The 71,610-nt window shown below is 39.3% G+C and overlaps 5 protein-coding genes across 5 annotated transcripts; 3 read left to right on the top strand and 2 right to left on the bottom strand.

Annotated features, from left to right (window-relative positions):
* Window positions 1–28,571: 28,571 nt before the first annotated feature.
* LOC122649181 (protein IQ-DOMAIN 22-like) lies at window positions 28,572–32,731 on the top strand. Its single transcript, XM_043842555.1, has 4 exons — window positions 28,572–29,107; window positions 30,423–30,623; window positions 31,577–31,654; window positions 31,841–32,731. The coding sequence occupies exons 1-4, from the start codon at window positions 28,640–28,642 to the stop codon at window positions 32,648–32,650; spliced, it is 1,557 nt and encodes a 518-aa protein (XP_043698490.1). The 5' UTR covers window positions 28,572–28,639; the 3' UTR covers window positions 32,651–32,731.
* Window positions 32,732–39,322: 6,591 nt separating this feature from the next.
* Window positions 39,323–48,870, top strand: LOC122648951 (probable pectin methyltransferase QUA3). The gene is made up of 7 exons (XM_043842279.1): window positions 39,323–39,833; window positions 41,574–41,777; window positions 41,879–42,089; window positions 42,182–42,443; window positions 44,805–45,179; window positions 45,517–45,612; window positions 48,591–48,870. Exons 1-7 carry the CDS (start codon window positions 39,411–39,413, stop codon window positions 48,817–48,819), a joined length of 1,800 nt encoding a protein of 599 aa, XP_043698214.1. The 5' UTR covers window positions 39,323–39,410; the 3' UTR covers window positions 48,820–48,870.
* Window positions 48,871–50,926: 2,056 nt separating this feature from the next.
* On the bottom strand, window positions 50,927–56,260 carry LOC122648983 (RHOMBOID-like protein 2). Its single transcript, XM_043842315.1, has 5 exons — window positions 55,885–56,260; window positions 52,841–53,004; window positions 52,247–52,410; window positions 51,335–51,585; window positions 50,927–51,150 (listed from the first exon to the last, which is right to left on the bottom strand). The coding sequence occupies exons 1-5, from the start codon at window positions 56,187–56,189 to the stop codon at window positions 51,036–51,038; spliced, it is 999 nt and encodes a 332-aa protein (XP_043698250.1). The 5' UTR covers window positions 56,190–56,260; the 3' UTR covers window positions 50,927–51,035.
* Window positions 56,261–62,842: 6,582 nt separating this feature from the next.
* LOC122655114 (pentatricopeptide repeat-containing protein At3g29230-like) lies at window positions 62,843–64,378 on the top strand. Its single transcript, XM_043849352.1, has one exon. The coding sequence runs from the start codon at window positions 62,843–62,845 to the stop codon at window positions 64,376–64,378; it is 1,536 nt and encodes a 511-aa protein (XP_043705287.1).
* Window positions 64,379–64,756: 378 nt separating this feature from the next.
* LOC122641863 (60S ribosomal protein L24) lies at window positions 64,757–67,453 on the bottom strand. The gene is made up of 5 exons (XM_043835185.1): window positions 67,315–67,453; window positions 66,111–66,186; window positions 65,825–65,926; window positions 65,531–65,679; window positions 64,757–65,077 (listed from the first exon to the last, which is right to left on the bottom strand). The coding sequence occupies exons 1-5, from the start codon at window positions 67,323–67,325 to the stop codon at window positions 64,921–64,923; spliced, it is 495 nt and encodes a 164-aa protein (XP_043691120.1). The 5' UTR covers window positions 67,326–67,453; the 3' UTR covers window positions 64,757–64,920.
* Window positions 67,454–71,610: the final 4,157 nt, after the last annotated feature.

Genomic DNA, 71,610 nt, shown 5'->3' with positions numbered 1-71,610 from the left:
GTGAGATGTGGACTTGCAACTAGGAACCATTAATTGAAGTTTAGGTAAGGATGGGTGACTAAGTCGTAGATGCCATTGCATGGGAGATGGTATGGTAGTAGATGTAGCAGCAGGGGAAGGTCCGGTGCCATCTAGGTAATATAGTCCATCGTGCGCAAGCCCTCCACCAATCTTCTAACTTGTCTGAAGGTCTTGAAAAACACAATAGGAAGGATAAAAGGTTAGAGAGCAGTTAAGGGATTTAGTAAGTTTACTAACAGAAACGAGATTTAAGGGTAATTTAGGGACATGAAGAACATGAGAGAAAGTCATGGATGATGTTGGAGAACTAGTAATATGACCATGTGAGATAACCTAGAGGGGGGTGAATAGGTTATCATTAGTGAAAAATGAGTCTTTTTGCAATTCTTTTGATTTAGGACAAAATAAATAAAATAAAGTGCTCAAGATACAAAGACACAAGATTTATAGTGGTTCGGCTAACCCAGCCTACATCCACTTGTCTCAACCTTGAGAGAATTTTACTAGTATCTTTCTTTCAATACAATAGGTGGGAAGAACACCCGTACAATCTTTTTCTCAGGATAAGATGATCCTTAATCTTTTTACCAGGATAAGAGAATCCTAATTTTTTTATCAGGATAAGAGAATCTTAATCTTTTTAGGATAAGAGAATCCCTTACATACCTAAGTAGTCTAGGCTAATGTATGATTACCTTGCTCATCTAGAGTTACCTAACTCAAGAGCAAGAAACCAAATTTAAATACAATAAAAGAAAATGTAAAGATTACCTAGGCAAGGAGTGTGACATGTATTCCTTACAAGTGATGAATGATATGCAATGATGCTCAATACTTTGACCTTCTTCTAAGATGAAGACTTTAATGAAATTCTTTAAGAGATGAAGTCACTCTTGAATAATCACCAAATGAGCTTTCTTGACTTCACAATATAGAGAACTTGAAATGGCTCTTCTTCACATAAGAGATGCTTCTTTTTGGTCTATGCTAATGTCTATCAAGTGAGGACATCTTCTCTATTTATAGAGTTCATTTAGAGTTTTAAAAACATATGCAAAATGTGCTCTAACAGATCTATATCTGTCCATCCGGTCGACCTGACGGATGATCCGATCGACCGGATAATATAGCCGTTGGAAGAATATAGCCGTTAGAGAGCCATTGGAGAGCAACAATGCAATCCAGTCGATGTCTGGTTGATCGGATGATCGTTCACTGTGATCCGGTCGACCGTACCAAACAACTGGTACGTACCAGTTGAGCTGCTGCCAGCATCCGGACGAAATGGTCTGAGATCCGCTCGATTAGATCATGGCCCAGTCAGCCTGTTTAGCTTGATTTCGTTAGTATTGACCAAGGTTCTAAAACTCGGGTTTCGATTAGGTTTCGATCAGCCAGAAAACGAGTTCGTCTTGGTTTCGACCATATCTCAGTCGAAACTTGGGACTTTCTCCAGGCTAACTCAAACCTTGGTTTCGAGGCCTAAAAGTTATTTTTTTGCCCTAATTCTTGTTGTGTTGCCTATTTTTGAATTTTAAACTCAATCCATGCATTAGTTTCACATAGACAACACTAAAAATATTACTTGTGGTTTTGATCCAAGTTCGATATTGTATATTGTTCTTGGACCTGGTATCAAATAAGGTTTGACTGGAACATAACTCCTTCAATATAAATAAGATTTCAACAATCTTGGATTTGTTAGAAAGCTTTGTTTTGATAGCTTTCCAATAAGTCTAACATTGCTTAAATCTGATTTATATTGAAGGAGTTATGTACTGGTCAAACTTAATTTGATGTGCGTGAATACTGTCAAAATCGCTTAATGAAAATATTTTTTTGGACATCAAAACAAATGAATATTTTACCGCACTTTTGGTTTTTAGCTATGTTTTACCATATTAAAATTTATGAAATTTTTAGATTTGAGAAGAACCCCAGCATTAGAAAATTAAAAATTGCACCTATCGTAAAAAATCCAGTTTTTGTTCTTGAACTGGAGGGTTGACTTTTTTTCATTTTGGAATTTGATTTTTTAACTATTTTTATTAGATTCAAATAGGGGGTATTTGCTTATTTATGAATAATATCTTAAGTAAATGAAATACAAAAACATTTACTTAAATGATATTAGACAGAACTAAGTTTCTGTCCTGGTTTCTGGCATAAATACCTGTCTGTCCTAGTTTCGAGCTAAGTTTCCCCTAATTTCGATGGGCATATGTGTCGAAACCACCGAAATATGGTCCAAATTGGTGGAAACCCGGTCGAATCCAGGGATTTTATAAATTCCCCCTTCAACTGGTCTTGGAAACTTGGGAAAACCTGGGAAACCGAGTTAACTCGGTGGTTTCGACATGTTTCGATCGAGTTTTTGTTCTATGGTATTGACTGAGGGGTTTCGCTCCAACCTTTTTCCAACCAATTCTAAGGTCAAGGGTTTCTATAACAACCTCCCAAAGTCTCTACATGATGCAATTACAATTTTATATGAGTATGCAATTACATATATGCAAGTGTGTATCTATGAATGTGCACACGAACATCTTCTTGAAGGTCTTCAACCAATCTTTTCTTCAAGAGCTTCTTTGCTTGAGTATCTATGTCTTCAAGGTCTTGTTCCTTCCAAGCTTTGTCTTGAACTTCTATGTTCTTTGCTTTGTGCTTCATGTTCTTCAAGTCTTGGTCTTCATCTTCTTTATTCTATCATCTATCCTGTTGAAATATCTTCTAATACACAGTGGCTTGTACCAATGTGTTTGTTATCATCAAAACAATCATGGAGGGAGGGAAGTATTTTCCCAACAGACCAGTTATCTTAGTAGAGGATCTACCAACAAGAATAACATTGGAAGAGTTTTGAACAAAATTGATGGAAGAAAATAAACTTGACTTACCAGTCATGTGGCATAAAGCACCTGAATCAATAAGCCATTAAGTAGAAGAAGGGAAAAATGCAGCATTACCTTTATAGGCTAGAGTGGCGGTAGAGGAAGAGGCAGATGTAGCTTCAAGTTGTTGGAGGCATTTGACCAGCTGGTTGTAATCATTACGAGGCACAGAAGATGAAGTTGTTGAACTCTGGTTCATGTCACTGGTAAGTTTCTCAGTAGTAACAGTGTCAGTGGTTGCAGCATTGACTAGTTACTTTGCCTAATCAGGTTTTCCATGCTTGGCCCAACAAGTGTCAACGGTGTGATTAGGTTTGCCATAATAAGTGCACTGGAGGGGAGACTTGTCAACATATTGAGGACATATACCTCGTCCACTAGATCCATGACCACAACCTCTAAATTGGCCACGTCCCCGTCCCCGTCCCTGTCCCTGTCCCCGATTAGCAATAAAGGCTGAGTTGTCTTTTGGAGTATTGTCAGGTTTGGACAGATCAGCAGACGGTTAATACAGGAGAATACTTCATTGAGAGGAGGAACTATCTCTCCTGTAAGCAGCTGACTTTTCATAGACTGATAGTTTGATGGTCAGGATGTAGCCTAGCTAAAAATTTTGCGACATGAAACTCAGCTCTTTGTTGTTTTAACTGATCAAGATTAGTAGTTAAAGGTTGGTGTATTTGCAATTCTTCAACCATGCCCTTATAACTTGCAAAATACTCATTCAAGGTTTTATCTCCTTGTTGGAAAGTAAAGAGTTTCTCATTAATATCATACATATGAGAGATATTCCTTTCTTGAGAGAAGCTTTCACGTAAGTCATTTCAAACATCCTTAGCAAGTTTGTGAAACATCACATTGGAGGCAATAGCAGATTCAACACTGTTTCATAACCATATCTTGATAATAGAATTTTCACGCATCCACTCATCATGAGCTGTGTGGTAGGATCCTTAGGATCACGATCAGGAGGATCATTTGTAATGTATTTCAGTTTGCCCTTGGCATGTATGTAAGCTTGTACTGCCTGGGCCCATAATAAATAGTTTGAAACTTCGGAGAGTTTGATAGTAGTTATCTGTACTTGGACATTGTCCATAGGTGGTTTGGGATCAGCCATCAAACCAGATTAGATTAATAATACCGGCAGTGTAGATCGGCTCTTAAAAAGAACCTGATTAGGGTTGAATAACCCACAACCAGCAGCAGTAGGAGCAGGAATTAGGTTCTGATAACCTAAAACAGCAGCAATGAAGAAACCAATGCAAAAACACTCTCGGCAGAAGCAGAAATTAGGGTTTAATGACCCAAATATGCAGAAGTAGTATTCTCGGCAGAGATAAAACTAGGGTTTATGAACCCAAATATGCAGAACCAGTAGGAATGGATATTAAATCCAACTCAAATCAACAGAATTAGAGTGCCGAGTGGAGTTTTGAATAATAGCAACTGAATCTGATAACTCACCTAGAGGCTGGAGATTGGATTGATCAGAGAAAAGAGAAAACCCTGCGAAGTTGCTGTAGAGTAGAAACCTTATATTTCCTCAAATAAACTTCAATCTTCAGAAAACATCTATGGAATGGGTAGAGATCTTCAAGAAGGATTTTTAGAATTTGTCTTCAAGACATTATCGCAGGGTGAGAAGAGTCTTCTCCAATCGATCGGAACTTTAGATATAATAAAACCCTAGTTTTCAATTGAAAACTTCATCTAGGGTTAAACTAATGTCGTCCTAGATTGGTAGAAGACCAACTAGGAGCCAATAAACCAGGATCTACTATGAACAAGCAGTCCAATTGGGGTAAAATATGAAATTAGGTCAAAATTAGGGTTAGGTTAGGGTTTGAAGGGTTGGTTATGCTAGGCAGGTGTAGAGGAGTCTAACAATGAAGGTTACGTTAAGTTTTGATGGAGGAATGTGTGCTGGAATGAATTGACAGCAAGTTAGGTTTAGGGTTTTGAAAGGTGGAGGATGATGGAATCTAGGGTTTATAATAACAGGAAATTAGGTGGTTGAATGGGCTTAATATTTAGGTTGAGTGTGGGTAGGATGGAGGGGAATATATGCTGAAAGTTACAGCTAAATCACATGGTTAAATCTGGAGTTATGATGGTTTCCTAGTAGGGATTCGGGAGAGGGGTAAAAGTATAATAAACAATCGGCTGGGTGAATGGTAATGAAATTTGGATGGAGTCTCTCTTAGGGTTTGAGGAAGATTCGATCAAAATTTTAGCAGGTTCTAACGGTTAGATTTGGCTGGGCAGAATTCTTGTGAAAATCACTTTGCATGTGACCTTCTAGAAGGGAAGAAGAATAGTTGCAGATTTTCAGTTCTAGACTTATTGATGACGAACAGATTGGATCAGATTTAGGGTGCTGTTGTAGACTTGAACAGTGCTTGATGATGTAGAATCACTCTTGAAATCAGAACTTGAATGTAGAACTTGAACGTAACAGCAATGGAGAAAAGAAATAACAAATTCGAACCACCCGGGCTTCACACCACAAGGTGTCCATTGGATCAAACACCGATTCCTTCAAACGATCCACCCGGGCTTCACACCGCAAGGTGTCGATTGGGTCAAACACCAATTCCACAAGCCTTTATCAAACACATGACAAAAGTCTTCAGTGGAGAAGAAGAGCAGCAAAAAGCTTTTCATTAATCAAAGTTCGTGTTCAATGTTTGCCCCCCTTACAACTTTATATAAAAGACTCATAAATGGGCTCTTACACTAAAAAGCAAAGGCCTAACCCAATCCTTAACCTATTAGGTAACTTAAATTGACTAGGAAACTAAAATAGACTCAAAATAGAGTCCTAATCTAGCCCAACGAAACAATTAAAAGAAAACTACTAAAATCACTTAAATTGAACCACTGGTTCAAACAAGTTTTGGACCGGTTCAATTTAAACATTAAAAACATGAATTTAAGTGGCCTAGTTACCCATATTTTAGGCCCATAAAAATGGCCTATTACATAGAAAACCCATGGGATCAAGGCCCAACATGTATATAACCCAACTCTAGACTTATTCCTAATAAAAGATGCCCAGTTTGGCGATAAATCTGTATCATAAACTGTATTAATATGCAGCATAGGGTGTTGCACTCCTTTAAGAGGAACTGGGTGTAGGAGCTCTCAAACCAGAATCGAAGAAGAACAACTAGTTTAAAAGTTGTGCTCTGATACCATGTAACAAGATTAGCTGCTAGAGAACCAGAACCGATAGGTGGGAGAGAAAAAGATGAGAGGAGGAATGTAATAGGGAAAAGAGGAGAACTGTTGAATGTGACAGTCTCCCTCACAATGCTTGTATTTATAACCTGAAATAACAATAGAAAGGTGGAAGTCCGAGACCTACAACTTTAAGTCCTGCAGACCAACGCCTTCCTTCGAGACATTGTTAGGCAAGGAGGCCCTATCAGGTTCCCTACACTACCCCTTACAGCACATCCACAACAAGCGCCATCTACAGCCCGAGGTCCACAAGCACCTTTAGCCCGAACGACGTCTTCAACTCGGAGGTCGGAAAGCCGAGCGGGGTCATCTCAACCATCTCACCTTGGAATGATGGCCCACACTTACCAGACGAATGTATACCGCACGTGCTCTCCGGCAGGTGGAGCACCGCGTGGAAAGTCGGAGCCGGCCTGGGGAACGTGGCAGAGACCCTGCACAACTCAGTCCGCTCAATGACCAAAAGAAGACTCGTGGGCAAAGCTACGGACCCAGTCAAAAGATCACGGTATCCAGCAAGCTGATGAACCAAGATCTAGAAAGAAGGATACGCGACTTTGGCGCACGGCTCGGAAGCCTTAATAGGTCCACGTTACTGCCGGTGCAGTCCCTCTCGGGCCCAGCAAAGAAAGCGGAAGAGCACCGATCGAATCCCGAAGTTAACCAGCCAATGTGGGCCGGCATTCTCAGAGTCTTTGGAGGGCCCGACCAGGAGTTAATCCGGAAGGCAAAAACCCACGCTCGGTTTGTCGGCGTAGCAGAAGTGCTGAACAATAGAGTAAAGCCAAACCCAACCATCATATTCATAAACGAGGATCTGGGGGGTTTGAGCTTTCCCCACGACGATGTTGTGGTCATACAGGCAATAATCGCCAAGCGAACGGTTCACCGAGTACTCGAAGAAAAAAAGCTCCAACATGAAGGTATGTCCCTATATGGTTTTTCAGGTTTGCTGCTAACATCAAAGGATCAATCGAGAGGTACCCAAAGACTTAACCACCATGGTTAATTTCATGGTGGTCAAAGTTAATGCGGTCTTCAACACCATCTTAGGGTGACCTAACCTAAACCTGATGGAGGCAGTAGTATCCATGAAACACCTCAAAATGAACTTCCCAACACCGCACAACATCGGAGAATGCCGATTGAAACAGAAGAAATCAAGAGAATGCTATGCAACATTCATGAAGCAGACACGAGGGAACTGCCGGGGCATGGCCCTTACCATGGAGATCAGCGACAACAGAGACGAAGCGAAAGAGCAGCGGAGAAACTGGTCGAAGATCTTGTGAAGATCATAGTGAGCGATTCAGATCCTACTCGGACGACTGAAATTGGAGCCTTGCTGGGAGAGAAGCAAAGGGCGGATATGACGGCATTTCTACGAAACAACATTGGCATATTCGCCTGGTCAGCATCCGACATGCCAGGTATAGCTCGTCACATAGCTGAACACGCATTACGTGTTAACCCATGTAGGAAGCCCGTGCAGTAGTAGAGATGAATTTTACGCTAGACCGCCAAGCGACCATCAAGGAAGTAGTAGAAAAGTTGAACCGCTCGGGGTTCATCAGAAGAGAGCAAATCCCTACGTGGTTGGCAATTGTTGTAATGGTCCCAAAGACTAGCGGAAAATGGTGGATGTGCGTGGATTACACAAATCTTAACAAGGCTTGTCCAAAAGACGAGTACCTTCTCCCGAGGATTGACCTCTTGATCGACGCAACAACCGGCCACGAAATGCTGAGTTTCATGGACGCCTACTCTGGCTATAACCAAATCATGATGAAGGAGGGCGATGAAATTCACACATCATTCAGAACAAACCAGGAAAACTACTGCTACAAAGTTATGCCCTTCGAACTCAAGAACGTGGGAGCAACCTACCAGAGGATGGTCAACCAAATGTTCCAGGGCTTGATCGGCCGTAACATGAGGAGGAACTAGATGAAATTGAACCCCACCAAGTGTGCCTTCGGCGTCACATCTGGCAAGTTCTTGGGGTTTATGGTGTCCAAAAGAGGGATCGAAGCTAATCAATCCAAGATCCAAGCCATCAACGACATAATGACGCCTCGGACGGTTAGGGAAGTTCTGAGGCTAAATAGGAGAATAGCGGTACTGAACCGGTTCATGTCCCGAGCAGGGGACAAATGTTTGCCCTTCTTCAAAACTTTGATTAACTTAAGAAATTCGAAGGAGTTCGCCTAGACGGAAGAATGCCAGCAGGCATTCAAAGAGCTAAAAAAGATGTCTGAGAGTCCACTTCTAGTGCGCCCGAAACCCAAGGATGAACTGCAACTATACCTAGCGACATCCCCAGTAGCAGTCAGCGCAATTCTCCTGAGAGAACATGAGAAACAATCGAAGCCCATATACTATGTGAGCCATGTCTTGCTTAACGTAGAGAACCGCTATCCCAGAATAGAAAAGTTGGCCTTCGCCCTGGTTATAGCAGCAAGGAAACTCAGACCCTATTTCCAAACACATGTGGTCCAGGTCCTAACTGATCGGTCTCTCAAGAAGATGCTTCACCAACCCAACGTTTCTGGGCGGCTCGTGGCCTGAGCGGTGGAGTTGAGTGAGTACCACATAGACTTTGTACCCCAAGCAGCGATCAAGGGACAGGCCGTGGCAGATTTTGTAGTAGAGTGCACACATCCAGAAGGAGAGAGACGATCAAGGGACAGATGTAGCATCTCTTCTTTTCTTCTCATTTTTCCTTTCTGTTTTCTGCAATTTTTGGTTGTCCAAACTAGAGGTTTGCGATTCAAAGAACCGGGGTGTTTTCATCCCTTCTTTTTGTTGGTTTGTTGGTTGTGGTTTTGAGGATTGCTATTATGGATTAAATCTACTGTTACATATTAATGTAGCAGATTTTGGAAGGCTATTTTTGGTGATGTCTTGAAGGATTTAATGGCGGCATTGGAATGCTATTTACTTTTAGTTTTTTTGTGAAGTTTGATTGTATGATGCTTGTTGGTTCTGCAGTTCTGTGTGCAGTGCTGCTTGCGACAGGGTATTAGTTTGCTTTTGTGGTAGATTTGCTTGCTGTTTTTTGAAGTTTAGGGTACTGTTGTGATCATTGTGTGGTGATTCGATTGGTGAGTCTTGTTTTCTTGAATCAAGTTGAGTAGTAGCAAGTTGCCTATTAGTTGTTTGATTAAATACCTGTGAATTTTCACCACCAAAAAAAAAATAAAAAAACCTTTGATTTTTTTTTTTTGGAGTTTTTGGTGGATATTTTAAGAAGGGGAACTATGGGTGATGAAAATAAGAATATGGTTATAGAAGTTGTTTCCTTGTTTTCCAATCAAATCACGGAGAAGAAACTGGAAGGGGTCACAATTTTTCAACAATGGAGGAAAATTGTACACCTTGTGTTGACAGGTCGTGATCAACAGGCACATCTGACAGGAAACAAACCTGCTGATGATTCAACTAGGGAGACTATTGATGTTCGAATTCTTGGCCAGATGTTGAATTCGATGGAGAACCACATAGTTGATTTGGTTACTCACATCGACACTGTGAAGGAACTTTGGGAGTATCTAGGAGTCTTATACTCTGGTCAGAATAACTTGTCTCGAATTTATGAGCTCTCTCAAGACTTCTATCGGACAGAGAGGAAGGGGAGATCTATTACACATTACTTTGCTGATTGTAAGATAATGTATGAGGAGTTGAATTCTCTCCTTCCTATCTCCTCTGATGTGAAACAGATGCAGACCCCAAAGGGAACAATTGGCAGTTATGGGGTTTTTGGGAGGGCTTGAACAAGAATATGATTCGGTTAGATAACAAATTCTTTGGGGTGAGACTATTGCGTCCCTCACTTATACTTTTTCCTCGGGGGCTTAGGGTATCTCGAGATAGCTCTCATGATGTTGCCCCTGTTGTTGAGAGTTTAGCCCTGGTCTCACCAACAAGGGCTGGTAGTATTGGTCGTGAAGAAGGTGGAAGTCGTGGAGGAGGCCGTGGCCGTAGAGGTGGTCGTGGCCTAGGAAGGGTTCAAAACCAGCAAGTTTTTGGCCAATCTGGTACTACATCTGATGGTAACGTATGGGCCTGTCATTATTGTGGTTAGCCTGGACATATTCAGAGATTTTGTTGGAAGTTCCATGGGAAACCAGCCCAGCAGCAGCAGCAGTTTGCTAACTTAGTTACTATTATGGAATCAGTCCCTCCGTCTCAACCATCTGAGGGTAAGGTAGTTGTCATGTCAGATGAGGAGTTTGCCCGGTACAATCAGTTCCAGATATCACAACCCACTTCTTCCACTGCTACTCTGGTTTAGATAGGTAATGCCACTGCGTGTCTCTCAGCTACATCTCGTCCCTGGATTATTGATTCAGGGGCATCTGATCACATGTTTGGCGTGTCAGGTATCTTTTCTTCTTTGTCTCCTTCGTCTTCCAGTGTTACTTTAGCCGATGGATCTTTAGCCATGGTTAAAGGCACTGGTACTGTTGTTCCAAGTTTGTCTTTATCCTTGCTTTCTGTTCTTTACCTTCCCAATTTTCCGTTTTATCTTATGACTGTTAGCAAATTGACGAACGCTTTAAATTGTTCCGTGACATTTTACCCTGAATCTTATGTCTTTCAGGATCTTGCTACGAAGAGGACAATTGGTAGAGGACGGGAGACAAGGGGTTGTACTTACTCTAAGGTTCCGGTTCAGTTGGTTCTGGTTTGGTTGCTTGCTCCGGTACTGCTTCCCATCATCAGATTCATTGTCGGCTTGGTCATCCCTTGTTGGAGAGTCTTAAAAGATTAGATCCTCGTTTTGTTTCTATCTCTAGTCTTGAATGTGAATCGTGTCAGTTTGGGAAACTTCACTGTGTGATTATCCCCCTAGAGTCTGTAAGCGCTTAGCTTTGCCTTTTTCTTTAGTTCATTTTGATGTATGGGGTCCGTGTCCTGTTACTTCCAACTTGGGATTCAAATATTTTGTTACTTTTGTTGATGACCATTCAAGGGTCACTTGGTTATATTGAATGAAAAATCGTTTTGAGTTGTTTTGTCTCTGAAATTCGCACTCAATTTGGTGTGTGAAAGTTTTGCGTATCGACAATACTAAAGAATATTTTTCTGCACCCTTTTCTGCATTTATGGTTCAACATGGTATGATTCATCAATCTTTTTGTTCTGCCACACCTCAACAAAATGGTGTGACTGAAGGAAAAATCGCCATTTGTTAAAAGTTACCTGTTCTATGTTATTTGAGATGCAAGTTCCCAAAACCTTTTGGGCTGATGCTGTTATGACTGCCAATTATCTTATCAATCGTATGCCGTCCTCCATCTTAAAAGGGGGGATTCCTCATTCCTTGCTATTTCCTACAGAGCCATTGTTTTCGTTGCCGCCTCGTATTTTTGGGTGTATATGTTTTATTCGTGGCCATCGGCCAAGATTATCCAAGCTAGATCCAAAAGCCATAAAATGTATTTTTCTTTGTTATTCTCGTACCCAGAGAGGATATCGCTGCTATTCTCTTGCTTTGCGTAAGTATTTTGTTACGGCTGATGTGTCATTTTTTTAATCCACCCCTTATCATGTTGAACCAGTTAATGCTTTTGAGTTGGATGATGGTTTTCCTATCTATATTGTTCAGTCTTCTTTACCTTAGGGTTCTGCTCTAATTGCTCTTGTTCCTTATCCTCCTGTTATCCGTGTTTATAGTCGATACCCAAAGGTAGCTGCTGCCCCCCTGTGTTCACGGACACAACCATGACTCCTCCAACTACAGATCCTGATGATAGTTCTTCTCCAACTGTACCCTTGTTTTCTGATCTTGATATTCCCATTGCTCAACGAAATGGTACTCGTAGCTTTACCCAACATTCTATTTCTAACTTTGTTTCTTATTCTAGGTTGTCTTCCCCATATCATTCCTTTTTATCTACTGTTGAGTCTCATCCTCTTCCCAAGTCTGTGGCGGAGGCATTATATAGTCCTGGCCGGAGGACAACTATGGAGGAAGAATTTTCGGCTTTAGATGTGAATCAGACTTGGGAACTAGTTCCACGGCCATAGGATAAGACGACTATTGGTTGTAGATGGGTGTATGTAGTGAAGGTTAATCCTAATGGTTCTCTTGCTCGTTTGAATGGTACGTTGCAAGAAGAGGTGTATATGGGCAACTTCCCGGGTTTGTTGCTTAAGGGGAGTCTGATATGGCTTGTCGTTTAAGAAAGTCTTTGTATGGGCTGAAACAGTCCCTTCGTGCATGGTTTGGTCGTTTTATTGAGGTGGTCCTTGAGTTTGGTCTATCTAGGTGTGGTGGTGACCACTCCTATAGACACTCAAGTGCAGGGAGGATTTTTCTTATTGTATATGTTGATGACATTAGTATCATTGGTGATGATTCAGCATGTATTGTGGATTTGAAGTCTTATCTTCAACAGAAGTTCCACTCTAAGGATTTGGGGAAGTTGAAGTATTTTTTGGGAATTGAAGTAGCTCAGTCTCAAAAGGGAGTGTTTCTGTCACAAAGGAAGTATGTTCTAGATTTGCTGACTGAGACAGGCATGCTTGGGTCCAAGCCTATTGACTCTCCTATGGATCACAATGTAAAGCTGACCGTTGAAGAGGGAGATGTTCTTGATGATCCTGAGAGGTATAGAAGGCTGGTGGGTAAGCTGAATTACTTAACGGTTACCTGACCAGATATTGCTTTTCCTGTTAGTGTGGTGAGCCAATTTCTCTCATCTCCTCGGACTCCTCATTGGGATGTTGTTATCCGGGAGTTACAATATCTCAAAAGGCTCCGGGTAGAGGAATAGTGTATCGTGATCATGGCCATTACCGAGTTGAGAGTTTTTTCAGATGCTGATTGGGCAGGATCTCCAGTTGATAGGATGTCAACTACAGGATACTATACTTTTGTTGGAGGAAATATTGTTTCTTGGAAAGGCAAGAAACAAAGTGTTGTGGCTCGTTCAAGTGTTGAATCAGAATATAGAGCGATGGCTCATGTGACTTGTGAGCTGATGTGTGTTCAACAGTTGTTATCTGAGTTGGATTTTAAAATCTCAGTTCCCATGCAACTGTGGTGTGATAACCATGGTACTAAATCTCGTTTCGTTTCGGTGTTTCGGTCTGACCGAAATTTCGTCAAAATCTCGGTCGAAATATGGTATTTTTCTGTGGGTGTAAAATGCCAAAAATGTCCGAGATTTCTGAAATTTTCGAAACGAGATGACCGAAATTACCGAGATTTTCGAAATTTCCGAAACGAGATGACCGAAATTTCATCGAAATTTCTGAAATTTCTGAAATATTGCATTTTTTCATTTCGGACTTGTGTTTCGTTTCGGACAGGTCGAGATACTTGAAATATTCGATATCTCGACCGAAATTTCGCGAGTTTTAGTACTATGGTGATAACAAGGCAGCCGTTCATATTGCTTCAAATCCTGTGTTTCATGAGAGGACGAAGCATATTAAGATTCTGTCATTTTGATCGTGAGAAGATGCAAAGTGGTCTAATTCTTTCAACTCATGTTAGAACCGGAGAGCAGTTAGTAGATGTGTTTACAAAGCCTCTGGGTAGTGGGCGTATTGATTATATTTGTAACAAGCTAGGCATGATTGATATATATGCTCTAGCTTGAGGGGGAGTGTTAGAAGTATCGAGTGGGTCCCCATTAGTGTGTCTCGGGATTCAAAAAGCACCTAGTGCTAATCCCAAGAGCCCCTATGGATCACGATGAGTATTTTATTTTTTGGTTCTTTCCTTATTTGCCTCTATCCCTAGTATATACTTTATATCTCATTCATTATAGTGGATATTGAAGATTGCGGCTGCTATTCCATTCTCTTCTTCTTCTTCTCTTCTCTTCTCTTCTCTTCCTTACCTTCATGGTTATCATTGAGGAAGTGTATCGTTGCACTCCTGAGCAAAATCCAATTGAGCAGAGAGTTCCTGCAATTTGTGATCGGCATCATTCAGGGCAGAGTCTTACTACCTTCGATCATACTTCGGTTCAGCAACAATGACCTTCAACTTTTCAATACAGGCTATCAATGACCTATTAGCTTCACGAGCTCAATTTAGTTCATTCACAAGGAAAGCATTGGTGAGCTCATTATTCTCGGTAATAAGCTGGAACGCCTCAAAGTCACCCTCCCGCTCATCCCTCTTCTTCATCAGCTCAGCACTTCAGAAGCCCGAAGTTTAGCACGACACTCCGCAAGTTGAGTTTCCAAAGATGCCACCAGGGCTGACGCCGTGGTAGAGGCAACTGCGGAAGGAGCCTACATTAAGTGAATCAAGTTAGAGGGAGACGCAAAGGGAAGAGAAAAGAAAAAAGTTCCACTTCAATAAACCAATGAAGTACATTCCGTGAGCAATTCAAAAAGAACTCTCCATACGGGACTCTCCGCCTCCTCTAGATAGGAGGGCGCCATCGACAGGTCACATCAGTACCTCTACTTCATCTCCACAGCCCAAAGGGATCAAACCTATAAATGGGAAGGTAACACCCCATAGAAGGGGGTCGAACTCTTGAAACTCTCATTGTTTCATCTGTTTGCTAGAGAAACCTAACTTAGGTATCAGAGAGTCCCTCGTCGGCGCACCGCTGGCCCTCATCTCCTTTGTCTGTTTGCTATTCTGTGCAGGTCCCCGCTTGCGGACGACTCGGTGGTGGTTTCTTGACGCAACAGTTGTTGGGTTTCTCCCCCTCCCAATGCTTTCGACCTAGACATTGATGGCGGGTCTTTGGCAACACTGGGCCGGCAGGAAAATGATGGTCTAGTAACCAAGATGGAATATTTTACTATCACTGCAGAGCTGGAGGTGGCAATGATAGTTCAGAGACTTCTGTGTGGATACTATTCTTGACACCTGATGGCGGTTGGCCCTACTCATAAATGGCTAAATTGCGTATGGCATGCATCTCATTTAAAAATTATGTTTGACTAATATGGGTGGGAATTAGGATGTAAATGGATAACAAATCGAATCGAATCGCATCCGTGTCCGTTAGGGGCATCCGTATTCGTTAGAGATATCCGGAAATAATCCGAATCTCGATTAAAATCCGTCGAAAAAATCAGAATACTTAATAATAAAAATTAAATAAATAATGATTTTGACGGTTTTAAGATTCAATAGGTTCTAGAATATGATGAAAAGAGAATCATGATCTAAGAGATATGGATTGAGAGTTGTATCCACTAGGGGAGAAGGTCGGTTACACAAGGCGATGTAACGGATGGTAAAAATCAATCCGATCCGCATCCGAATTCGGTCAGGAATATCCGACTCGATCACATCCGATCCGATCCGATCCGAATCCGATCCGTTACATCCCTAGTGGGAATGTTGTCTTTTGGTGGATGTGTAAGCCAACACAGGAAAACTGTATGGTGTTCTGGAGAGTAACCATGATTGTAATCTCTTCTTGAGGAGTCACCGTTGTTCTTTTTGTTCTTGCTTTACTTTATGGTTGTGCAGCTTTCCTCTTTCACCTCTTTAAAATCTGTTATTCGTTGGAAAAAGAAAAAGAAAAAAGCCTGAAAGTATGCTGGCCTTCAGAGAATATCAAAATCTTTAACTATTTATTGAAGTATAAAGGACTTTGAAATCTCCAGGAATATAATTGGTTGCAATCCGGGCTGGCTTCAATTTTTTTTTATCAATTCTGCTTGATAGGTTATTCTGGTCCCGTTAGTTTGCTGCTGATGTATTGTCTTGTTGCTTTCAAGTGGTAGATTAGTCAAAAATTCTCTCTTTAATCAAGTTTTTTTTATCCAAGTGCATATTAATTGTTTTATTATTTCATTCTGAATATCTGAAGTCTTGACTTTACAATTTGATGATTTAAAGGTTGTTCATTTCTGATCTATGGTTAAACCAGAGAAGGATGGTTTTTGTCTGCTGCTGTAAGTATCAGTGAATATTTCTTTTGCTTCAACTGTTACTTTAACTGTTAGAGAACTTGTTGCAGTATAAAATTTTCTCTCATTCATTCCTTTTTCTCCCTGTGAAATTGCTAGGTCAAAAGCTTGACACATGATGCTATAGTTAAAAAAGTTGCAGACAAATTTGGTATGGATGATCCATCCAAAATAGGTCTTAGGCGACGTGGTTGTTTATGTAAAACACAATATTCCAGACCATTTTGGCTGAAGGAGGCGGTGCATTTATCAAACATGCTTTTCTGCGACCATCAGGTTGGTCATCTACCTGGAACTTGATTCTTTTTTGGGTATTAATGTCCTTCCATTTTGGTAACCTTTGAATGACTCAATTCTCAATTGGAATTATTTTTCCAAACTTCAAGTACCTTGTTTTAAGAAGAATTGGACATCACTTTGGAAGAATTGGAAGCTTCGCTACGTCGGGTAATGGATATCAGGGTCTGTTCCAATGGAGGATGGAATAAATAATTATTTAGGCTCGGGATCCGATTGCATTTTCAATTTCTCAATATGCCCATGTAGATAAATTACTTCAACTTTCTAAAAGGAAAGATGTTTTATACTTTTATGTTCGGGCGGCTAAAGGAGTAATCATGGCTAGTTTATGGGATTTGCGATGAGCATTACGGTTAATTTGTCCAATAGGAGGTAGTTAATGCTCTCTCTCTCAATAGCTCCGACCACCACTGTCCATCCATGGTCAGTAAACCAAAAAAAACTTTTGCCATGGAAAATCTGAATGGTAGAATACGATTTTATTTAAATGGATCAGGCCCGATTCCAATCAAGTCTGATTCTCAATAATTGAGTAGTATTCCAACGAGTCTCACCAAGTTCGTAGATTCCAAGATGATTCCGAGCCTATTGGAATCATCAGAACCAATGGTAACGGATCCTGTTTCCAATTCTGAATTTTAAAACCTTGAAGAAGAAATTTATGATAGTTTATGGGGATAATTCTTTGGTTTGTCAAGGCATGGGCTCTACTAATATGTATTACAAAATACAAACATGATATTAAAGCTATGCTTGTTTTGGAAGAGACTGTAAAATACCCACCCTACCTGGAGGTCTCAGGATGAGCTCATCTTCACCATTCTTCAAATAGGTTAGAATAGGAATCTATTGATTAAAATAGGGAAAATTTCTTGGATCCACTAAATAAGAATGGAAAACGGAAATTACAAGATAAGTAGATTTTAAATTTATTTTACATCCATTATTTTCTATTTTGAAAAGATTTACTTAATCTATATAATTTGTGAAAAGTATGTATGCCACATAAGAAGAAAATAAAAGCAAAATTCAAAAATTTCCTCAACATCATTTAATGCATGTAAATATCTTTTTTTAAATAATTAATTTTGTTTCTATTGTCTCTTGTTCCACGGTTGAGGTTGGGTGATGGATAAATCGCTTGATCAATGTGACTTCCTCCGATCTTCTTCGCAGCAGCGGGGAGGATGTTAGGACCTTTGATAATTTATTTCAGCGATTTTTGTGTCCAATGAAAATTCATAGATTATGGATCGTGTTATTTTGATTCAACTGTCATCGTTTCAACCTTTTTGGTAGAGGGTTCGGAATTTTTTTGTCACTTGCTCTGTGAAAGAAGTTCAAACTTGCAGACTATTGCAGAAGAGGAGAAACCTTGTCTCTAGTCGCTTCTACCACCACCAAGGGTTTGAAAACATCTAGTAATTTTGAATGCGATGTTTTGTGGATTTACTTACTCTATTCTATTTTATGCTTCTTGTTGATGCAGTCTGAGATTTGTAACTATAAGATTTTATGCTTCTAGTTGATGCAGTCTGAGATTCGCAACTATAAGATGAAAGGCAAATCACATTAGAATTCACCTTTCCTCATTTCTGGATGGGTTGATTTTGCTATCAAAGAGAAAATTGCACGTTAAGAGGAAGAGGAATGAGGATTTGAAAAGGAGAGAGCAGCCAGTAGCTATAAATCCTAAACCCTAAAACGTAGCTAGGTGGGGAAAATAACGAACTCACAAGCAAGGAACCTTTTTGTTTTTTCAGCCGTTAATTTCTTAAGCATTCTGAATTGAATCCACTTCGTTTTATGTGCAGAAAATTAATCCCAAGGTATCGTCATTTATTTCTTGAAATTGCTCTCTGAAGCCCAAGCCCCATTGATTCTTCATGACTGGAATACGTTGAAAATGATGGACCAATTCGAGAAACAGTTAGTGAACATGGAGGTTTAGGCGGAGTTTCAGGGAGAGTTTCATGGCTGAAAACACTTCTTTGTCGACTGCTGAAGGGGACGTCAACAGCTTGATGCAACAGGTCGATGATTACGAGTTGGAGGTCTCTGTTGGGCTTTCTCAGGCGAAGGAGCAGGTCGATGAGTTTGGGAACATTGTTTCTTCAGAATGACAGAGGACGAGGAAAAAGTAGGTTCCACATATTTATTGGAATAGAAAATAAAAATTTGATAACCGATTAAAATTGATAAGAATATGTGGGTCCCATTGGAAGTTTGAATAGAGGTGAATTTGTGCTATTTTGGGAAGTTCAATTTTTTTTAATTTTTTTTACCGCATGAGCAATTGGAGATTTAGCAAATCATTTCAAAATTGTAACTAGTGAATGTAAAACAAATTTTAAACATACTTAACTTATAATTAATATTCTTATCTTGTGGATCTGGGCAACTTCCTCCAAAAAAAAAAACGTGTTTATCTGGTGCAAACGAGGTTGAGCCTGATAGGATAATGTGGTTAGCAGAGGTGTGGGGTCCATCAGACGTGGACCTGAAGCAAATAGTTTTGTGATCGAAAAGATTTTTATTATCCAAAAGAGAACCACGTTTTCACTGTGAAATTAATGAAAGGGCCAATGGGATTACATGCATGGAGGGTAGGATGATAATTTAACAAAAAGAAAGTATTGGGGATCGGAAAAAAAAAATGTGTCAGTGTATTTAACAATATAAGAAGTGTTTGTAGATCTAGGCAATTTTTCCTTTCTTAAAATAATATAATTAACATTGAATCCTTTTACAGACTAACACCAAGTAGTAAAAGTCAAAGTTACATAAGAAAAAAGATCGCAAGGGAAAGCTAAAAATCGGTTAGATTTATCACAATCCTACACTTAACTTCCTAGAATCATTTTATATGGCACATAAAAGACTCGAGAGTCCCAAAACTCCACTAGCATCGACATTCTAAGGTTCAAATAGAAGCAGCATAGACTGTAACAAGGTGTTCGAGCATATGATAACACGAGAAGGAATGTCTTGGGGGTATTTTCAACAGTCATAGTGGTGGGTCTGGCTGAATTCGAAGTAGATTTCCAAGTGATCAATATCCTTGCTACTTTCAACATGATCCTTGGGCACCCATGGTTGCACAAGGCAGGGGCAATATCCTCTTCCCTTCATCAAAAGATTAAGTTTTTGCACCAAGGGAAGATGGTCATTGTCATAGCTGACCCAGAACTCTTCAACACAATAGCATTTATTAAAACTGGAGAAAGCAGTAGTGGTGTCATGAAGATTCCAGAGATCCACCTAGGTGGGTTTGAATTGAGTAATGTCAGTGCAATATTTGGGCCATTTCCACCCGAGGAGAAATTTGATTTTGTTGAGTTCAAGATAGACAATCCATCCATAAGTCGCATGCTTGTTCAAATGGGTTACTTTCCAGGTGCAGGCTTAGGAAAATATCAACAAGGGGATGCATCGGTTTTAGTTCTGACCTCCAATATGCAACACTTTGGCCTAGGTTATGAGCCAACATAGGAGGATCTGTGGACAATAGCGGAGAAGGAATTGAAATACCGAAGATCTTTTGAGAGGTATGAAAAGCATAAATACAATGAGTGGGGGAAAAGGCCAAGACTACATCTTGGATCCAGAGATATGTTTGGAAATCTCGGCAACGCCGAGATAGTGAAGAAACTTGAGATGATGACCAGGCAAATTCAAGGAGAGAAATGGGTTGGCACAATAAATACCAATCAAATGAGGGAGTTTGCTTCAGTCCAAGGACACCAAGAGAAAGGGGAATCTGAGATCATTGAGATGGCACCTTATTTCAAGACCTTGAATGGCTATTTCCTCAAAGAAGGACACGACTTTCCTTTTTTCGGATTTCCTGAACCATGGGTTGATGTGAGATCAGGGCGAAGGCTTCCGGGTTTTGAAATCTTCTTTGATTGTGATGTTGACTGGTTTGAGTTGGAATACAGTTCCATTGCACAGTATGGGCAGGCCAAACAGGAACAGACAGAAGAGCATGTGGATATCAGCGGACTTTTTGATGAAGATGTCATGATGATGAATGGAGATGAAGGATTTGGTGTCCCTACCCCTCATTTGTTAATCCATCAAGTTGTGGGAGGCATACCTAACTGGAACTGTCTTGGCGATTTCATCGATCCTATGGAGTTGAACTTCGAAACATCGATTACCCGGCTGGGCCTGAGTTTGTTAAGTTTGTTAAGTTCCCTTTTGTTTCTCTCCCTGTTGGAGATGTTTCTTTTCATGTTGAGTCGGTCCCAGTTGGGGCTAAGTCTGATGTAGTTGCTCCTTTTATCAATGAAATGATTGCTGCTGAGTATATTGATTCTTCCTCTTCCTCTTCCCCCTCTTCTTCTGATGATGAGCGGTGAAGACCCTGTTGGAAAGAGATGCGGAATAACCTTCCCACTTATGTGAATCAAAGAAACAAACAACCGAAAAATGGAAACCAAACAAGCAACCACAAACCAAATACAACACAAGATTTAACGTGGAAAACCCTTCTACGTGAAGGGAAAAAACCACGAGGCAACTCCGAGAATAATCCACTAAATCAAATAAAAGATTACAATGATTCACCTCTCAAGTTTATGCCCAAACTTGAGATCCATCACAATATTGAAAAAAGAAATAACAAGCACTTGGAGAGATTACAAGGTTACCTCATATTTTAAAGAAAATGCTACCAAATCACCTCTAAAAGCCACCAATAATTTCTCCCAGAGCTTGGAGACCCCAACCGAACAAGCAGGCTGCAACATCGGTTACCCGACTGAACAAGAGCATGAGATGTAGTAAAAATGGCCTCAAGAATGACCCAAAAGTGAGAGCAAAACCTCCACCAAAATTCAGCAATTCCTCTTCTCCAAGTGCTCCAAGAACAAAGCTTCTTCTCTTCTTCTTTTTCTCAACAAAAGTGAAAAACAACTTTTTCTCTCCTTAGAAAAAGTCCACTAATTCTCTCTCTTCCTTTTTCTTGAAAAGAAAGAAGCCCATTAAGAATTAGAAAGTGGATGCCAACTCATTTGGCCCTTTTTAACTTCTCATGGGTTTTGACCCAACTTGGTCCAAGCACCCAAAAGCTCCACATGGGGTTGGACCAATATAGCCCAACACCCAACAAACTCCCCCTCCAGTCCCAGGAGGAGTCCCCCATACTGCAGGCTCACATGGAATCCATGTCTGCCAAATTCCTGCATAGTTCATGCTTCTCCTTTGGCACTGTCTTGATCATCATATCTTATGGATTCCTATCAATATGAATTTTATTGATCTTCATCAAATCACTTTCAAGGACATCTCTAATCCAATGATACCCGACCTCAATGTGCTTGGACCTAGAGCGGAATGTAACATTCTTGCTCAAATCAATGGCACTTTGACTGTCACACCTAACAACATACTCACTTTGTTTCAAACCCAACTTCATAAGAAAATGCTTTAATCATAGCATCTCCTTACAAGTTTCTGTGGCAGCAATGTATTCTGCCTCTGTAGTTGATAAAGCAACACAATTTTGCAATTTTGATTGCCAAGAGATGGCTCCCCATGCAAAAAGTAAACAAATAACCCGAAGTAGACTTTCTTCTGTCAATATCTCCTGTCATATCTGAATCTGTATAGCCCTCTGCCATGGATGATGAATTTTCAAAGCATAAACAAACTTTAGATATGCCTCTTAGATACCTTAGAATCCATTTTACAGCTTCCCAATGTTGCTTACCTGGATTTGCTAAGTACCTACTAACAACACCACATGTGCTATGCTGGGCCTTGTACATACCATAGCATACATCAAACTTCCTACAGCTGAAGCGTAGGGGATCTTCTCCATTTACTTCTTTTCTTCATTGCTAATTGGAGACAACTTAGCATTCAACTTGAAATGGCTAGCTAATGGTGTACTCACAGGCTTTGCATTCTTCATGTTGAATCTTCCAAGTACTTTCTCAATGTATTTTTCTTGAGATAGCCATAATTTTTTGTTCTTCCTATCACGCTTGATTTTCATGCCTAAAATCTGTTTTGCAGCCCCCAGGTCCTTCATGTCAAAGACCTTGTTTAATTCTTTCTTCAACTTATTAATCAAGTTAGCATCTTGACCAACAATAAGCATATCATCAACATACAATAAGAGAATAATAAAGGAAGAATTTGAATATTTTCTGAGGTAAACACAATGGTCAGCAGTAGTTCTAATAAAACCACTACTCATCATAAATGAGTCAAATTTAATGTACCATTGTCGCGGTGCTTGCTTCAATCCAAATAAGCTCTTCTTCAACCTGCACATCATGTGCTCCTTGCCCTTTATAAGGAAACCTTCCGGCTGCTCCATGTAAATTTTTTCCTTTAAATCTCCATGCAAGAAAGCAGTTTTCACATCCAACTACTCAATCTTCAAATCTTGACAAGCAGGTAGACTAAAGATAGTACAAATAGAAGTCATCTTTACCACGGGAGAAAAAATTTCATCAAAATCAATATCCTTTTTCTGTCCGAATCCTTTGACAACTAGCCTTACCTTGTACCTCATTTTTTTTTGTCATCTTCATTTTTCAGCTTGAAACCCCACTTGTTCTTCAAAGCCTTCACCCCTTTGGTAGTTCAACCAATTCATAGGTCTTGTTCTTATACAAAGAATCAAGCTCTTCTTGCATAGCTTTCTTCCATTCAACCTTTTGTTGATAAACCATGGCTTCTTCAAAATTTTCTAATTCACCACTTTCAGTTACTGTCACATACTCTGATGATGGATATTTTGTTGAAGCTTTCCTTTCTCTTTGTGACCTTCTTGGCATATGTGGTTCTTCTTGAGGTAACTGCTCCCCCTGCTCAATATCATCATGTGCATCATCATTTTCATACACATCATCAACTGTTTGTGGAGCCTTATCACCTTCAACTTGATTTTCTTCAATTTGACCTTGCTGTCCATCATCATCATAAATAGGTAAAGGGAGTTGTTCTTCTGGCAATTCATCTACAACCCTCCTTATTACTTCCTCCTTATCTAGAACATTCAGAAGAGGCATCATGTTCTTAACATCAGTAAGCTACTTGACACCATATTGACATCTGTAGGCCAGAGGCATCATGTTATCAACATCAGTAGGTTTGGAACAAGGGCATAATGTTCAATATCAGCAGGTCATTTGCATCATGTTATCAACATCAGCAGGCCAGGCCAGGAATGGAATGTTGATCTACCATTTTCTTTTCTTTGTTATTTTTATTAATTTTATTATCTTTAAATCAATATCATTTTCTTTCTTTCTTCCTCTTCTTCTTCCATTGCAACTTTCACATTGTTAAATGTCCTTGGATTACCAAGGCAAAATTGGTAGAATCCATCTTCGCCTAGAACAAGATCTTCATTATTTTCCTCAATCTGTAACGGTCTTGAGACCGGAAGGAATTTTGAGGGAAACACCTTGCACAGTCCCTCTTCAAAACACAATACCACTTCTTCTTCTTCTTCTTCTTCTCTCTCTCTCTCTCCTATTATCTACATTCAATTCAAACTCATCATAACTGTAGGCCATATATTAAACTTCATGAGGCCTCAGGTTACCAGCAACTTCTAAGAATCCTTAGAGCACTTTATAACATTGCAAGAGTCCGATCGAAGCATTCTTCTTCTTCCTTTAATCTTGTTGTAATCTCATATATATGTTGTAAAGACCCAACTCCTCTTGAATTCCTTGAGATATGAAATTCTGGTTTGCTAATTTGGATACTCTAGAGCTTGTAGCAATCCAACTATATATAGTCCAACTTCCTGTAGCTCTCTTTTAGATTAACGCATCAACGTTGGGGATATGCTTCTTCTTCTTCTTCAACTCAAAAAAGAAAATTGAGATATCTGTTTTCATCCATTAACTTCTTAAAATGGCAAATTAACACTTTTGAGAGCACTGTACAACCTTTTCACCCCCCCTGACTGCAAATCTTTCCATGCCCATGTCCCCAAATCCTAACCTTCGGCCCTGGCTCCACCTTCCTTGTATCTATTTCTAATCTAATCTATTTGTCAAAACTCAAAACGTATTTGTAACTTTCTCCTCTTTTTTCTATTTCTCTTACACAGAGCTGCATGTGATAAATTTAGTTCTATTTCACTTTCGTAATTCATTTTTAACAGGGAATGAAGGGAAGACAGAAGAATCTACCACGCTGGTTGCAATTAGATTAGAGATGTGAATCGTGCCCAGAGAATAAAACCCAATCACCATTCTCCATTGTCATGTGATTTCTGAAGATATCAATTTTTGGAACTTTTCGAGGACCACCCAGTACAGAAGTTCCGAAAAATTGATCTCTTCAGACTGCAATTTCACATAGCTTCTTCCTTTTGTTTCAAGCAAAATAATTTATAATAAAAAATGGATCGAATTTCCCATTCAGCGAGGGGTTGGAGAGGGCAGGGAACGGGTGTCGAATGGGTATTTTGGAACAAACAAAAACTCAAGGAGGAGTTTGTGAACCCTATGTTGGTGGGTGATCCTTGTCCTAAATGGGTAGAGGAAAACTTTATCCTAAAAATTATTATTCACCATTTGATAGGATCCGGATCCTCTCCAATGAGGGGATCGCCCAATGAGCGGCATCCAACGGCTGGGGTGCTGCACACACATCCTGACACGTGCCAAGTTAGCATGTACAGTGCATCGGGATGTATGTGTGGGGATCCGGCTCCTTTCCATTGAGTGGAGAACCCAATGAGATATCTGACGTTGGGCTGTGCTGCACACATCTCAACACGTGCCCAGCCTTTGGGATGTGTGCAGCACAGCCCAATTGTCAGATGCCTCATTGGGCTCTCCACTCATGCGAGAGGAGCCCAATCCGTATGTGTGGCAGCCTAGCCATTGGATGCCTCATTGGGCACTCATTGGGGGGCTCGACTCCTCTCCTTGGAGGGCATCACCCAATGAGGCATCCAACAATTGGGCTGTGCCGCACACATCCCGGTGGCAACGGGATGCTCATTGGATAGGATCCAAATCCCCCATTTGATATGTTTTTGGTTGTACTTTACCAACAAAACAAATGGATTAAAATCCTCTGCAGTGCAGCCCTTATAACTCGACATGTGGAAGAAGCTTCAACCAACGGTGCGAACTCGATGCAAGGCAGTTTTTTTTTTTTTTTTTTTTTTTTCTTTTCTTTCTTCTCAAACTCGGCACCGTTGGATGTCACATCTTCCAAGTGTCAAGCTCTCAGGCTTGCACTACAGTGCACCGCCAGATTAGGGCACTGCAAAGGATTTTTTTTTCCCCAATCAAACAAATGTAAAAATAATTTAGTGAGAAAAAAATCCAGTCATATGATTGGGTGGAATCTTTTATGGATGTCAAATGTATCAAAGATCTCGGTGTGGGTGTGGCAGATCTACTGGGACTCAATCTATGCAGCTCAGCTTTACCTTAGTTATTTTGTGATCTGATTGAGTCATCTACTTTTGAAAACTGTAAGTTATTTTCTATTATTCTATTCTCTTTCCCTTAAACCTAATTTGTAGCTTCACCAACATGAAACGATATAATTTCTCCCACATAAAAAGATGCGGAAAATAAGATCTTGATGTAAATAGTAAACACACCAGAGCAATCATCTGTTCATAAGCAAACAAAAGGCAACCATAAAGGTGAAATGCTAAACACCATATATAAAAGTGATCATATAACCAATGACAAGAATTATTATCCAAAATCCTTGATCTTTTTATGGAATGTAACGCCCCTTCACAAGTCACAAGTCAGACTTAATATATCAATACATGAAGTAGAATAAATAGAAAGGAAAAAAAACTGTGTCCGGGAATCTCTCTCCTCCCCATGTGTAAAGACAGTTCTGTCATCTTGTTTTAACTTGGAGAGAGATAGACACATGGGAGTGCTGGCATAGGCCATACTCCCGGACAGAAAACTGCTTCCCTTAATAGGTACAAGAGTGAAACTGAATGTGAATTGGCACTACAAACCATATGTAATCTGGATAACAAAAACCGAATAAAAATTAGATTAAATGCAAAACAATTCTAATTTTGGCAGATTTTTTAAATGGTGTGGTTTGTATTTCACCTTGTCAAAATGTAAATCAAATCGACATTAGACTGAATAATCGAAACTGAACCGATTGACACCCTTTCCTCCCTCCCTCCGAAGTACAAAATCCAAACTCTTCTACTTGATGTAGTTAAAACTCAATAACAAGTGGTTAACTTATAGCATGCACTAACCATCCGATAGTCGAAGTTGCCACATCATCTTACCACATGGTAAACTTAGGTAGTGGACTAATTCAAATGTCTCTTTGAGACTTTTAAAGGCTTAGTCATAACCAAGGTTATAGGTATCGGTGTTTGTATCAGTCTTGGCCATACGAATTGAGTTGTATCGTGCCGATATCAAATGTAATTTTGAAAAAGACCATTTTTTGGTGGATACAACTTATTAGTAATAATATTGTATTAATATTAATTTTCTGTGATACTACATATAGGTAAGGGTGTCAAAATCAATCCGAAACCATTTACCAATACTGAACCGAGTCATTTACATCGATACCATGAAACCGTTTAATAAATGGTTCAATTTTTATTTCAAACTTGATGTTTTTTAGTTAAACGGTTTAAATCGAACCGAACCATTTAAAGTGATGATAAACCATTTAGACCGACTAATATATAAGCAGTGAGTTAAAATCATTCATAGTTAGATAAGAAAAAAACAAACCCCACCATAAAATTAAGAGGCATCAAATCTTTTGAATAAAAAAATTAAAATATATAAACAACTATAACCTTATAAGTATTAAAAGAAAACATATAACAATTAACAATCTACCCAAAAAAAAAAATTAACAATAACCAATTCAATTTTTTTTGGGAGAAAAAAACCAATTCAATTCAATGTAAGTTTACATCTATTTTAATAAAAATTAAATAAAAAAGAAACCATTTGAATAAAATTTTTAAAACTCAAATAAAATCATTTAAAACTAAAAGTATTTAATCAAATTGTTGAAAACCATTTGATTTAAATAGTTTTGGTTTTAAATGGCTTTGAATTGTTGAAAACCAGGGGTAAGGCTGCGTACATTATGACCCTCTTCTAACCCTTCATCAAAAGCCTCATGCACTGAATACACCTTCTTCTTTTTGTGATTGAAAACCATTTACTAAACGGTTTGATTGCGATTTTACATAAAAAAATCTTATAGCGAACCAAACTGTATACAAAAACCAAACCATTTAATACCCTTACATATATATAGGGATGCAAATGAATAGTCGAAATCCGTTTTCATATCTGTGTTCGTATCTATTTAGCACTATCCGAATCCGTCCGAAAGCTAAACGGATACGGATACGGATAGGCTATAGCTATCTGAAAAGCTATATTTATATGTAAACGGATAAAATATCCAACCCGTATCCGTGTTCGTGTCCGTATCCGTTTAGCACTATCCAAATCCGTTAGAAAACTAATCAGATGCAGAAGCGGATATAGCACTATCCGAGCCGAATCCGATCCATTTGCATCCCTACATATATATACGCCACATATTTTACCAACTTGAGTATCTACGCACCCTTAAACTAAACCAAGTGGATGACATTCCCCTTATCAAATCTTATTTTCTTGTAATGCGAGCCGTTTTGACACGTGGCCCTAGAAGCAAATTTAGTTTTTTTTTTTTAAACTATATACAACAAGGGACCACAAATTTATGAACGAGGAGGATAATATCACAATGGGAGGGAAATTTCAATATTATTAAGGTCATATCTGTCATTTTAAATAGGGTCATAAAAGGAAAATGCTGAAACCAATAGGGACAATAAAGTAATTACAAATGAGAACATCAAAACATCTCTCTACCTGCCTTCTTAAGCCCACATCGGGACGCATGAATGCATCATTTGGTCGTGTACTACTGCTCTGTGTCTCTCGTCTCTCCTTCCCTCTCTCGTCTCATTCCCGCAATTTTTTTTAATTTAATAATAAATAAAAAAATTAATGGCAGATGGATTTATTACTATTTAAAATTGTCCTTTTTCAGCTACTGCAACTCTCTCAACTTCTCTTTATTTTCCGTATTTGTGCATTAATGGAGTTTTAAAATCGCATTCCTCTCTCTCTCTCTGGGCATTTCATCTCTATCAGTCCCACAGCTTACTCACTCCTCTCCCTTTCTCGGTCGCTGTAATGGTTCCGTTAATGCGAATTCGAAACCGTTTTTCAAAACCGTTAGTGGTTTTCCAATTCTAAGAAATGGGGAAAACAGGTAGGTGGTTGAAGGGGTTCTTGAGCGGGAAGAAGGAAGCATCACCATCGCCATCACCATCACCATCGACAGATGCGAAGCCTGTGAAGGAGAAGAAGAAGAAGAAGAAGTGGAGCTTCGTCAGATCTTTCAAGGACAGGACTACGACGACTCCGTTTTCTCATGCGCAGGTGAATGGGGATGATATTGATAGGAGGGGTTCGTACAGAGATGAATCGTCGTCGTATCCATGTTCCTACAACGCAGGATCAGTTGAGGAGCAGAACAAGCATGCGATTGCTGTTGCTGCGGCCACCGCTGCTGTGGCGGAGGCTGCGGTTGCGGCGGCTCAAGCGGCTGCCGCGGTGGTCAGGTTGACCAGCAATAGTGGCCGCTGCGCCTCAACGAACGGGAATATCGGGAAACGTGAAGAATGGGCCGCTGTTAAGATACAATCTGCGTTCCGAGGCTATTTGGTTAGTCATGAGTACTCTCTTCTTCCTCTACTTTATCTCTGCAAGAGATGTCGTTTTTGTGTTTCTAATTTGGTTTCTGGAATACCGACTTTCCATTTTTATAATATTTGGAAAAACAAAAGGGTGGTCTGCTTTCTATGTTTCCGAAAAAAAGAGTTACTTGGCCAAAAAAAAAAAAAAAGGATCTGGAAGAAGAATTAAAATAGGATCCATGGAGTCTTCTGGGTTTGTTCTTTCGCAGCAGGATCTGGTGATGATGGTGAAGTTGAGTTTTCCGAAATCCATAGCCATTCATCTTTTCTTTCTTTTTTGGGAAGTAATAATAACCCACCCTCTATCTGCTTGAATGGGGTTTCTACTTTCTCGTGACCCCAATTTTTTAGAGTCTTAAAATTTTCTTTATTTCATATTTTAGCTTTTATTATTCCGCGTGAGTTTGGTAATTGTGTTATTTAATAGTGGCGATGATAACGTTTCACAAAAGGTTACAGGGGACATAAGAGTTTGGGCGATACTCTCAGAGTATGGTAATCCTTTCCTATTTGGCTGTTTCGTAAGTTTAACTAAATAAAGCGGTTTCAGTGGGATATCGGATAAGTAGTTCGCTGATCAGAGCATAGCAAAATTCATATCCATCTGCCGGAACCTGAAAAATCTGAAACGGCATTTATTTGATCCATACGGAAGCCCTAGAAATCTGATCAGAAATCAAATCCTTTGGGGAGGGGAAGATATGGGGTTTCTTAGTACTAACTGGGCCCTTGTAATGAATGCAAAAGGCCCAGATGGATTCCCCGACCATGCCTCTGGAATCGAGTTATCTCTTGTCTTGCCCGTGTTGTACTTCCTAGTTGACCCGGTCCACCAGGTAAGGAAGTTGGTGCACATCACCATTGCTGCTTCTGTTTTAGCTTCATCTTTTCTTGTCTGAGACTGAGAGGCTGAGAACAGTGAGTGACTTGTCATTTTCTTTCTAAAATATCAGGCTTGCTCTGAATGTTATGTTAGCGAGCGGGAATGATTTCCCTTCAAGCGCGCCTTCACTCTTTTGAAAATTTTCATTCATGTTTGTTAGGTGACTTGATGTAACTGTACCATAAAGTCGTAGACTGCAAGGCTTCTTTTTAAAGTTACATGTATTTTGGTACCACAGATAGGTGTGATGATTCTGTGTTTTGGTTCCCCACCCCAACCCCCCCCCCCCCCCCCGCCCTTTTTTTTTCTTTAATTGGTTTCTCTATGACTTTGAATTTTGGTTGACTGAAAAAAAAAAAGAAGAAGAAATTGATTTGAATTTCGGGGTCTTGTTTGAAAGGCAAGGAGAGCTTTGAGGGCACTGAAGGGTTTGGTTAGACTTCAAGCATTGGTGAGGGGCCACATTGTGAGAAAAGGGTTGGTGGAGAATCTGCGGTGTTTACAGGCATTGGTGAGAGCTCAGGCGAGAGCTCGGGTAGGTCGCATCCATATTTCAGAATCCCAGTATCCTTACAGCAAGCTTCTGTCATCACATAATCATGTAAGACTAAGTTGGACGTCTTTTAGTGATTCCTTATTGCTATCTTTCATTAATTTGATAATTCTGATTCTTTTGGGGCACAATAACTGTCTTAATGGTCAACCATCTTCTATCTATAGCATTTGTAAATGGGATTATGTCGGATCCATAAAATATTTGGAGGAAAAAACCTAAAACATTCAATCCATAGATAAATAATCCTCGGCATGAATGTAAGTTGGAGTGGATTAAGACAATCATGTTCAAGTGATTAACATTTACGCACAATTTTATAGTTTATAAAGCAAAAATGATTCAATGATGCAATCACTGCTTTTCGGAAGACTTTACAAGCTTTCTGTTTGTGCTATTTATCTTAGAAAATTTTGGCACTATTAAATGGTTTGGCTGAGATTTGGTTCCCTGATCCTGCCCCACATTAATTTAGTTCAGAATTATCCTGCCTCAGACCTTGGAAACCAGGTGGGTTCCGTATTTAGGATTCTTTTATTTATGTCCTGTTTGTTTTGTTGTAAAATTTTCCCTGAAAAATGATACTTTACATGAATTATATTTCAATTCCATTTTTCAGAGAAAAACTTTCCTTTTCTGCATTCTTGCATTAGGCTCCATTCGTTTGTGTGGAAAAAGGCAGAAAAAGAAAATTTTCTTGGAAAATAGGATTTTCCACTGTTTGTTTGAACGTAATATGGAATAAGGCATTAAAAATAAGAAACATTTCATGTAAAGTATAATTTGCACGGAAAATTTTTAATGAAACAAATAAGGCTTGGAAAAAATGAACTTGGGTTGCATCAGCTCAGTGTTAGTTGATCCAAGTTTGGAATGGAAATTTGCTTAATCCTAAAGCCTATAAATATCAAGTGGGTCAGGCTGTTGGAATGGGAATTGCCACCACTAATTTTATATAGTTCTCTCTGGGCAAAAATTTCCCTTATCTCATTTTCTTGCAGGGCCCGGCAACCCCTGAGAAACATGAACACTCAATTCGTGCTAGCAGTGCCAGAAATGATCGGTCCTCATCCCTTAAGGTAAGTACTTGTGTAAAGTACCACCCCCCAACCCAAAAAAAAAATTATAAAATTTGAAACTTAAATGTGGAAACTCTAATCCTACACTGTGTTGAAATCTCAACCAAATTATATCCATTCCATTATGATAACAAAATGCTTATATGCTTAGCACATCCCTCACATCACACAACCATCTATGAGCAGAGAAACAGTTCAAGGTCAAATATCAGGGATGGCACTAATGTGGACAGGATGCAGTGTGCTAAGAATCGTTTTGACCATTGGATGGATGAATGCTTAAGGGACCGTTTTCGGGAAACTTCAGTCAAAACCATGCCTACCGATGATGAGAAAAGTGACAAAATCCTGGAAATTGATACTGGGAAGCCCTACTTGAACTCAAAACGAAAGAACAATGTATGTCATTCTTCCAAGTATGCTACTACTTCAGATCAGAACAGTAATGGCTTTTCTACATTGGCCTCCCCTTCAAGGGACTCAACAACTGCTCAATTGTCTGCTCGAAGCTCATCTTCTGGTGAAGTCCAGTCATTGAGCCCTCTTAAATTCAATCATGAGGTAGATGATGCAGCATTTTGCACAGCCAATAACAGCCCACAGTATTTCTCTGCAGCATTGAGGCCTGGTAGTGCCAAGGGAGGGACCTTCACCCCAACAAAGAGTGAATGCTCACGAAGCTACTTGAGTGGGTACTCGGACTCCCGAAGCTTCTTCAGTGGGTACTCTGACTACCCAAATTACATGGCCAACACGGAATCATCAAGGGCCAAGGTTAGGTCTCAGAGTGCTCCAAAACAGAGACCTGAGTTTGACAAATCTGTTAATGGGTTCGGGGATACAAGATCAAGTGCTCAAAAGGCATCACCACTCCATGCAAACTTCAAGAGCAAAGCGTACCCAGGTTCAGGCCGGTTGGATAGACTAGGAATGCCAATTTATAGTGATTCAGTCTCAGTCAGCTTCGGTGGGTTGTACACCCGCAACAGATATTAGAACTGTATTATTTATGTGTGCATGAATATTTTGTGCTTGATGTCTAGTTTCATCCTCTTGTAGCCTTTTCTTCTTCTTCTTCAGAAGATGGAAACTCTTTTAGTACATTTTGCTTTTATATAAATATTCATACGTAGAGGGTTTTAAGTGTTGTGTTTTTATTAAAGTTGTATAATATGGAAATACTAAAGACAAGGATTTGAATGGAATAGGTTGCCTTCTATTGATATGGAAGTGTCCATATATACAAGAGATACAAAATTCAAATACCCAACATAGTCCTAGAATCAAGCTATACAATGAATATACAATCATCAATATATCGGAGTCATAATACCCCTGAATGGTGGTGGCCGAGCCACAAGTGCAGGCAGGCAAAGTGCGATATGAGGAGAGTTCATCGCACAAGCCCTTCAACTTGGTGTAGTATGCCGAAATCGATTCAAGACGTTATTGTAAGGTTGCAATAGAACGACGGATTTCGAATATCCGTGGTGCATTTTTCTGTGAAAAGCGAGTGTGTAAGTCAAGCCAGGCATCTCTGGCAGAGTCGATCCAAAGGATGCTGTGAGCTATGGTGGGTATAATGGAATGGACAATCCAAGAACGCACCATGCTATTGCAGCGTATCCAATGGGGTAGATCGGTTGAAGTGGAATCTGGTTTGAGCAAAGATCCGTCGATGAACTGCAACTTGTTCTTTGCTTCAAGAGCCATTAACATGGCGCGATGCCAGGTCGGAAAGTTGTCCCCATTGAGAAGGGGGGTAACAAGAGGTGTGCTTGGCTGGTCGGATGGATGGAGAAAGTATGGAGAGTGAAGGAGAATGGCCGGTTGGAGGGAAGGAGCAGCTTCGGTTTGGGCATATTCGTTAGCCATGGTTGGAGGAAAATGAAGATTGAAAGTGGATATTGGAAATGAAGTTTTGGACATTGGGAGAGAGCAATACGTGGAGATTGAAAAAGGAGATTGAAAATGGAAATTTGAAAAAGGAAATTGAAAATTGAAAATGGGGAATAGGAAGATTGTGGTTAGGCTGATACCATATTAAAGTTGTATAATATGGAAATACTAAATACAAGGATTTGAATGGAATAGGTTGCCTTCTATTGATATGGAGGTGTCCATTTATACAAGAGATACAAAATTCAAATACCCAACATAGTCTTAGGATCAAGCTATACAATGAATATACAATCAACATGATTCCTAAGATCAAATTATTCTCAACTATCCTAGGCCTAGAATCAAGCTATACAATGAATATACAATCAATCATCCTAGTCAGCAGATTATGAAGACTCATACGGTAATAGTTTTAATACTGTGTTATTGTACAAAATTTACAAATAGAAATTTATTCTCAAGTCCTTATAGAATTGCTAAAGCTAAATCCTACCCTTTGAAGTCTCTCTCTCTCTCTCTCTCTCTCATATATTGGATTGCCACATCTAGGCTTCGTTTCTAATGCATTCCAGGTCGATAGCATATTCTTAAATGTCAAAAAGGTTGTTTGGAATGCATTCTCATTCTCAAATCCTGGAATGCATTTTCATTCTCATTCCCATTGTGCATTTGCATTCGGTAACCGAGAACAAGGATCTATTCTGATGATACTCTTGAGCATTTTCTAGGAGCTGAACAATAATAATCAAAGGAGAAGAAGTCCTCTAAAATATCCAATACGCTCTAAGCTTTCTCTCTCTCTCTCTCAACGCATCCCTGGTGCACCTTCTGAACCTTTCAGGATGCCTTTGCTGATGCATCATCTTGAATCCACAAGTGATCTTCATCCCCAACTTCACTTCCATATAAGTGGAAGTATCGGTTCTGGAAAGCATTGGTTCACTTGGGCTCTTGAAACGATTTTTTGCATAATCTGAACATAATTCACCCTCGATATCAGAACCAATCCACTACCCTCGCTCAAAACCATAGTAAGTTCGCATATTAATTGCCCTATCCGACCTTATAATTCAATAACCCGACTTATTGTACGCGACTCTTAAGAACAGTCGTATTAATTGTCGTATTAAGTGCCGTATTAATACATAATTATGTATTTTAATTTGATTTAACAAAATAAAAAAAATAAAACCTAAAACCTAAAAACCCAAAAACCAGTGAGAAAACCCCCAACACCCAAAGACTCTCGTTCTATTGCACCAAAAAAAAAAGAAGACTCGTTCTAAACTTCTAACAAACCATCTAATCTCAAGCACTCTGGTTCTAATTCATATTCATCAATTCCAGGTATCTTTAATCTCTCTCTCTCTCTCTCTCTCTCTCTCTCTCTCTCTGTTTTTCTGTTGTTAAGATTTATATAGATCTGCAATTCTTCACAAACTAGTTATTATTTGTGTTAATCGTTTTCGAATCACGGTGCAGAGTAATTCCTCTTTCTTTTTTTGTCCTTTTGCTTCATTGCTTGTGATCTTATTAGTCTGGAATTTGCACAGACCCCATTTGTCGTCAACCGCTTTCGTTGCTCAACTTTCTCCCATTTGTCTTCAACCGCTTTCGCTGCTCAACTTTCTCAGCGAGTTCTTTGTGTTTTGCACGTAGTTGTTCTAAATAAATCCCTGAGTTCTCTCTGTATATTTGTGAACAGTTACAAATAGCCAGAGTCCATAAAAATGTGAGTTTATTTTTTAACTTATATTGTGATAAAGCAATGTCTTGATATGTAATGGTCCATATGGGGATATGATCAAAGTCATGGTGGCCTTCCATGGTCTCCACAAATTAAATCTGTAGTCCTTTGGATCTCAAGAAAAGGATTTTATAGTTAGGGATTAGGGAGCAATGATATCAAAGCTTGTAAGAAAAATAATCCCTCGATCCTCCTAAATCTATATCTAAATTGGTATGTTTCTGTATTTTATTAGGGTAATAAAATTCTATGTTAATGTTTTCTTATTTTATTGATTATAAATGATTGGGTGATGCAATTGTTTTAAAGTTTTGATGGTTAGTTGAGTGTTATTCTTAATGAATAGGTATCAATAGAATGAATTATCATAGTTTTTAAGGAAACTTTTGAGAAATTTTTTTTTTAATTTGGATACCCATATTTTTGCTCGCGTACTATTTCAAAGCAACCGTTAAAACACATATTAAACACGTATCGTATCATTACCGTACATATTTTATTATGCCAAATTTTTGAAAACGAACTAATACCATGTGGGCCTATTAGTTGTCGTACGTATCTATTCCCATATTATTATTGTACCCGAACTTACTAACTATGGTTATGACCACCCAAAAATCTGAAAACTAATTGTCTGGCGCAGAGACTTGCCATTTATTCTACATAATAAAAATGTTTGGCACTTGTTTGGATTTGGTGATTAGATTTATTTCTTTTATCTTTGTGTGTGTTGCTCTCTTTTCAAATCAGGGAGGTGTCATATGTTTGTAACTTACAAACAGAATCAGAATTTGTAATCGGACTTTAATTGTCTTTAAACATAATATTTACTTGGATTTAAGGATATACAAAGTAATTTCACACTTCTATATAAACTTTTTCCTTCCTTGATTCAGCACTCCGCAGTCATGGCAGTGATTCTCTCTCTGTGATTGTTTTTCTGGTATCTACTCTTTCTTCTCTTCCTTCAACTTTTGGCTAAATGATGTTATTTCTCCGACCGCATAGTAATCGTTCTCTCCGTTTACGGCAGTTCGTCAAAGGTGAAAGATGGGATAATGGTTCTTCATCCCAATATTATTGGAGATACGATGTCTTATATTCCATCGCTTGATTTATGAGTTGATACCCAAGAACCATTAAGAAGTCGAAGACAACTGTATAAAGATAGATCTTAAACAAAGAAATATCAATAGGGTTGGAAGTAGAAAAGATGCTTTGTAAATGATTGGACAACACCGAAACAATTTCAGTGGGATTGAAAATCCAAGAACCATATTAGTATCCCTTTTTCTTTTTTTTTTGGGTAGAAACCATTAGTATCCTTAATGCTTAAAATAAGAATACTTTAGAAATTTAGTTCAATTTAATGTTGTTTTCTAGGAAAAAATAATAAAAATAAATTTGAAAATTTATTCCATCTTAAATCTTAAAGTTATATTGTTTGATCGGATTTCTTATTTGGAATCCTTGGAGCCAATAATACCCCATGTATTTTCTAATCACAAGGCAATGAAACTTGGTTGGGGGAGATGGATTTGGGTTATGTCACATGAGGGTAAAAGGGTCAAAGCAAATTATTGAAGGGTAATACGGCCATTTTGAATGTTTAACTACAACTAACGTTTATCATTTAACTTAACGGAAAGGGTTTATTTGTAAGTTCCACAATAATTCAGGTGGATGCACGTAAAAAGTTAAATTAGAGGGAGTGTTTTGTTATTATTTGAAAGTAAAGGAAGGGTGCATGTAATTTGCTCTAAAAAAGTTGAAAAGCTCAATATGTGATCCAAGCAAAATCTTGAGCTGCAGGAAAGTAAAGGAGGGCCCAATCCCTGTTCTTCCCATTTGCTCTATCTCTAATTAGGCCGCTGCTATCAAACTTACAGAAACAGAACACAGACACAACAGAAAATGGAAACTTTGAAATCTGCACCAATCTTAACATTGTGGATTCTATCTTGACTTTGATGATCAATAGGAATCAAATTGGCATTCGTTGGATCATCATTGATGACATGAACCTGTGAGACACAAGCGACTATCCGCCAAACCAATGCAACGAAAAGGAAAGAGAACAACAACTAAATGTATCGAAATTGATTGAGCTTAGAAATTTATATATCATCGGAGAACCATTATTGGAAGTGATCCGCCGGTGGTAACGAAGATGAAAACTGTGAGTCGGTACTTTGGCGAAGCATTTAAGCAGAGAGAGAGAGGAAGGAGGAGGTCAAAGAGAATCTGGTGTTTCTATCATTTCTCTATGTTATATGAGCACACAATAGACCAGAACGAGATGAGAAAGATAAACTAAATTTTGAGAAGGCTGTAGCAATTATTGGGATGACAGGTAGCAGGGGAGGACAGAGAAGAGTGGGTGAGGCGGGGCAGTGGGGAATCGGATGGAGGGGAGAGGGATTTTAACACAGGGGGTAGAGCGGGGGAGGGCAGAGAAGCAAGTGATGGGGCTGGGGTTGATGAGTGCACGATGGTATGGAGGGGAGAGAGTGCAGGAGAGGGAGGGGGGACTAGGGGAGTTGCAAGGCAAGGTGAGAGGATTGCAGGCGAGGGATGATGCGGCTTTAGGGGGGATTATTATTTGAACATAGAGCAAGTTTGGCCCTGACGCCCTGAGCTCGAACAGGGCCTGGGTTGAGATATCTTGGCCCGGGTCAAGATTGAAAATTTTTGGCCCTGAGCCAAGGCCAAGCCAGGTCAAGATTGAGGCCTCGAGCTGAGCCTGGCCCAACCTAACACTGTCTTCTTTTTCATGTTCTTTCTTCTTATTTTTTCTTTTCCTCCTTCTTCCCAGCCTGGCCAGCTCATGCATCTCGGTTCCCTCCCATGGTCAGGGACTCAGGGCCAATCAAGGTCAGCCCAGCCCGACCCTGAACAATAGGTCAGGGTTAGATTTTTATAGCCCTTTGTCAGGGCTAGGCCGGGATTGGACTCAGCTAAGGAGACTCAGGGTTGGGTTAGGGTTTTAAAAGGCCCAACCCAACTCGACCTTGTTGCAACCCTATTTGAACAAGTCTTTTTTATTATGTACTGTACATCCTCTAATATGGTCATATGGGTCTTTTATTATTTTCTCTCTCTTCCCTTGACCTTGCGAGTCCATATGGATGATACCATTTCCCATGCCACCAGTGGTACGGTGTACGAGGTTCTCCCACACTAGAGGTTGGGGAACGGGAAACCCTCTCCCAAAGAAATATATGTAATTAAGAAAGAGAATCTATTCTTAGAAATTTATCTATTAACATAACCAAATCTATTTCAATTTCTTGATTAAAAATCTATTTATTGACTATCTCATGAAATCAAAGTGATACATTTTTGAATAATTAAGAAAGGATATAAACTCTAGCTGCTATGGGCCGAGCCCTACTGAACTTGGGTTTAAGCTTACCTAGTCCGAGCCCAACCCAAGAATTACTACACTGAGGAACGTCTGCTGCTCGCATCATTGTCTGTGATGACAATGGACGGCGAAGTCTCCGGCAATTTTAGGCGGTAAGGATCTTCAGTTGCAAGACGCAGACAGGCCTTGGGGCTTGGAATCGAATTTAGCCCTCACCTTGATGGCATTGCACGCATTGGCATTTTGCAGGTCGATGAGAGACATGTTACGAGATCTACGATTACTTGCTAGATTTTGAGCAATCCATTTAAAAAGTTAGAAGAAAATCCAGTGTCACACAATCACAGATTCAGATTGATACAACAAAACTAGATGAGCTTGATTGATCTCGGTGAAACTGAACCGGCTCTAACCTTGGCACTACTTCTCTCACTGGTAGTCTCTCTCCCCGTCTTCTCTACCAGTTTTTCTTTCGCGCAGCAACTGAGGAAGAGAAACCTGATTTCTTCTGTAAAATAAGCTTAGAGCAGTACCCAGTATCAACCAAACCAGTGGGTGAGTCAGTGCAGAACCGTAGAGTGAGAAGCGATAACCCTCACCCTCCTCCTCTCAATCTCTCTCTCTCTCTCTCTCTGTCTAGTTCGTACATTTTCCTTATATGGTTCAGAGTCGCTGTGAAGTGCAAGAATTCATTTATTCTTCAACCTCAATGTGTATCTGATCCGATCTGATCTCCAACTATGAGACTCCTTAATCTCCCTTCTTCGAAACGAAATGCTCGGCAGTGGAGGCTTCGCGATCTGGTCTACGCTGCTTTCTTCGGTGCGGTGTTTGTCTTCTTCGTCTACTCATTTGCCCCACTTGGTAACACCCTTGCTGCTTCAGGACGACAGGCGCTCGTGCTCGCTACCGGTGATCCCGTTCAGAGACTGAAGCTAGTGGCCTTGGTAGAGGCTGGGCAGCAGCAGACCATCGAGACCTGCACTGCTGAGGCGGTTGATCACATGCCCTGTGAGGATCCCAGGAGGAACAGTCAACTCAGCCGAGAGATGAATTTCTACAGAGAGCGTCAGTGTCCCTTGCCCGAAGAGACTCCGCTCTGTTTGATTCCTCCGCCCTCCGGCTACCGGATCCCTGTCCAGTGGCCCGAGAGCTTGCACAAGGTATTTATTTATATCTCATGTATATTCCTAATGATTGAGATTTTGATTACCTATTTTACATTTTTAGCTAAAATTTGATTGCACTCCACCAGCCACCAGGTGATATATTCCACCATTCTGAAACTGTGCACATATGACCTCTAACTTGAATGGTTCATACCTGGAATAAGGCAGCAACTGTGCTAATGCTTCTGGACTCTTCAGATTTTATTTTTTTTTTTTTTTTGGGGGGGGGGGGGGGGAAGGAGGTGGCGTATGGATTGGCCGTTGTCAATATTTGTAACCAACTTCTATACCATTTGACAGGGGAAAGGAGTTCTCTGTGAGTCTCCTTTCAAACAGAAGTGGTGCTAAGACACTAAGATGAATAGTTTGAAGCTTAAAGTGTCAACCCCTTCATACTTTGTTACTCTGGATCTTAAGGAATAAATTAACTTAGACAGTAGTGCAGACTGCAGATCAAAATACTTTCAATGTTAACTGCAAGATCTCGTATCAGTGATTCCTTTGGTGATATCTGTTCGAAGAGGGGTGGTAGAGCTCTCTAGAGCTTTATTTGAGCCCAAATCATGATGAAACTAGATGCTGCATTGGCCTACTCTTTGAAGGTTTCATTTTGGCAGCAAGAAGGAAAGGGAGGACCTGTAGTTTGTGATATATATTTGATGTGTCGTAAGTGATCCCCCAAAAGAAGGTTGAAACCCTTCAGGGGATTTGGGAATGAAGTTTTGAACTTTCCAGTTCACTTTTAGTGATAAAGTTCTGGATTTTGCTTGACGTTAGGTAAAGTCCAATGCAATACTTTTGTAGGTTGGGGTCTAGTTCTGGAAATTTTGCATGCCAGGAGAGGAAAAAGGTGGATCTTTTATAGTTTGTTTCACTGTTATTGGGGAACTGGTGGTTAAAGCTTCATTTGAAGATTTACTTACTAGAAGCATCAGAAAGCTGATCAGGATCATCATCAAGAGCATCAGAAAACTGATTAGGATCATCATCAAGAGTTGTTAGATAAGTTATTTATGTTGGAGAGCATCTATGAATTTAAATATTTCAAAATTATTCACATATTAATCAGTTGTAGAATGAAATAAATCCATGTACCGAACAGATATTAAGGCAACATAATCCCCTGTAGCAGCCTTTAGTGCGTGAAAAACAAGTTTTAGCATCCTTTGCATGTGTTGACTAATCGAAGTCATACAGGCCCCACTTGGTCGGACAATTCACCCGTTGCAAGTCTTCCTGACAGACCAAACCCCGAGCTACGTACTTCTTCACAACCACATACATGTGCACACTAACATATGGATCAGTTTATCAACCTGGATTATTGAGAATGGAATCTAATTTTTGCATTGAATTCGAATGATTGGTAATACCACTAGACTATAAGTCAACCTCTACCCTTGCATTAAGAAGAAAATCTATATTTTACCGAGGCTGGATTAGTAATTACTTACCATAAGGCTAGCATATGGTTTTCATCGGTGGGTTTAACTGGAAGAACTTGGTAGATTACCTGCTTTCTTGTTTCATTCATCCCCTAGCTAGTGAATATTTTCCCTTTTATCTTTAGGCAATGAGAAGATGAAGTATCTGTATATTTTCTGCACTTATTAGATGGTTATCTTCCTCCCTTCCTCCCACGGTAATAGAAGATGTCAATACTTGATGTTGATCTATTGAGGTTATCTACATTCTTCGGTTCTTGGTGCTTAAACACTGTCCTTTGATATGCAGATATGGCACAGCAACATGCCTCACAATAAAATTGCGGACAGGAAGGGTCACCAGGGCTGGATGAAAAAAGAAGGTCCATACTTTGTCTTCCCAGGGGGTGGCACTATGTTTCCTGATGGGGCCGTACAATACATTGAGAAACTGGGGCACCACATTCCTATAAGTGGAGGAGTTTTGAGGACAGCCCTAGATATGGGATGTGGGGTAGTAGTTGTTTACTTGTCTGAGTTCTAATTTTTATTCGAATTTGTATTTAGAAGCACCACATATTTAGAAAGAAAATACATGACTTGGTTTTCATGTAGGTTGCAAGCTTTGGGGGTTACCTTCTTGAGGAAGATATTTTAACCCTCTCATTTGCTCCAAGAGATTCACATAAAGCACAGATACAATTTGCTCTAGAAAGGGGACTCCCGGCATTTGTTCTAATGCTTGGTACTCGTAGATTGCCTTTTCCTGCGCATTCCTTTGATTTGATGCACTGCTCTCGTTGTTTGATCCCATTTACTGCCTATAGTAAGTTCTTTACTCCTTCCTATGCCTATATTGTTTTCTTCTGATTTTCTTTTGGTATTTTCTTTCAGTAAAAGGAGATTTTTGATTTGCAGATGGAACATATTTTGTTGAAGTGGATCGGCTGCTTCGACCAGGAGGATATTTTGTTGTCTCTGGGCCTCCTGTACAATGGCCTAAACAAGATAAAGAATGGGCGGATCTGCAGGCCCTAGCTAGATCCTTGTGTTATGAGCTGATTGTTGTGGACGGGAATACTGTTATCTGGAAAAAGCCTTCAACCGATTCATGTGTTCCGATACAAAACGAGTTTGGGCTTGAATTTTGCAATGACTCAGATGTCCCAAGCTATGCATGGTAAGCTTCGCAAAATTCCCTTTCTAGTTTTTCAGTTCAGACTAATCCTTAGTTACAGAAGCCTTCTACTTGAGATACAACAATTCCATTTCAGAATTTTGTCTTGTTCCCACTCCCATACATGTTTACTCAATCCCAGTCCATGTAACAAAAGACTAAATTTAGTGTTAAGGGGAGATTACACTAAATTTCTCTGTATTTAAATTTGGTACTGTCCATTGCTTCTAATAGGACCCTAAGTCACTCAAAGGTAGAGATTAGGATTCCAACTAGAAGCCCGAATCGCAGGGCTATGTTGAACCAGAATTAATAGGTTTTCTATATCTCGCAGCAGGTCAACCTAATAAGAACAGAACTCAGGTCGAGTGTCCTAGTTAAGGTGGTGAACAAACTCTCAAAACATGGTCAAGATCCAACGGATAGATTTGGAGTTAAGGCAGTAAGGTACTGATATGAAAATTTAAAGTTTCCAAGAAACAAATTTAAAAAGCAGTTAAAATTAGCAATAGATCTCAGAAAGCAGAAACTAAATAAAGACACTTCCCAAGAATAGAAACTGTTGCTGGATTTAAAACCATGCTGATCAGAAATAGAAACAACAGAAGTTAGTAACAGAAACAACAACCAGAATAGCGGCTGTTGAAGGATGGATTAATACTTAATAATCCCAGAAACAGCACACGCAGAGCACTGCAGAATCAGTAGATGATATCAAGAAGAAGATCTCAGTACCTGTGAACAGCCAGAATCAATTGACAGGTCTGAAACAGGAAACTCAGTTCAGATCTGCAAAAAAAAAAAAAAAAAAAAAACTTTCAATGGAAATTCACCCAACAGATTTGTGACTAAATAAACAAGCAGATTGAGAAAAGGAACTGATCTTACCAACCGTAGGATATAGAAATCAGGAAGCTAATCTTTGTTGATTTAGTAGAAGAAAAGAAGATAGAAGGATATGTTAGGTCTCTCACCTAACTCTGGAGAACGAATCCCACCAACTCCAGCCTTGGCATCCCACCAAAGTTTCCCTACTGCATCCCATTGTAGAGCAGTTTTAAATCCCACAAAACCATGCTTTCTCTCACAGAACTCACAAGCTCAAGGTTAAATTATTTCTCAAATCAATGGTAATGGGTATGGTCCCCGACTCTTTATTTATAACTTCATGGAAAAAAGCAAAATTGAAAACCCCTATAGATGGTAGGGAGAATCCTTACAACTTAAATCTCTTCAAAATATAAGCTATTCTAGAACATCAGAAAATAAAACATAACTACTTAATCCTGTTAGAACTTAAATTCCTAATATTTGGGTTTATAGAATTGGCCCATTACAATAGATAACTAAAAAATGTAAAGCCCATGGCCCATACAACTCATTGGGCACTCAAATTAAGCCTATTAATACATTCTTGGTCCAGTTTGATGACCCGGTTTGCTGCTGGCCTTCTTGTTCTTTTGAACTACATCAGCTTCCTTCCCCCTCCCAAAAAAGAATAAATAACTAAAAGAAAAAAGGGAGAGCAAGAGCAAGAGAGTAATTAGGTTTTGTTCTTAAATTAACCCAAATAGAGAATGCACTCTCTCATAACCTGCCAAAGATGTATGATTTAGAGGAAAATATCATATATGAACTTGATCTCTTTCTGATTGGAATTTATAGAAAACTTGCATGATCATTGAAACGTTTACAAAAGGATCAAACGAACGAATCCAATCATGGATGTTTCCAATTCAATTCACCATCGTTCCAGGGTGCCCCTGGAATTTGAATTGTGTTAGTTTAATATTATTCTTAGTCTGGAAACAGCCTCTCTGCGAAAGCAGGGGTAAGGCTGTGTACATTATGACCTTCCCCAGACCCCGCACTGGCGGGAGCCTCGTGCACTGGGTACATCCTCTAAGATTATTCTTAGTCCACAGGGTTCACTTGAATCAAAAAAATTTATTTTTTTTTTTTTTTTTTTTTTTTTGGGGGGGGTGGGGACTACAAGCAGAATGTACTACTGACACTCATAGAACTATTACACAGAAAGGTTTCTCATTTTTAGATCAACTTTAAATGGCTTAAGGAAAAAGTATTGAGAGAATGCAAATTTTCTTATTTTGAATCTCACAATGACGCCAGTGCAACTTAAAACAACAGTCAAGATTGCTCAGAGTTCTAGTACACGTCATAGGGAACACTAGCTCAATCAATTTGAACTAAACTCATCTACTGTTTCTTGGGTGGGTTGGACTTCAAAATGGAATAGCTGCTATGATTGCAATAGGAGGGGCTGCTCTGAGTTTACAGCTTTTGACTATTCGGGCAATGGCTCAATCTAGGTGGAAATGTGTCTTAACTCTAGTGGTTTTGCAGGTACTTCAAATTGAAGAATTGTATAAGTAAGATGGCCTCCCTCAAGGGCGAACATGCTGTTGGGACCATTCCTACTTGGCCAGATAGGCTAACTAAGCCTCCTTCAAGGGCTATAATAAGGGAAAATGGGAATGAAATGTTTGAGGTTGATACACGACGTTGGGCTAGAAGGGTTGCATACTACAAGAAATCGCTTAACTTGAAGCTTGGGAGCCCAGCTGTGCGCAACATCATGGACATGAATGCCTTTTTTGGAGGTTTTGCAGCCGCATTATTGTCTGATCCAGTATGGGTGATGAACGTTGTTCCTCCTCGCAAGTCATCAACATTGGGTGTGATTTATGATAGAGGACTAATTGGAGTCTACCATGATTGGTATGTTCCTGTTTGAAAATCCCTATTTCATAGTCTGAAGTATTCTAGTTTGTCAAGCAGGCTGCAGTTACTGCATCATTATATCAAGAACTCAAGAAAGTTGCTTCCACCTTAATCAATGACTGAAATGGAGACAAGTCAAAGTGACTTGGAAATTGGTGGGAAAGGACGTTTGAATTCAAATACCTTTTTGTTCTACATATAGCAATCACTGTGTTGTTCTTTCTATACATATAGCAATCAATATGTTACTCTTTGCCTCCTTTTAAAACTATGAAGTTGTTTAGTTATGGCTATTGAATGAATGTGCTAATGGTTTTCTGATTGATGTTGACAGGTGTGAACCTTTTTCAACGTATCCTCGAACTTATGATTTTATACATGCATCCAATATCGACTCGCTTACAAGGCATTCTGGTTCCAGTAAAAACAGGTATTGAATCTTATAACTTCATCTTTCCATCACAAACTCCTGTGCATTGAGTGTGGATGAGGCATTTGCCGTGTACAAGGGATTAATTTTATATATTATGTTGTGGAAAAAAAAAAAGGGTTTTTTCTAAATGCCCCCCAGAAAATGGTCAAACTTACAGTTGCCCCCTTGAACTTTCACTAATTCCATGTGCACCCCTGCTTTCCAAACTAAGTACCACTATAGTCCCTCCCGTTAGACAGATCTGTCATGTTATAACGGATCCCAGTTTTTTAACATTGATGGACCATTTTGCCCCTTGATAGGGTAGAATGACAAAAATGCCCTTATTTGGAAAGAAAAAAAAAAAACCCTGCAACTCATCTTCCCCAAATCGATTTGGGGAAGATGAGTTGCAGGTATCTTTCAACAACTGAGAACTCTTGATCTTGATCATATACTTCCTCCTGCTCTTCTCCTCCATCTACTTCTTCTTTCTCTTCCTTGTCTTCCACACCGTTAATCTTCTCAGTCTCCACCATGAGAACAGACATTCCTGAGAATTTATCATCTGGATTTTCCCCATTCTCAGCTAATAAACCTCCTTTGGGCTTAAGCACGGTGTTATTAACCCCGTAGCTCTTCTCATACGCCTCACAGGAACCATGAATCTCTACAACAAGCGGTACACCGTCCCCTGATACTTCAATCTTCGTAGTAGAGTCACCACCGTTCAACTCAATAGAGACATCCCCATTTAACACGATTTCTGGCAATGTCTGGGGAACACTATCCTCCTTGTTTTCATTCATTGCTGAACCAGACTCTGCAACAATAACACTAACATTTCCCTCCACAATCTTCTTGTCATTCTCGTGAGGAAAACCAAACTCTTTACCATTCTCTTCCAACTCCACTGCTGTCACCCGGCTTCCATCATCCAAGACCACATAACCAATCCCGGTTCCATCTGTCTCCTTGTCAAGCACAGATGTCACCCCTTCCATCCGAGTCGTTGCGTCACCGTCAATACCTTCCATATTGTTTATAGAAACCCTAACACCATTTTCTTGAATTCCGTCACCTGGGACATCCGATGGCAAATGTCCGGTCAGGGTCTCATTGGGAACCCTAGATTCAACTTTGATGGTCTCTTCTTCCATGGTCTGAGCTTTAGCTGATTTCGACGCAACCCCACTGCCCGCCCCAGATTCAACTTTGATGGTCTCTTCTACCACTGGGCAAGATTGAGAGAGAAAAAATTATTGTTTAGGCATCTCAGGGCTTTGATTTTCATGGATAGGTTCGGAAGAAATCATAATAAAAAAAATCCACTCAAAAACACCAAACAACAAAATAATCAAAAAAAAAAATAAGAGAGAGAAGAGAAGCAACAAAAACATTAAATGGTTTCAAGGGATGATTGCAAATGGGTTCAATCAAAGGGGTTTGCAGGGATGATTGTAATGGGTTGAAAGATACCTGCAACTCATCTTCCCCAAATCCTGCAACTCATCTTCCCCAAATCGATTTGGGGAAGATGAGTTGCAGGGTTGTTTTTTTTTTTTTTTTTCAAATAAGGGCATTTTTGTCATTCTACCATATCAAGGGGTAGAATGGTCCATGAATGTTAAAAAACTGGGATCCGTTATAACATAACGGATCTGTCTAACGGGAGGGACTATAGTGGTACTTAGTTTGGAAAGCAGGGGTGCACGTGGAATTAGTGAAAGTTCAAGGGGACAACTGTAAGTTTGGCCATTTTCAGGGGGGCATTTGGAAATAACCCAAAAAAAAAAGTGAACTTGTGTGTAGTGAGATCACTCGTATCAGTAATGTCCTATTAAATTTTATTATTATTAGCTAATAAACCATAGGGTAGTAAATTAGAAACCATTCAAGAAATAAAATTTGCATAATTTACCAAATGATATAATCATTGTAATAATGATCAATTCTTTTGGTTTATCTAGAGGATGTTAATTTCATATGGCATCTAGGGCATACCCAGTGCATGAGGCTTCCGCCACTGCGGCGTCTGGGGAGGGTCATAATGTACGCGGCTTTGCCCCTACTTCGCAGAGAGGCTCTTTTCTGAGACTCGAACCTGTGACCACTTGGTTACAATGGAGCAACCTTACTGTTGCACCAAGGACAGTAATTACTGGAGTAAACAGACCATGGAATGAATACTAAAGTATAGGACAAATAGTCAGCTTGTAGAATTTGAAGATTATAGTTAAGGACTCTACAAATCAAAGCCAGATCAAGCAATTGATATCTTGGTTTTGTTGGACTTCCTTTTTGGAACATAACAAATCTGTAAGAGAATTTGAAGGGGATTCAGGTATTGATATTTTTTTTGATTGCTCAAATAGCTGAAATGGAGTATCTTGATATGTAGCACTTTACAGAAATATTTGTGGTCAAGTGCCTAGCGCACTTGGTAGCTAGTGGTGCGTAAAGGCCCATGGCTATCAGGAGGTTTTGAGTTCAAGTCTCCTGGTTCACATCCTACATCCCCCCTACCTATAAAAAAAAGAAGTATTTGGGGTAATTTGAAAATGGATCTAGATTTATTTTTTGATAGGTAAAGATATACTATGTTTTAACCTCACAATCTTCCTTCCTCCATGAAGGCAGGATTCGATCAATAATTAATAATAGAATATCTGCAATTGATAAAAAATATTTCATTAGTATTATTGTTATTTTTAAGTATATGTACAGACAACGTTGTCAGTGTTGATTGTTGCCTTCATTCTGAAAATATATATCCACAGTTGGAGGTTCCTTTTCAGTCTCTACAAATTTTGCATTCTACTTGAATTTGGGCAATGAACAATGCCTTCAATGTAATTATGAGGTTTTATTTGTTATCTAGTTCTTGTCGTCTTTGCAATCCCTAGAAAAGTGGGATTATTTTTTCCCTTGATGCAACTCTTCATCAATTGCTTGTATAGATTTGGAATTTTATCTTCATAGGATCTTGGTTTCAGGTGTGGTCTTGTTGACCTAATGGTGGAGATGGACCGGATGTTGCGCCCAGAGGGAACAGTTCTTGTTCGAGATTCTCCTGAAGTCATTGACATGTTGGCTCGCATTGCACATGCGGTAAGATGGAAAACCACTATTCATGAACCAGAACCAGAACCAGAATCGGAGGGAAGAGAGAAGATTCTTGTAGCAACCAAGACATTCTGGACGTTACCTTCAGCCTCCCACTAATACAGCATTTTAGCCTACAGCATTGGAGCATCTTTTTGTAGTTTCTCTCTCCCCTCCTCTCATCCTTTTGGAAATCCAAGAAGGTATGTCCATGCATTAAAAGAAAATGCAGCTGTCTTTTTGATCTTTTTATGGTTTGATCTTGTAACGTGATTTTGATATCCATTGTAAAGTATATTTTATTTCTTCTAGCAAAATCAATGATTCGATTGTTATCTATCCTTTCCCCATTCAAAATATCTGATCACATGAACTCTATGGATGCAAGTATTCGGTCTAGAAATGTATGGTTTGTTTAGGAGAGGATTTCTTTTGTCAATTCTGTCCTGCTTACACTGTTGCATATTACTTAGCTTAGTTGGGAGTTAGTTCTCATCTCTCTGGGTTGTTGGCATGAGTGGGTTTCCTCCTTGTGTAGTTGTACTAAAGCTTCCATCTGACTTGCATTTGACATTTCAAACTCCTTTATGAAACTTACACCCGCCCAAGACACAGATCATATTAAAAATCACACATGAAAAAAATAGAAATTTTCCTTGGATTTTTCCTAATACCAATGTGTGAAAATAGAAATTGATGGGCTTGCTTGAGTCCTCAAGTTGAAGCCTATGAGACTCCACTTGGTTGCAAGAAAAATTTTAAACTTAAAAAAAAAAAAAAACAAAATCATTTCCTATTTTATTGTTAGATTTCATTTATTTTGTATCCAAATTCTTTAGATTTAAAAAATAAAATAAAAATTATTACATCTAAAAAATATACTATCTGAAAAATCCTATTGTAAAATAAACCGGTAAATTCTTTGCGTGCATTGTTATTGAATGCAGGCCACAGACAACCTTAAGAGCCATGACTCATGACTTTTTTTTTGGGATAAAAATGACTCAAGATGACTTGTGAACTCTTCAATTTTGTAAACGTGACGCATTAAATAAAAAATGGGAAAATAAGGGTGCTTGGTCGCACCCCCTACCCCAGACACATGGGTGGTGAAATGATCACCCTGCCCCCTTATATTGAATACTTGGGCGTGCGCTTCCATTGGTCCCCATGTTGGAGCAGGGGACATGCGATCAAGTAGCATTCTCTCTCCCATGAAAAATTGAAAAATTAAGGGAAACTTATGGTTTCGTTTCTCTCACCTCATATGCTAATGTTCAATTATTTTTTGCGTGCGTTAGTATTCTAATTTCTAGATTCGGAACAGCCCGGTTGGAACACCCCCCCCCCCTTTTTTTTGTATATCATTCGACCCAAGAAGCTATTTGGGTGTGCCAAACGGTGGCTTATATTCAGTCCTTACGATTGACTTTGGTCAAGTACTTAATGGATTTTAATTTTATTGCCAAGGCTTTATCAAATAGCTTTTTCTTGCATGTGTTGATGAAGCAGTAGCAATAATCCGTTGTTAGTAGTGAACAGAGTCACAAATTCTGGTTCAAGTGAAATCCCCAAACTTCACCCTAGAGGTCTGCATTTTAGGGTACAAATAAATAAGGAATTAGTTCTGTCCAGGAATGTGGCTTGTGCTAGCAGCCTAGCACTCCCATGTGTCTTATCTCTCTCCTCCTCAAAATAAGGGGTAGAGGCAGAGGTGTCTTTTCATATGGGAAGGAGAGAAATAGATTCATGTGAGTGCTGATGTAGGCCACACTCCTGGGCAAGGTACTTCTGCCCAAATAAATGGTAAGAACAAGGACTGAATTTCCCTTCACCCATGGTGAAGAGAGAATCTCTTAATCCATGGTTTATGGTGATTGGATGGAACTCCAAGATTAGTGCCAAGGGGATTTCGGATTTCGTACAACAAGGGGAGAAGAGGGAATTATGACTCCCCAATATAGCCTAATTCTCTTCACCCATGGAGAAGAAAAAACCTTTCACCTAAGAATAACAGTTGTAAATGAAAAACTAGAAGTTTAGAACAATAACAATGAAGAATGCTATAGGTTTAAAATGTCAAAAAATAAAATAAAAACATTCAAATATGATGTACTCCCCTTTGTATATTTTTGTATATACACATGAGTAGTAGGAAACAATACCTAAGACAGTACAATAACCTTCAGGTTCAAAGTCCAGGGAGAGGACGAAAACAAAAAAAATTTAGTGGGGAGGGGAAGGGAGTCCATACTCTTCAAATCGTATATGCATATACACAGCGAAGAACAAGATTTTTACAAATCAGATGAAAAGATGAAGAGCCACATGAGACTTCAGTTACTCCCACAATCCCATAATGAAGTAGGGACACAGCTAAGGTAATGACACCAGTGGCATTCCTGATACGCATTAACCCCTCGAAACAACATTACCAGCCCAACAGTGAAACTGCAAATTTTAACACCAAAACAATTGAAGTTAATCTTAATTGTTACTGCTGAAGTAAATGAAAAAGTCCCAAAGCATCAACATGATAATGCATTTCAAATTTTAGGTTATGGACTACTAAAACTCCAGCAAACATATGTACAAACAACAAAGAATTACTTGTATTTCAATCAGGAGAACTTACCCAACAATCAGCAAGACTAATGAGACCAACCACAATACATATTGGTATGGCTTGTATTTGGATTTTGCACGAACATTGGCTGGAAGATTGCCCCGCTCCACCCAGCCAAACTGAGGTCGGACCAGCAGAATAAAGCCAAGGAGGAAGCCTGTCAGGAATCCCCCAATATGCGCAAAATTGTCAACATGAGGTAGAATTCCAACAGCTAAGTTGATGGCAATGATGAACACAAGTGTCAATAATGCTGCAACCTGCATGAACCAACCTTAATTATCAAGCTAGTTCCAAGTTGTAATTAACATTATCAACTGCCAAGAAATTAAAATGACTGCAAAAACAAAAACCTATTTTGATCACCCAATTTTTCCTAATGTATGTGCAAGAAGAAGACATCAGCCATTCTTTCAACAGAAGAAAACTTGAATGCTCTCAATACAACCAAACAATGTTTACAAGGGGAAAACTTTCTCTAGTAAGTGTGTATATTCATTCGCTGAACAATCTCTTTGGTTAGCCACAAGAAAGGCATGCCCAATACAGACTGTTCAGAACCCCTCCCACTTTCATCCATATAACCCACCATGTACTGGATCTTTTCCTTGCAATGACATTGACAGCTCTTGAAGTACCAAAGTTTCAATTACAGAAATGCGCAAAAGTATTTCTTCCTCTTGCCACATAAGGGGGCCATGGGCAGAAACTTACCACATGAAGATATGGCGGCATGGCCAACACATGGAGCCCTTATAAGCAGCAGCCATTTCAGCTGCAGCATGAAATATTCCTGAATTGTCTACATCTCCCCGATGATAAATTGAACAAGCTAAACCCGCCCCAAATTTATTATGGGGACCAAGCCTCAATACGACATTTATAACACTTATTCTGAAACATTGCTTTGGCAGTTCTCACCTTGTTTGTATAGATAGTCCAGTTTATAAGAAGTTCTGAAAGCATGGCTCCAAGAAGTCCAAACAGTGCACCAGAGGCACCAACAGAGATGCTATTTCTAATGAAAAGGCAAGAAAGAACACTCCCTCCAAATCCTGATAAGAGGTAGACAACCCCAATTCGCACTGCAAAATCCTACCAAAAGTAAGTGCTCGACTTGGCAAGAGGAGTATTAGAACAAAGCAAAAAATGCGGAAAAAAAGACCCAAACAAAACTACATTCATAGGAATAATGCTTGAGATGACAGACAATGTATTCAAAATTGGGTGATATCCCAGGATCAGAGTTAAAAAAACAAAAAAAGGGGGCACCCATGTCTTTTGATCAACTTTGCTACAGGGCTATGTAATAACAGCAGAAACAACAACAGTAAAAATGACAACAACCATGTACAACCACTCACTGATCTACTACACTAAAAGGTTATACAATTCTAACACTACAAATAAAAAGAAAGAAGATAATCCACAACATGGAACTCAAAATGAAGTATGGAATGCTTCCAGCTCCTGCAAATTCAAAGGAGAAAAAGAATAGGACAGAACAAAGCTTACCAAAACCAAATTGCTGTTCAAGGCGAATCCCAATGAAGAGCAGACTGAACATATTCACAAGCAGATGAATAACACCTGCATGCAACCAGATACAAGAGACAAGTCTCCATCCTTGATGCCCATTAACCACTTTGTTCCAGTCAAGACCTCCCAAGTTACTCAATCTGACAGTACAGAAAACCTAAAGATTAGTGTTGCCTTCTCATTTAATTTTCTTGGTTACAAGGACAATTCAGTATCAGTACACTTTAAAATAGAGAGTTTCAATCTCATGGAATTTTCTTTGCAATACCACTCATCTTACCCTAGGCTAAAGTGCTTCCACAAAAACATCAGCTATCAAGGCTAAAAAATTAGAATGCTTATAATAAAGGAAGTCTAGAACCCAAAAGAAATTTCACAACAAATCGCATTAACACAAGTAGCAGAAGAAATTAACAAGTGACTCAAATCATTGATAAGTAACAGAAGCTCATAAGCTTGTGATCTATACACAGGTTGTGTGAGTGTGCGTGAGAGAGAGAGAGAGAGAGAGAGAGAAAGAATGTGTGTGTTTTCCTGCATGAGCATGTGTTTCTGTATGTGTACAACCCAATCTACCATCAATCAAAACATATTCCCTGCCCACTCCCCCATTCTTTTCCCTACCTTTAACTTTATTCAGGAGATTAAGGACTATAGACAGCTAGGTTTGCATGGCAATACAGGATAGCTGAGAAATACAAGGAATATTGCCACTACATAGGAGGCTGTATGATTGAATTTGGGTTGAGATTTGTCATATCAATCGAGACTATTCCTTAGATATCCAACCGTTTGAATTGCTACATCACCCTTGTGCATGTCAAACTAATTGTCTGCCTAGAAAATCTCTCAACATCCTTTTAGGTAAACTCCACTAAAAGGGGGAATGACCATCATGGTTTCGTGTTGAGAGAGAGAGCTGAGGACTGGGGAAGTTAAAGGAGGAAATCAAAGAAGATGGTGGTGGGAAAAGAAAGAGTGAGGAAGGTGGAGGTGGCCATAGGAAAGTTAGGTAGCTGCAAGGTTTGATTCCGTAAAGCTAGCTGCAGAGGTTGTGGAAGATCAATCATTATGTATAACTTAATGCAGAAGTTAGTGCTGAAACTTGTTTTGCAAGGAAGTTAGAAGTGTTAACTGACGTTTTTAAAGGTGTACCACAGACAGGACCATTGCAGCTGAACCGTTAATGGAACGAAGAGCACAAATGGTTTTAGAAGAAGAAGCAACAATAGTTGTCTAACTCCCAAGGTCTTTAGACAAGTTGGGGATCTTCTTTGCAAGGAAGTTAGAAGTGTTAACTGACGTTTTTAAAGGTGTACCACAGACAGGACCATTGCAGCTGAACCGTTAATGGAACGAAGAGCACAAATGGTTTTAGAAGAAGAAGCGACAATAGTTGTCTAACTCCAAGGTCTCTAGACAAGTTGGGGATCTTCTTTGACCCTGAACCCATGGGCACTTCTCCATCCTCTCCTTGCTTCCTTTGATTTAAAGGATATGTTCCCAGAGAGTATGTCTTCGTGTGGTCCTCTCTGGTGCAAATCCTAAAAAGTTCAGGCAATGAGAAGAAGTAGAAGGAAAACAAAGAGGAGGTCGTAGGTGGAATATGAAAAGGCCAGCACGGATCTTGATGAAAAGAAGGGTTCTTCCAGGAGGTTGTAGAATGCCCATGAATGGAATGGAGAGGAAAGTTAGAACCTTGAAGAAGCTTATCCCATACAGTAGCAGTCCATTAATGGGTTTGGATGGGCTTTTCAAGCAGGCAGCTGATTACATACTATCTCTGCAAATGAAAGTAAAGGTTATGCAGGTTATGGTCAAGGTACTATTGGGTTCTGACAAGTAGCGAATCTTAATTCATTTATTGTAAAGATTGATATCTATCTAATTCCCATTCAATTTCTATAAAAAAAGGCATACCTAGTGCACGAGGCTCCCGCCACTGATGGGTATGGGGAGGGTCATAATGTACGCAGCCTTACCCCTGCTTTCCCATTCAATTTCTATGTGATATTTAAAACCAGGTTTGGGGTCCAAAAATGTCTTTGAATTAGTACTGTAATTTAGTTTTATCCAATGGGTGTGTTTTCATTCCTACAGGCTCAAGCTATCAAACAAGGGATGTTAAGAAATCGCAAGCTGTTAAACTATATTCCCAGAATGCTACTAATACATTTTGAAAAAGCTAGTTCAAAACAACAGGTTCTTAATCGAAATACCCTATCACTAAACAGAGAAGCAGGTATAAGACATTATATTAGAATTCAATTAACATTTTGCATGAGAAAAACCACAGACAGACTCAAACATGATAAAAACATGAGTTTCAGCCTGATGTTCCATTAGATGATCATATATGTCTATCCTATACACAGTACAATAAGCTTTCACCAAACACTGATCTAAGAAAATTATCTGATAAGCCCTCACTACAACTTAGATTGGTAGACTTCCTTCAACATTTATGAAACATTATAAACACACCAATCGAGCTGAAACAAAAGTATTTTAAATAGGATATCCTATCCTCCCAACGCAACCCATTGATATCCAAATGTACAAACAGGGTTAGGACAGAGTGCTTTCATAGAAAAGGGGAAAAACAACACCTCACTCAGACCATAATGAGGGCAGATAACCATCTTCTCCGGATCTCCGGCGGTAGTCATAGAAAGAAGAATCCTTAACCATAGACAATTAATAGTAACTATAAGATCAAATAATTGAGAACAGTTTCCATGAATGAATACTTTTTAGACAAAATAGGAAACAGAACCAAAGTAGGGAAAAAGAGTTCACAACAAAGAACAGTCAGAAAATATTAAAACGAACCCATCTGTCCAAAAGAGTTAACAATTGAAAAAGGGAACCCACTAAACTACACAGACCAAAACACACAAATTCTACGCGATAGACGGTATCAATGAATTTAAACTTTTCCCTATCTCCATAAAGGTCAAACAAGAAATACCAAAAGAAACTGACAAAAAAAAGGCAAGAACAAAGAAAAGAACAATTACGTTGAGGAAGAGGGTCCAAAAAGGGGATTTTCCTTGAGAGGCTGAAAGGAGAATCTGCCGAGAAACCCAGCCACGCAGCCTCCTTGAACCCCAGAATTGTTTTTGGGGCAATTGTTGTAATACATGGTGACTATGAACATAACAACGTTAGCCACCACAAACGCAGGAATCAACCAAGAAAACGATTTCTTCTCTGTAGTATTTTGGTAATAAGTAGACGCGTTGTACGAAGAAGGGTAATCGTTCCCCATGTTTTTAACATCTCTGTTCTCCAGATCTTCGCTCGCCATGTTCTGTGTCCTCATTTTTTTCTCGTCTCAAACGCTACCGATCGCTGTTGCCTGTTCCACTACCCCTACTCTCTAGATATATATCTCAAAAAATCTACAGTAACAAAAATAATTAATAAAAAAATTAAGAAGTTTCCTCCCTCTACCAGAACAGAAAGAGTTTTATGTGCTGCAATAGAAGTGGCTTGTAAGGGAGAGAGAGAGGAAGCTCTGGGGTTCAACTAACGCGGTTAGAGTTTACCTGGCGCCAGCGGAGCGGTTAGAATGACCATTATAACCTTCTTAGGTCGACGAGTTGACAACGACAAATCGACAATGAGACATCAGCTCACAGATGAGTTGTGGAAGGTTCTTATTATCCAATAGAACTGAATGAAGCGTTCTTTGTTAGCTTGGAGGTTCAAAATGAAAACTGATAGGGATTAGTTTGTCAAATTCCAAAGTCCAAGTATTTTTATTTTTTTGGGTGGTAAAAAATCCAAGCTGAGAAATACAAGAAAAAGTTTTGACATGGATAAACCTTTTGTGTTTTTTTGGGGATAGAAAAAATTTTATTTATTTGAACGTGGCGTACTCATAGATGGCGGGATACACGATTTTGTCAACCACGAAGTGGAATTGGACCATATTATACAATTATCGTATATGTTGCTGACAAGGTCTTCCTAACTAAGGGATCTGAATTGAAACTTACAATCGTGGAAATAACTAGATAAACATAAAGAGACACTATCAACTGCTCATAGTCATAGCTTCACCAAGTAAAATACAAGAGAATGAGGCTGGTTTGGATTTCGCCAAATAGATCCACCAAGAATGTGATCTCTGATCAAAACCCCAAGTTCACTTGGACTAGGATCCTCTGCAGTACCGGCGGGGTGGCGGTGCACATTCGACGGCACAGGAAAGGCCAAGTGGCACACATGGCCTCTGTTGTGCTGCTGGATGTGCACCACCGCCCCGCCGGTACTACAGAGGATTTTAATACGATCCACCTTTTTGATGATCCTAGAGGAGAGACAGGTCCAAGACATGTTTATCAATTTCAGGACCATCAACCATCGTAACATTCACTGCTACTGGTGTCGATTAACTTTTCATTCACCCTCTTCACCTGTGGTGATGTGATGCTATGATTAGACTCAGTGTCTACTATGAACTCCCACTCCATTGTTGATGGTCCAAAATATCTTTCTTAATTAGGTCCAATTGAAACATATAAGGTACATGCAATGCCATTTTATACCATACTCAATCATACATGGATTGAATTACATTCCATAAGATTAGATTTTGAAGGTTTCTCTTTCAAGTCACCCCTATTTTTTTCTTCTTAATTTAATTAACAAAATGGCCAGAAAAAAAAATCTACCTTCCACCTCTTTTTTTTGGTAAAAGCACTTTATTTAGATAACGTGAAAGCTCATGACTGTAGGACACATAAATCCAATAACCATTGGTTGAAAATAGAAAACACCATCGGTTATTGATAAGGCCTTCCTTGCATAGGAGTCAGCACAACTAGTAATCTCCCTTGGAACAAAACATAAAGTACAACTTTCAAAACAAGAAGATAAATGAATAACATCCTCCAAAATGATACATAAAGAGAGTGGCGAAGAATGCAATCCTACTTACAAGTATGAGATCATACTCTTGTTATCCGATTCAATCATAACCTTCAGAAACAGCCTCAAGTAGAAAATGTTGAATTGCCAAAGCCTCACCCAAAGCAATATCACCAAAGTACGTTGGAATCGATACCGCATTGAGAGGATGACCAATACGCTAAATATGCTACATACTTACTCACCTTTTACGTGAAAATAATCCAAATAAATTTTATGGCTCCCTTTGGTTGCGAGTAAAAGGATAAGAAGCAAAACTGTTTAAAAAAATTATAATTATGATTATATAACCTACTTAACAGTCTTTCCTTATTAGATAATTATACTTTTCAATGTAATCTTTTTTTCTTTATTCAAATCAAAAGGATTTGGTTGCAAAGTAAAGCAAAATGTAAAAAGCACCTCATAGACCCCTTGTGCTCTTAGCTCTCAATTATAACAATTGTGGTCCCTTTGGCTCCCATTGTTTCCAAATAAGTGGCCCTCTTGGCCCTTCAGTGGTTCCCTTGTTTGGGCACGTGAACCACACGATCGATTAGCAGTTTTTTCCCATTATAAATATTTTTATTTTAGTATTGGTTTGATTTCACTTTCTATCCCTCTATTTTCCTTGCATCCGAGTCTAGTAATTAATTAATTTCTTCTTACACTAATTCTAGCTTCACATGAAAGAGACTTCTATCCATTTCTAGCATGACACTAGTTTTCATTATTTAAAAGGAATTTTTTTCTATTTAGGGAAGATATGTAGCCATCTTTCTTTTGATTCAAAATTTTTTAAAGGGAAGAAGAAACCAGCCTAGTCGCGTGCCCCTGTCTGCCTAGTCGTGTGGCCCTTGTGCTCAGACACAGGAGTGAAAAATTATTACCCCAACCCCTGTACAATAAAAAATAAAATCCATATTATTGTCCTTGCATGCACTTTCATTGGTCTCTGCATTGATGCAGGGCCAATGTGACCAGAGAGTGATCTAATGCCCTTTTTTAAAATATTGTTCTTCGAGTTAGTAAATAAATGCATCAAGTTTGAAATAGTTCATTATGATTGTCTGTTCTGATAATCCCATTTCATTTCAATGGTGTGAAGGGGAGCAGAAGAAATGGTCTACTTCTGTCGATTGATTTCCAACAGACTGGGCCACCACTCCTAGAGTGAAGGATACCTAAATTATCTTGTTTAACCTTCACCCAAATTGATCTGGGTAAGCTCAAATAAAAAAGGAACAGTTCATTTACAGAAACTTGTTCTTTACTGATAATACCTAATTATATAGAACCATCTTACCCAATTGAAATCACCAAATATAATTCCAACAATCTAAAGTGGTCTCTGTGAAGATGAATGATGAATCCTATTTTACCATTCTACATCTAGAAAAGGCTTCATCTTTCGGCCCACAAGCAGACCGGTGGGGCCGGTTTCAAAAATCCAAAATCGTGATCTAGATTGGGTTCAGTCGATTACAATTCAAATCGAATTAGAATCTTTAACACTCCCCCCCCAAAAAAAAAGAAGAAAAAAACAAATTAGAATTGGGATTGGATCGAATAATAATTGGTCGGAATTGGCCATATTCTGCTCTAACCCTAGAATCAATACATGGATCGACCTTTACGAATCAGTCGGAATCAAGATCGCGATTCCAATCCGAATCAGTCCTTTCGACTGAACCGTTCGATTTTTCAACCCTTAGGGTGTCGTGGATTCGTGAATATTGGACCTTACAGAAGGGTATTTTGGTAAAACTAAGAGTAAGGTTGGGGCCTTGGGGTGTCGGCCTTAACTGCTTCATAAGTTTGAAGGAAACGAAACTTGTGGAAGTGTGGAAGTATAAAAAAAGGATAGTTGAGTTCGTTACAACTTACAACTCAGAAAAGAGTAGTTGGTGAGAGAGCCTGAAAGGTCTTTAGTGGACCTGGGCCTCAAAGAAAATAGAACCCATGCGGCTTCTTATCGTTCATCTGCCTATTTTGGGCCCACCATGGTGAAGTTGGTTAAACCAAAAGCATTTTGTAGGTCCAACCATAACTACCCGGATTAATAGCAAACCATTGAACCTAATAAGTTGGTTTCCGATGTTTTGAGCTGTTTTTTTTTTACTATTTGACTTTTTGACTTTTTGACTTTTTGGGACACCCAATTAATTGGATAAAGCTTGGGTGAATGGTTACGTATTGAATCGGTGTTTTAATATTTTTTAGGGTTTTTTTATTTAAAAATATATTTTAAACAAACCGAACCGACCGGAATCAGGATTGACCTCGGCAAATTCTGATCCAAATCAGCTGATCTAGTAGATCTAATCATGATTCTTGAAACCTTATATTCTAACCTCTTAACAAAAAACCTCTTGGACTTTGTCCAACGATATCTATCAAAATCTGACCCAAGAGTAAACCTGTTCTAATTTAGGGCATTGATGAAGCTCAAATGAAAATTTCAAAATAAGTTAAGAAATATAGAAAGATTAAAAATAAAGATAACAAAGGACTAAAATATCATAGATGACCCTTTTTTCTTGCATGTGTGGTGGGTGCACCAACCCCCTTTTTTTGTAAGCTTTGTTTTCTTTAAGAGGGAAGAGAATCTCTTATTTAGTTTTTTCTTTAATAAAGTGTTGGGTGTACGTTCTCTATCCGGGAGTTCATCGGCGAGACAGGGCGGGTTTGGGTCATTGGGTGAGTGGGGCTGGTCATTTCGCCCACCCCATTTATCCCTAAAGTTTTTGTTCATGATAAGAAAAAAATATTTTTTAAAGACCCACTCAACCAAATGCATGATAGTCTCATCATTAGAGAACCTCTTCAAATAATAGTTCATTGACTTATCAAAAAGGGAACAAGAGCCATGCCTAGCAGTGCAATGTACGCGCCAAGATAAATAGGGAGGCGAAATAATCAACATGTTTCCATGATGCAAAAAATCCTACCCAAGTCGATGCTCCCATAACCCCATGATGTGCAGGAGCCAGGCTGCCAGGTAGAGAATCCTCTCTCTATCAAACAATACAAAATTACACAAAAAAAAATTATTTTGGTCAAATTCACATTTCATTTGATTAATTTGTATATTTCTTAAGTTTAGTCCAATTACACCTACAAAATAATGTGAAGAGGTGAATATCTATCTCTCTCACTCTCTCTTGATGAAATAATAATATTTTTCCTACCAAGAATCTTAATTATTTGAAGTCAAATCATATAACAACCAATGCCTTGGTTATTGCTTCCATATATCAAATCAAACGTAGGATTCGATTAAGACTAACCTCAAGCAAAGTCAAATGACACACTCAGATTAAAGAAGCTATAAGAATAGAAATTCATTATAACATGAACTCAGTCAAAAGGAAGATCCAGTAGTATACCTATAACAAAATTCATCTAATAAAGAAGAAAAAGAGACCTAAAACTATATTTAAATTTTAGACTAACCAGTTCCACACTCTCATGTTCTTAATTGCTACAAATCTATTGTAATTATTTAATGGGCACACGTTCTCTGTCTGAAAGCACATCTAAGCTCAGGCTGCACCCAAACATATGGGGCAGGGAAAGGTGGGTTTGATTCATTTGGGGGGGGGGTCATTTCGTCCACCCCCATGTGTCAGGGTGTACCCTGAGCCCCCAGTGTAGAGAACTCTATTTTTTATTCATTTATTGATTTATTACTATTTTTATTTTTTTTTGACACATGTTTTTAGAGAGAATTTTAAACAACTCAATTTGTTTACTTCGCATAATCTCGGGGTAGCCTCGTTAGACTCAGCGCAGGTGTAAGGTGTAAGTGAAGAGAATAGAGGAGATGAGTCTGTCCCTTAGCCTAGTCTTTTGTTTTTTTTTTTTTTTTGGTAAAACTTAGCCTAATCTGAAGAGAAAGGAAGAATTGCAAGCATATCTAATGAAGGATTAACGACATTAACCTATTTAGTTATGTGTCTGCAACTTCCTCTATTGTTCTTCCCAGTGCTACATATAATGAGTTACTGCACCATTTCAAATGATGGCTTAACTACTAACTTTTTTCGAAATATTTGATTTAAGGAGAGTTCTTTCGTCTCGAAATCTAAATAATATTCATTACTTTTTTGAGCATTTCTTGAAATGATACAATTGTTGGAATTTGACTAATTGAAGTATAAATAATATTTTATTATTTCTTCATTCGAGAAAGAGATCTTTATTTTATTTCTATATTATTTCCAGATCCAAGGACTAACCAATTACTTAGAAATAATAATAAATTTAAAAAAAATAATAAAAAAAAAAGAGGGAATAGATCCATATGTTCAATGCCTTGTAATAGAACTTACGCTTGATAGAAATATCAGATCGAATAGAGTCGACAAATGAGGTGGGTTCATTTAGCGATTCACAAATTAAAAATGCCAAAAAAAAATTAAAAATCATTCCCCTCCCATATATTGCATCTATAGTCTTTCTACCTTGGTGGATCTCTATGCTTATCAGGTAATGTCATTTTGTTGCTATTTCTCATCAAAAGAAATTGCAAGCATTTTATGGGTTGGCATAGCGCCAAAGTGATATGGGCTATATATGTCAGGCCACTGTCCGATGTCCAAACTTGGAGGTTAAATCCCAAGCCCAAGCCCACTGGAAGGGCAACCTGGGCCAAGCCTACTATCGAAATTCAAAAGTCTTCAAGCCCACCAACATCACCGGTACAACATCAGTCGATGCTTCATCTCATCCAATTCTCCACCGGTAGTCTAGTGATGGTGGCGGAGCCGAGCGGATAACGTAACTTCCTGTTGAGGTGGCTGTTCGTTTTCTGTTTCTTCAATCGCCATGTCAGCAACCTTCTTATCTCATCTATTCCCTTTCAAGCCAGCCAAAAGAGACGGTCGAGTTGATTCGGTTTCTGTTCGACTCCAGCCATGGCTGGTTTTCTTGGAGCTCTGCAGAAACACGGATGAGTTCGCCCAAATTCACTCCAAATTCATCACACTTGGTCTCATCCACCACCCATTAGCCTTCACCCGTCTCATGGCTTTCTGCTCCATCTCTCCTTCCGCAGATATGGGCTACGCCAGGTCCATATTCAACCGGGATATGAAACCAAATTCTTTCGCTTACAACGTAATGATCAGAGGATATGCTCAGAGTAACCAACCAGAGGAAGCGCTCTCTTTGTTCTACGAGATGGTCTGTGATGGGGATTCAACCCCCAACTCCCTAACTTTTCCTTTTGTTTTGAAGGCATGTTCCAAGTTAAACGCCATTGAAGAAGGACGAGAGGTTCATGGGCAACTCTTTAAATATGGATTGGGTGGAGACCTGTTCGTGCAGAATGGCTTAATCACGTTATACTCCTGTTGTGGTTCTGTCGACCTTGCAGTTCAAGTGTTTGAGAAGATACCTCAACCCGACATAGTTTCATGGAATTCGATCATTTCTGGCATGGTCGATTCGGGTTCTGTGGAAGAAGCGCATTCGATGTTTAATAGAATGCCCAACGGAAATGCCGTTTCTTGGAATTGTCTGATCGATGGGTATGCCAAGTCAGTGTCCTTAGAAAAGGCACGGTGGTTGTTTGATCAGATGGAGAGGAAGAATTCGATCACTTGGAACATTATGATCGGTGGGTATGTCATTGCAGGCCTTATGGAAGATGCCCGTAAGCTGTTTGTTCGAATGCCTCTTCAGTTGAAGGATTTGGGTACTTTCAAACTGATGATTGATGGTTACACAAAGGAAGGTTCATACGCAGAGGTGTTGGAGGTGTTTCAAGAGATGCAGAAGTTGAAAATCAAACCTGACAAATTTACAATCGTTAATGCACTTTCGGCATGTTCTTGTGTAGCAGCATTGGAGCAAGGTGAATGGATCCATGCCTATGTAGACAAGAACGGCTTCAAAGTGGATGCTGTTTTGGGTACTGCACTGGTCAATCTGTATGCCAAGTGCGGAAAGATAGAGACTGCTCTTTCTGTGTTTCACAGGATAGAGGATAGGGATGTTGAAGCTTGGAACTCAATAATTTATAGTCTTGGTGTACATGGGTTTGGGAATGAAGCTTTGGCACTTTTCTCAAGGATGTTAGACTCGCAGATGCCACCTGATGAAGTAACATTCCTCAGTGTTTTGAGTGCCTGTAGACATTCAGGATTTATTGAAGAAGGGAGAAGATTCTTTAACCTCATGAGCCAAGTATACAATATGACACCCAAAGTTGAACATTATGGATGCTTGGTTGATCTTCTCGGCCGTGCAGGTCTCTTGGATGAAGCAAAAGAGTTGATAGAGACAATGGAGACAAAATCAAGTGTTCCCATGTGGGGAGCTCTACTTGGAGCTTGTAATCGGCTTGGTAATGTACAGATGGGTGAATATGCCGCAAAACATCTCATAGAATTGGATCCCAATGATCCTAGCAGTTATGTTGTTCTATCTAATATGTACGCAGCGGCAGACATGAATGAGGACGCCATTGAGGTAAGGAAGAGGATGAAAAATCTTGGAATGGAAAAGATCCCTGGCTGTAGCTTGATTGAAGTGAATGGCGTGATTCATGAATTTCGTGTAAGCACCGACACTCTTGAAGAAACCAGTTAGTAGTGTCTCCGATTAGTTTCCTGTTGAAGCCCTTCACACACCTAGGCACCCGCATGTTTCAATACTTCAGGAAGCATCCTTTCCCTCCAATACTGGACATGTATGAATATGGTATCTCTATTTCACATCCACAAATCAAAGATGTTTACTTTCAGATTTGCCCAGTCTCACAATTTAAGTCTGAGGTGAAGTGACCCACAAGGGCTAAAATTTTAACCCCATTGAGCAACGACTGAACATGTTATAAAGATTCAAGGTCCTAGTCACGAGTAACTTCAAAAGGGAATTGAAACTAATTTTCATCATTCTGGCTTGTCATATCCATTAAATTGAAAACTTTGACAATTAAAATACCAACATATTCAACAAACAAACAGATTAAAACCATAAAAGAATTTAAATCTAGTCCACTTCCAAAACTATAAATATCTGTAGCACAGTTTCGGCCATCGATGCCTAAATCCATACAAAAACTTTAAAATGCAAAACAAAAAAACCACCTATCTAAAGTTACTCAAAGAGGAAGAGTGGACACTGGCAAATCAGCGCTTTCCACCTCCACCAAGTTTGGAGCCCTTAGGTGCAGCAGCACCCTTGGGTACGTTGCCCTTGGTCTGTGTTTTTTGTGATTTGGAAGTCACCTCTGCTTTCTTCGCCTTCTTCTCATCCTTAGTTTTCTTAATCCTCTCCTTAATTTCACTGCAGAATGCATAAGTATTTAGTGAAGCAAATAAGAAATAGACAATAACATTTCAAGGACAAAGTTTTCACTGAGCCACAGTGAAGGGGAATCCCTTGACCGCGGGTTTCAGATGGGCAGGAGAGGGTAGTGCACAACAGTGCAGGGGTATGTTCGACCATTTGTGAGTGAGGGCAGTTTTATGTCCCTAGGATGGTGGCTGAACCCTTCCCGCACCATGAAGGAAAACTTTCTCCATATTTCAATGGATCAAGTTTTGTTTAAGAAGTTTTGGTTCACTTGCGAAACAATGAAATCAGAAGAAAAACAAATGGGAAAGCACCAAGGAAGAGAGCATACTTTCAATGGATCAACTTTTTTTAAGAAGTTTCTGTTCACTTAACAATGAGATCAGAAAAAAAAAAAAAAAAAAAAAAAAAAAAAATTGGAAAGCACTAATGAGGAGAGCATACCGAAGAGCAGCCTCCCTGGCAGCATCTCGAACTTCTGCCTTCTCGGTTCTCTTCTTCTGGATCACCTCCAAGGTGGCACCAACAATCGACCTTGAATAAGGCTTTTTGGTGGCGCGACGCCTTTTCTTTACTTGCTCAGCAGCAATGTCCTACCAGCAACAAAAACCAAGCAGATTTTTAATAGAATTATGGACCAACCACAGTACACAAAAACATGTACATGTTAAAAGAGGAATTCTAAAACATTTGCAGCAAAAAGTACATAAAGATAATGATGAAGAAAATAATATTCACCTTCTTATGTTGCTTCCTATACATGGCAGTCCATGTTAGCTTAGAAGGCTTCAGTCTATTGTGGAAATACCTCTTGCACTTTGAATTTGCGAAGAGGAAAACCTAATTGCAACCAGAGTGATACATTGAGTCACAATTTTAAAGAAAAGCTGACAACAAGCATCCCTCACATCATTATAAGAACTTTAAAGAAAAAGAGAAAAAAACCACACACACAATAATTGTGACAGGTTACTAATAGTCTGAAACCAGAGAAGCCGATGAGTTTTCGCACACAGTCACTCACCTGGGAATCAGAACGAACAAATCTGATACCCTTGCCAGGGTATATCTTGGCTCCACTGAAACGGCAGAGCTCAGTCCTGAAATGCAATCAATAAGTATAGAAACTAAAATTTGGCTGGCTACAGAGCATGCACAGTTAGACATAGAATGTATGATTCATTCTTCTCCTGAAATAAAACTCAGAAGTAACAAAAAAAAATGCTTACGATAAAATATCATGAGTAAAAGCTACATGATCAGCACCAATAACATCGACTATTGCTACATATTTTGCGGACGTACAATCTCTGACTTGGTTTTAATCCATTTTTTGAAACCTAGATATCTCCTTGGACCTTTTTCTCTGTTTCCTACCTTTAAATAAAATTAGGAGGTCTCAAATAATTGATCTTTAGGTAGCATTTAATGTTTTATTCTTTGAACATAGCATCCTCTATAGTCGATAATCAAAATGATTCCATTGATCTAATAGGTAGGATCAAAGGACCCATGTCTTGAGCTAAACAAAGCCAATAGGTTAGATCTTCATTTGGAAGTCCCGGATCTTCCACCAAATCAGCTAAAAGACAGGAAAATTTTGATGTTCTGAATAACAATATTGTAATAAACTTCAAATTCATGAATACTAATGTTTAGGCAACAGTCAAAGATGGAAAGGGGCAAAAATGGAAAGGAAAAAAAATGCAAAACCGTTACAAAATGGTAAAGCATAAATAGAGTTCTTTAGCAAAACGTTAAACTTCAAAAGAAAAAAAAAAATGTAAACATTTAACGAACACAGGAAATGCAAAGAGGCATTCGAAGCATATGCAGAACAGGAAAATCCTTGTGAACCTTAAGGAAGAAAAACCAAAATCTAATCTGGTTATTTAACGGAACCCAGTTCAGATTGAAAGAGAGCCTAAATTGATCAATCTTGATTTTCATATTTTAGAAAAACATTCGACCGAATGAAGAGTTTAATGGATATCTAAAGATTTTTATCCTCAATCACACTTTTACCCAAGTCAGAATAAACAAATGATACACACAACAAACACAAAATGCAGCCATCAAACAAGTAGAGATTTCAGAGAAAATCGTAAGAACTAAAAAACAAGCAAAGGCAGATCTCCATTCACCACCGCCAGAAACAAAATACATGAAAAACAATCAAAGACAAAGCTCAAACCAAAGAAAGAAAGGAGAAACAGAGGGGAACATACTTGAGAACCATGGTTGCCGCTTTCCTCCTCTTCCGTTCCTAACAACTGCTCAGAAACCCTACGAGCAGAAACCCTAAATAAGTCGAAGGAAAATGGGGCTCTGGATATAATAGACCTATAAAAAGAAGTAAGTAAGGAGTAAACTCTGGACAAACCTTAGGACTACAGATTCTTTCTAGAGACGCTCGATTGGAATCTTTCTTCCATGATCAAAAGGTATAAAAATGAGACCGGACCGGTTGAACCAATATACACTGACGGGAACGGGGTACCATTGAGAGTGAAATCCAAAATACCGGGGAAAAAATGATAAAATTCAATATCTATTTTAGAGCTGCAACAGGGTCAGGTTGGGTTGGGTTGGGCCTTTTAAAAACCCCAGACCAACCCCTAGTCCCCTTAGCTGGGCCCAGGCCCAGCCTGGACTTGACTCAGGGCCAGTAAAATCTAACTCCGACCCGCCCTCAGTTTTGGGTCAGAATGAACCTAATTGGCCCTAATTATGGGAGGGAAGGGAGATGCATGGGCTGGCTAGGCTAGGAAGAAGAAGAAGAAAAAATTTCTGGTTGGTGTTCTGACATCCTGAATTGAGGTGGCTCTAAAAGGAAGAAGAAGAAGAAGAAAAAAAAAACAGAAGAATGCAGGGTCGGGTTGGGCCGAGCTGTGCTTAGCCTAAGGCCTCAACCCGACCCTGACTCAAGGCCAGGAATTCTCAACCCTAACCCGCCCTCAAGGCCAGAGTATCTCAACCTAGGTCTTGTTCGGGCTCAGGTCATCACGGCCAAACTTGCACCCCTATTCTATTTTCTATTTCCCCCCATCCTCCTTTTTTTTAATGTGAAAAAGTGAAAATCAAGACCAAACCAATAACAGGCCAAAAAATGATCATTACAAGAAACTGATAAAACTACAAATCGATTGGACTGTTTGGTTTTGATTTTAACTTCGGTGGTAAGAGTGTGAATTTGGGATCAAAACCGAGAACTGTCCCCCTAAAACCCGATATCAGACCGTCCCATTAATAAACATGATAGTATTGGGATCGAATTTTGGTACCGAATAATAAATGAGACAGAATGGTTTTGCGATGGGATTCCCAATGGTACTAGTACCAAAATATAGGTTAGATACCGAATGGAACCAGAACAATCGATACCTTTTCAAAGGATATATTTCATGTTCTTTTGTTCAAGTTTTATGGTTGGAGTATAATGTATTTTGGGTGGCATTTTCTCTTATGAAGGTTTCAATCGATAGACCTTCAATTCTATTTCCATAAATTTGTTTAGTGATACCACTAAAATTGTGTATGGACTTGTTTATTTCATCTTTACTAATTCTTAGTAGTTGTTTTGGAAAGCTTATATGTGATCTTAAGGAACTTGAAGAAGTGAAACAACAAAATTAAATTCATGTTTTTCGGATTCTAAGTTGCTTTCAAAAGTAAGGAATGTCTTAGGTCTCGTAATAGTGAAAAGATCCACAACACTATTAATGAAACTATCTCGTTAGAAACCATTAAAATTCTTCTGTCTTTTTCTACCAGGTTTATATCCGTTTAGAAACTGGTACCGTTCTGTACCGTTGATAATCAAGACCGGAACATAGGTTTGGTCTCGTTAACTAAATGGGACAGTACTAGATTGGCACCTTTGGTACCAGCACTAGTATAGACCCATCCCAAATACGAGGAACCGTTCCAATTGACACCCTTATTTGGCGGTGCTCCACCTACACTTGTTTAGGACTTTATTTATAGGTTTATTTTGTGGGAAATTTTCTCTTTTACCGATTGGCATAAAGGTTCTAAATGGGTTCCATGTGAACACAATTATTCTACATCGGATGTGAATAATCCTTGATCTCTGAAATTTCTTCTTCTGATTTGCTTGAGAGAGAATTTCCAACTTTTTAGCTGAATTAGTTCTAAGAAGTTACCAACTACCAACCCCAGGAACAGGACCAACTGGGCTAGGGTTGAGGGTTTGGGTAGTTGGGTATGCTCAGCCCAAAGCATTATATGTATGGAGGTAATTTTCTTTTAGGGAAAGTATCGGTATGGAGCACGGATCATGTCCTTATACAAGCACCGTCCAAGGCCTTCCAAGGCCACTCACATGGAACTCACTCCTCCTGTGGGACTCCGATCTCTTCCTGATGTCGTACGGATTCTATTACATGCTCTCTCACATAAATGAGTGCTACACATTCTCTTCTTTCCTTCATAAATCTAACTATTTACGATTTATAACCCAAGGTTTCCATACGCTCGAATTAGTACTCAGACATTCGGGGAAACCCTCTTCATTTTCTTTTTCCCCTTTTTGATAAATATTTGAAATAAATTTAGGGCAGAGGTTTTCCCATGATGCCAGAATTTGAAAGCACAGCATTGAGGGGCTGGGCAGACAAATTGACTGAGGAGAGAGTGTTATTATCAATCGTTATCGTCTACGGTTCCCTAGTGCCTCTCACAAGAGGGGGGGTGGGACCCACCCATGGCACCTGACCGAACACTCTGCCCGGGTGGGGTCCACCCTCCTCTTGTGAGAGGCACTAGGGGACCACACCGGTTAGGGAACCGCATACGATAAAAATTCGTGTTATTATAGGCTCTATGGGTCATTATATGCGAGGGTGTAAGGATTCCTTTCCACTCCGTCGTTGTGGGGATATTTTTCCCCTAAGTTTATATGTATTATTGGTTCAAAGTATTTAGATCAATCTTTTCTTTTTTTAATTTTAGCAAATGCAAGTGTATTCAGAAAGACGAGAGAAATTAATGGATGCCAAATATTGCTCTTGGATCCATGGATCGAAATTAGGTCAAGCTGCCCTTCTCGTCACGGTCAGGGCCTGCTTGGCCAAGGAGTCAGCTATGCTGTTTAACTCCCTTGGAACAAAAAGAAAATTACATGAGGAAAAATATGTTTTCAAATGAAGAATATCCTCAAGGATAGGCTTGAGGGTTTTGGGAATCTGGGTTTTATGGTTGGGAAACCTAACAGCAATGACAAGTAGAGGTAGGTGGGTTTAAGGATATGAACCCTTGGGTTGGGCTTGAGCTACTACCAATATGACTCAATCAGGCCCATGAAATTCCATGAGCAAGCGTGTGAGTAACATGAACAGGCCCAAGCCCTCCCAAAAATCCTGGGAGGCGCTACAAAGACCAAACAAATGACATAAATACCACAATAAGTATTCACTAAAAGGTTTGCTCTCTATTGAATTTGAAGGATACTAAATGGCATAGAAATCAGATTTTATTGTTGAGAGAGATCCTAAGCCTGAATTCATGCAATAATAATCGGTTCAGTCGGGCTAGTATTGGTATCTATAAACATGACTAGGAGATTATACCTTGGAGCATGGTTTTAGTAATTGGTATCGTATTGGTATCTATATTGATGCCCTTGTGTGTGCTCTCACTGGCCCCCACACTGGTGCACGCACTACAAAGACCAAACAACAATCTCTTGCCCAAATACAAAAATAAAGAGTGAGCTATCTCAATTGTAGGGTTGTCAATTGGTCGGTTCAGTCGGGCTGAAGCAATTTAAGGGTGAGAATAGGTGAATCTGAAACCAAGCCAAAAAAGAAAGGTTTGGTTTTGGTCCAGTTTGTGTTTGGCTTTTTCGGTTTTCTGTTAATGGGTTAATATCTGGTTCGGTCTAGTTTAGGTTCAATTTGCCATTATGAAAAAAAAAAATTGTATAGTTTTCGGGTTGGTATAGTTTTCTTGATGGTTTTATTTTGGTTTGGTTTTGATCCTGTTTTTTATATTCGGTCTGTTGCAATCCGCTTTTCAATGGATTCCATAAACCCTAAACCAAAGGCAGCCCAATAAAGAATCTTTTCGACTTGATTTGGGCATTTCAATCGATTTAACTGGTTCGGTTTAAGGGTTGACAACCCCTACTCAAGTATCACCCACCATATACACCTTGTTTCTTTTCCAACAGTCCTTGTACCTCAAAGATATCTAACTTTTATTTCAAATAAATGTCAAAATATTACATTGGCTAGGCATTATTTTTTGACAAGTTTAATTGCCAACCAGACCCTAGCAAAAATTAGGGTCAATCAGGGCCAACTCAACCCTTGGTAAAAATATTCTGACAAAGGTTGGGCCTGAGCTGAAATATCTCAACCTGACCTAAGACCGGGTTGGGCTTGAGTTGAGCTACGAAGACTCAGGGTTGGACTAAGGTTTTAAAACCCGACCCAACGCAATCCTATTAGTGGACAAACATCCCATTGCTTTCAGCTTCATGTCAAATCATTTGATAGAAA

Source organism: Telopea speciosissima, chromosome 1, assembly GCF_018873765.1.
Source record: "Telopea speciosissima isolate NSW1024214 ecotype Mountain lineage chromosome 1, Tspe_v1, whole genome shotgun sequence".
Taxonomy (NCBI): domain Eukaryota; kingdom Viridiplantae; phylum Streptophyta; class Magnoliopsida; order Proteales; family Proteaceae; genus Telopea; species Telopea speciosissima.
This window is presented reverse-complemented; position numbering and strand designations above follow the sequence as displayed.

Coding starts and splice junctions, on each gene's coding strand:
- LOC122649181 (XM_043842555.1), top strand. CDS start 28,640: ATGGGGAAAACAGGTAGGTGGTTGAAGGGGTTCTTGAGCGGGAAGAAG. Junction 30,624..31,576: donor TTCTGTCATCACATAATCAT/GTAAGACTAAGT, acceptor ATTTTCTTGCAG/GGCCCGGCAACCCCTGAGAA. Junction 31,655..31,840: donor ATCGGTCCTCATCCCTTAAG/GTAAGTACTTGT, acceptor ATCTATGAGCAG/AGAAACAGTTCAAGGTCAAA.
- LOC122648951 (XM_043842279.1), top strand. CDS start 39,411: ATGAGACTCCTTAATCTCCCTTCTTCGAAACGAAATGCTCGGCAGTGG. Junction 42,090..42,181: donor GATCCCATTTACTGCCTATA/GTAAGTTCTTTA, acceptor TTTGATTTGCAG/ATGGAACATATTTTGTTGAA. Junction 45,180..45,516: donor ATTGGAGTCTACCATGATTG/GTATGTTCCTGT, acceptor TGATGTTGACAG/GTGTGAACCTTTTTCAACGT.
- LOC122648983 (XM_043842315.1), bottom strand. CDS start 56,189: ATGAGGACACAGAACATGGCGAGCGAAGATCTGGAGAACAGAGATGTT. Junction 53,005..55,884: donor TTTGGACCCTCTTCCTCAAC/GTAATTGTTCTT, acceptor CTGTACTGTCAG/ATTGAGTAACTTGGGAGGTC. Junction 51,586..52,246: donor GGACTATCTATACAAACAAG/GTGAGAACTGCC, acceptor TGGTTCATGCAG/GTTGCAGCATTATTGACACT.
- LOC122655114 (XM_043849352.1), top strand. CDS start 62,843: ATGGGCTACGCCAGGTCCATATTCAACCGGGATATGAAACCAAATTCT.
- LOC122641863 (XM_043835185.1), bottom strand. Junction 65,927..66,110: donor TTGTTCGTTCTGATTCCCAG/GTGAGTGACTGT, acceptor GGTTGCAATTAG/GTTTTCCTCTTCGCAAATTC. Junction 65,078..65,530: donor GCCAGGGAGGCTGCTCTTCG/GTATGCTCTCCT, acceptor TGCATTCTGCAG/TGAAATTAAGGAGAGGATTA.